Below are 72,089 nucleotides of genomic sequence, written 5' to 3'. Positions count from 1 at the left end.
AAAATGCCCCGGCGGTCCTAGTGTGTTCACACACATCACTACCACATGTATATGGTAACAAATCCCCCCTAGAGTGATGCGGTGAACGAGAGCTGGCACATGAGTAAAGGGAAGTGCCATGCCCTGAGGACATGATCAGTCCACAAAGGGGAGTAAGCCCAAAGCTTTGCGGAAAGCTTCAAGATTCTCACGAGACAATGCCTTTGTGAAAAGATCTGCAAGGTTGTCCTGTGTTGGCACATAAGCCAAGCTGATCTCTCCTGTTGAGAGCCTCTCCCTGACATAGTGGTAATGCACCTCAATGTGCTTTGTGAGAGCATGAAAAACTGGGTTCCTCGCAACTGCCAATGCGCTCTGACTGTTAGTGTAGATAGTGTTGGCAGTGTCCTGTCCAACACCCAAATCAGCCATAAGGCATCTGAGCCATACAAACTCAATCGTAGCTGTGAAGACTGCCTTGTACTCAGCCTCACAACTCGAAGTGGCCACAGTAGGTTGTTTCTTGCTCAACCATGATATACATGAACTGCCAAGCATGAAACAAAAACCACTTGTGGACACTCGCGTGTCAAAACAACCAGCCCAATCTGAGTCCGAAAAAGCATGTAAGTCTGGCGGCAATGATCCCCCCTTGGGATAAAACAAGCCAAGATGTAAAGTGCCACTAAGGTAGCGGAAAATTCTCTTGACAGCCTGCCAATGCTTAGACCCTGGGCTATGCATAAATCTGCTGACTTGTGAGACTGCAAACTAAATATCCGGCCTCGTGTTGCATACATAAATGAGGCAGCCAACAGTAGTTTGGTAAAGAGTGACATCAGCAGGATCGCCAGCATCATGTAGACTAAACTTCAAACTTGTTTCCATGGGAGTGGCAATAGGTTTGCAATCCTCAAGTCCAAACTTACATAGCAATGTCTCTATGTAACTTTTCTGACACAAGGCAATACTACCATCACACTGCTTAAATTGTATGCCCAAATAATGATGCAACAGCCCCAAATCTTTCATCTTGAAAGTAGCATTCAAATCAGCCTTAAATTCAGCAATATGTCTCTCATTTGGTCCAGTGATCAGCAAATCATCAACATAAAGAACCACTATGAGAAATACATCACCCTCACGCTTTACATACAATTTTCTTTCTGTTGGACTGTTACGAAAGCCTTGTTTGACCAAATGAGTGTCAGCTTTCTCATACCAAGCACGAGGAGATTGCTTCAACCCATACAAAGCCTTGTTACATTTGCACACTTTGTCCTCTTGTCCTTTTATGACAAAACCGCGAGGCTGCGTTACATAAACTTCCTAAAATATGTCACCATTCAAGAAAGCAGTAACAATGTCTGATTGATGTACATCCCAACCAAAATGAGCTGCCAATGCACATAGAAAACGCACAGTAGTCATACGACAAGTGGGAGCAAAAGTCTCTTCATAATCTATGCCTTTTTGCTGTGCATAACCCTTTGCAACAAGTCGAGCCTTATGGCGATCAATCTCACCATCTGGCTTGCGTTTCAACTTGTAAACCCACTTCGTATCAATGGCCTTTTTGCCAGGAGGCAAATCACATAAAGTCCATGTGTCATTTTCTATAAGTGCATCATATTCTGATTGCATGGCAGCCATCCAATTTTCTGAATTCTATGCTTCATCAAAAGACAGAGGCTCCTCAACATCATGTAAACTAGACACAGCTAAAGCATAACAATCTGATGCATAAGATGCATGGCGAGAGCCTGAACGAGTATGACTAGACAAAGGTGCATCCAATTTACTGTCACGCAAAGTGTGCACCAGCCATTTTGGCATACCTCTAGCCTGCTCATTTTCAGCCCTTTCCTCATCAAGTACATCATGTACATCTGCATCAGTAATAGGCTGATCTAAAACATTTTCAGAAACCCCATAGGCTGTACATTTCCCTCATTGGAACTTACATTCGTATTTCCACCACTGAAAAGAGGCAACAAAGTGTCATAAATGTCCTGTGAGCTTACATTACTGTCTCTAGTACATGACAGCAAGGGCTGAATAGAATCTTCCACAAACACTACATCCCGAGAAACTAGAATACGTTTTGTTTGCGAATGATACAACCTGTAACCTTTGCTTTCAGCACTATAACCAACAAAAATACATTTGACAGCCTTATCATCCAATTTTCTGCGCTGCGCTTGTGGCACCAAAGCATATGCCAAACAGCCAAAAACACGCATGTGCTCAATAGAAGGTTTTCTATCATGCCATGCTTCATATGGAGTAATAGACTGCAAAGCTTTCGTAGGACACTTGTTAAGTACATAAGTGGCACACAAAATGGCCTCAAGCCAAAAAGAATGCGACAAAGCTTGACTTTTGACCATACATCGTGCCATTTTCGTCAGTGACCTATTTTTCCTCTCAGCAACACCATTTTGCTCAGGTATATAAGGTACTGTACATTGGTGTTTTATCCCACGACTAGCCAGAAATGCATTAAATTCATGAGACATGTACTCCCCCCCTCGATCGGAACGGAGGGTGCCCATAGTACATTTCGAGACATTTTGAGCCATAGCCAGAAATTGTTTGAAGCACATAATAACTTCGAACTTCTCTTTAAGCGGAAATACCCATGCATGCCTGGAGTAATCATCAATCAAAGTCACGAAGTACAGGTAATTGCCCAAGGACGGAGTTTGCATGGGCCCACAAACATCACTATGCACAAGGTGCAACCTGCTTGTGGCCCGAACTGAACCATCCTTTGGAAATTTAGAACGCTGCATCTTACCCAAAATACAGCCTTCACAAACATGTTTGACAGGTGCTTCAAGAGGTGGCAAATAAGCAACCATATCAGATTTTTGCAAACGCAGCAAACTGGCAAAATTCAGATGACCAAAACGTGCATGCCAAAGTTTTGCATCTGAAATAGCCCTTGAATCTGCAACAGCATTTGCAAAAATTTTCCACACTTGTCATACAAAGTGAGCTTATACAGCCCACGGCACAAAAGGCCAGATGCAACAATTTCATCAACAAAACTGAGATCATGAACTGTACATCAGTCATCCACAAATTTGACTACAAGTCCAAGTCTAGCAAGTGCGGATACAGACAAGAGATTCTTCTTGATCCCAGGTACATAAAGTGCATCAACAAGTGTGAAGGAACTGCCATTACCAGCAGTGAGCACAATCGTTCCAACTCCCTGAACTGGATAAGAGGCATTGTTGGCACAAGTGACTGAATTCCCATGAGGGACGGACTCAAGAGAGGTAAACAATTCACGATGTGAGGTAATGTGCTTTGTAGCACCACTGTCGAAATACCACACATGTGAATCTGCAGCAACGACTGACAAGCATGCATCATGGACAGCAGGATTGTAAGTGCACTCTACACTAAAAGCCCATCCTGCATCAACATCAGCAACACAGTCTCCTTTCACAGAAGACTCAACAATGGCTGCATTTGTAGTGGAACCATCATTTGCAATGGAACCACCCTCTTTCTTCTTAGCCTCTTTGGCCTTCAACTTAGGACACGACTTGATCAAGTGATCATTGGATTTACAATAATGGCAACGCATCTTCTTTTTTCCCTTATCACCAGAATTGCCAGCTGCCAGCAGAAGCATTAGGAACATAATTTTTGCCACTCGCAGCAGAACCATAAGAAGTGGCTGCATTGCTGTTACCACCCTTTCTTTGAGAAGCAATAAAAGCCTGTTCAACTGCACGCTGCCTAGTCCTATTTTTTCTGGAAAGTGACTCTTGCAACAGCAATGTGCATAATGCATCAAACTTGACAACTTCAGGATTTCCTTGGGTCATCAGTCTCCAAGTACTAGCAAAAGTCTAGTAGGAATCTGGTAAGGCATCAAGAACAGTCTGCACAAGGGAACTATCTGAAACAACTTCACCTGCAGAAATAAGCTGCTCATTGATATCCTTGACACTAGCAAGGAAAGTGTCCATATCATCTTCCTCATGCATAATCTTCGATTCCAGCTCTTTACGCAGCAAAGCAATTTTAGCCTCATTGCGGCTTGCATAAAGACCAACTAAAATATCCCAAGCCTGTTTTGCAGATTTTGCTGAACGGATGTGAGGAACAATGGTGCGCTTCACAGACAACGTAATCAATGCATGAGCCTGCGCATCCTTAACATCCCAACGAGCTTGTTCTGCCGTAGGCAAAACAACTCTAACAGCTGCAATCCTTGCAGCAAGACTTGCAACATCCTCAACATCGCCTACATCCTCAGAACCAGGATGTACATCAATGCCCTGCACAATATTCCAGACACCCTTTGACACAAGAACATGTTGCATCATATAAGCCCACATAGGGTAGTTGTCCCCATCCAACCTATCCTCAGCAGCAAACATCTTGAACACATATGTGTTGTTGTTGTCAGCCATGGTAAATGCTGCACCTGATGTGAAAACTGTCCGAAAATAGGAGAAACGGAGCGGGAACAACCTGTGCTATATAGCACAAACCGTAGAAGACTATAAGGCACCTGTTATGAGAAAACGGCACTGACAAAAATTTTGCACAAAATGACGAAATAGCCTGTGCAGTACTGCCTGTAGTGGAAACGGAGGCCGAAATGAGCCCAAATCAAAATTCTGAAATCGGAGAAAAGTGAGCAGGCGTGTGCTGGAGTAGCTGGCGACTAAGCCCGGGAGGACGTGACCTGCTCTGATACCAATTGTTGGAATTAGGGTGGCAGAGAAACACACACAGCTTGGAGAAGACGAAGGAAGCTCAAGGCACACAATAGAGAGTGTGTTACTTAGTGTGCAATGGAAAGATGGATAGCCCTAGAGTGATGGGCGTATATACAATGCTCGGGGGAACAAACCTCCTAAAGAGGGAAAAAATGCCCCGACGGTCCTAGTGTGTTCACACACATCACTACCACATGTATATGGTAACAAGCCCTAGGAGTCTCATTGCGAGTATTCTTCTTGGGGCAAGAACGATAGCCATGTCCTTGCTCCCCACACTTGAAACACTTATAGTCCTTGCGAAAAGCTTCAAGCTCTTTAGGAGAGAGTTTGTTTTTACCTTTGTAAAGTCCCTTCTCCTTGGACCGATTGTTGTTGTTGTTGTTGTTGTTGTTGTTGTTGTTGGAAGTGACTTGGGAATTGTTTTGAGCATTGGTTTTCCCCTTTGCATCATTTTTATCTTTGTTTTCCATGGGCTTGACATTACGTCTAGCCCCTTGATGCAAAATGATGTGTGAAGCAAGCATGGTGTGGTGGATTACTTCGGTAATAGTACCGGGCCGTTGAGAGTTAATGTATTCGGCCATCTCTTCAAGTAATCCCGCACAGAATTGTTGTCTTTGCTCGGCAAAGTCTATCTTTTGAAAGACAGTAGCTTTGAGATGTAAATCCCAAAACTTGTCTACATACTTGTTGATAGACTCATGAGAGAGAAGCTTCAAGCCGCGCCATTCGGTAAGAAGTTTATCTTTAGTATCACTTGGAAGAAATTGCTTCATGATGGAAACTCGTAGAGTTTTCCATGTCTTTGGGGCTTCTCCATTGCCACGAAGGCTAGCCCTCCATTGACGAGCTGATTTTTGGAAGTGCATAGCTACATGGCGTAGCTTGGAGGACTCTGTGAAGCCCTCGTCCCCAAAGGCCGCATCAAATTGCTGGATGAAGGCCAACACTTTGTCAGTAGCACCAAAGGTGCCATCGTAGGTGAGAAAAGAGATACTCTTTCCTCCCTCCTTGAACTTCTTTAGCTTTTGTGACCTTCGCCATGCAGGAAATGATTTTCGATGTCCTCCCCTCTTGTATTCTCTAGGAGAATAGCCATAACTTTCATCGGAAGAGAAGGAAGGTGAAGAAGAAGGAGAAGAGGGTGACCTCTTCCTAGCCCTTTTCTTCCTTTGTTTCCTCTCTTGCCTTTCAGAGTGATGAGGAGGAGGACTATGGGTTGCTCTTTTCCTCTTCGAAGGAGTAGGTGATCGTCTACACCGCCGTCTTCGTGGAGCCACATCTTCAGAAGAACTTAGACTTTCATTGCTTTCTTTCTCTTTGGATTCCTCCTCTCGAATGGGAGAGAGTCTTCTTTTGGGGGTCTCTTCAAGAGGCCTCCTAAGCTCTCTCTCCTCTTGGAGAGGAAGGGAAATTCCATAAGCACGAAGTTGTTGAGTAACTTCGGCTTGCAAAGTTGGGTTGCCCATAGCTTGCTGCAACCTAGTGACGAGATAATTCACAAACATGGGAGCATCATCATTAGCACCTTCGTGTGCAAAATCAAAGCTATCAATGTTCATTCTAATCTCTTGATTATTGTCATCCATATTAACAAAATTTATGTATGTACTTATTGTATGCTTTGGCAATTCAAAACCTTAGTTGCCACTCCTCTTAGCCTTTGAAAATCGGCTCTTAAGTATCTATACCCACGGCTCGAAGTGGTTAATTATAGAGAGTAGAGGAGTAGGTCTAACATAGCAGAGTTGCCAAGGGCTATCTCCTTTCGGACTTCTTATGGCTCAATAATGGTAAAGCCGTAGGCAAGTCTAAAAAGACTCCATTATTAAGTCCAAAGCTTCCGAGGTGTGCACCATCCCCCACATAGTGGGCTCAAAAAAACCGATATTAGATCCCAGTTCCACTTACCCTATTATAATTAACAACATCAACCATTTATAGGCTACTTAAGGACCTCTCTTCTTAAGCAAGAAAAGAGAAACCAAATGCTCTGATACCAATGTAATGAAATTGGCCTATTTAACTTGAGAGTAGCGGAAATTAATGAGAGTACTTTTGAGAAATAACTTTGTGAGCATAACGGGTGAACATAATTGAAGATAGCAACATAATCATAGCAATTAGTTAACTTGGCATGAACAATACTTTTGCAAGAGAGAGAATTTAGAGAACATGACAACAGTTGAGGACCTGATTTATGTGGAGCCGGTCCCCCCTCCAATAGGCATTTGTATTATGATTTCTCCCATTAAGAGAGACTTGTTACAATACAGTCTTTGTGTTCCTTGTGACCTAGGTGATGCAATGAAGATGGAAAGCTTCATGCATCACAAACATAGCATAAACTTGAAGAAAGCTTTAACTATACCAAGCCTCAGTCCCAAGACCTCAAACACCTTCGAAGGTGGAGAGAGCTAGCAGGGAATGAGGATAGGGAAGAGGAAGAAGAAACATTTCATAGGAGAAAGAACTAATTCCTCACTTATCATAACTCTTGTGCTAGCATACATAATAGCATAGTAATGAAGAAGAAGGAGATGGCAAGCTTAAGCATTGAAGCATGGCTCTTGGTTGGATTTGCACTCCATAGCCAAGAGTGTTGGTGTAGGCTCTCAAACTCTACTTGCTTCGAGAAGGAGAGGGAGCTCTTGCACTTTGCATAGTACACAATGAGAGTGTTTGAGAGTGTGTGTGGGTGAGTATACCCCTCAAGCAAGCCCCCTCCTTGCTAGGTCGTTCCCCCCTTCTAGCTCATAATTGAAGCTCATTGGCTCTTGCCAAGCCTAGCCAATCACAAGCTTGGGCCATTTCTAGCATTAGGTGTAGGCTTGGGACAAGTGTCCCCCTTTCCCCTTTGAGAGAGAGAGGACTTGATAAATGCAAAAACAATTAGATAATTCAAGTAATTTATCATTGGACCCCTTTGAAGCCTAGCCAATAGGCTTCAAGCAACACATGAAGGTAACATGGGTAGGGACCTGACATGTGTCCTTGCTGCCTCTTCAAGTTGGGGCTTGCCTTGTGAGTGTGAGTGTGAGTGTGAGTGTGTGTTCTCTATCTAATCCCTAGGAAAAGGGCTCGCCCCCCCTCTTGTAGGGATGCTTTTGACTTTAGGTGTTCAAGCACCTTACTCACCAAGCATGACAAAGCACTTGAACTAGGGGTTATTCCCACAAGCATCTCAGGCAAGCATGTCAAGGCACCTCAAGCACCTTAATCAAGCGGCAAGTCAAGCACCTCAAGCATGGAGTAAGTCAAGCACCTCAAGCACCTTAATCAAGCACCTCAAGCAGGGCAAGCACCTCAAGTAGGGCAAGCACCTCAAGCACGACAAGCACCTCAAGCAGGACAAGCACCTCAAGCTTGGGCCAGGTTCCCACCTCAAGCTCAGCCCTAGCTTACCTAAGGTCAAAGGACTTTTACACACATTATTGGAGGTCTTCAATGAAGCTAACCCTAAGGTCTTATGCTCCATTGGTTAGCCTTGCTCTTTGATAGACCATCTCCCATTTGGGCCCCTTTACCATTGGCCCCGTGTTGAGATAGATCTATAAGCACATATCTATATCTTAACACTTGTTCTCGTTTATTCTCCCACATTAAGTGATCAATTTAATATGAGAAAATCATTTGGGTTGGTTAGATATTAGATTTTATGACATGATTCCACCAACGCACAGAATTGGATCATCGATTATGGTGCCACTTTTCATGTGACACCACATAGAGATTGGTTCTCTACTTATGTAGACACAAATGGCATTGTGAAGCTCGGTGACTCTTATGAGCTTGACATTACAGGTGTAGGAAACATCGGATTGGTCTCACACAATGGCACTGAGTTTATGTTGAGAATGTCAATCGACATGTCCACGAGGAAACTTGTTAGCTTTAGTTCTGGGGTACAAAGTCCATGCAATAGTAATTTTCACTCATTTACTCATTTACTTGTAAACTGTAAACTCATTTACATAGTCCATGCAATAGTAATTTTCACTCATTAGGACACCATATCAATTAGACGTTGTTTTTCTTCTTTCAAATTCTTTCATTTTTGCACACCTAGGAGTAGATGAGGTAGAATAAAAATCATTTCCTACTTTCTCCAAGTTGGTATCAAGAAGTTTGTGAACTTTTTGCAAAAAAAAATCAAAAGTTTATGTCCAAGAACAAGCTTAAAATGGAGTACTAAGTGGTAAGAATTTGTTTGCAAAAATGAAGGGCCTTACAAGGCATCAAAGAGCAAATATGTGATCCATGAGTAACCACATTTGAATATACAATATTTGTATCCCTCAAAAAATTTAAAACCGCAAAATTAGACCTTGTAACTCACATTTGAGACACTCCAAATTTTATGGGACTTTTGGAGAACATTATAGGGAGACTAAGCAAGAGGGTGGTAAGGTCAAATCTCAGATACATTGCGGTCTACAGATCGTGATCCTTCACCACTCACCAAAGAATGTGAAACATAACCATCTCATAATTTGAATTAAATGCTTAGTGGAGTACCATTAAAAAATGAACACAGTATGGAGCACCTCACTAACTCCGATATGGCCTTCTAAAGGCACTTTTATGGAGCCAACACAGGAGCCCTCTTAACTCTGCTACACAAAGAAATGCTTTAAAGAATGAAGGTTGAAACCTAAGAGCCTCCCCAAACAGGTTTCTAATGTAGAGTCTACCCCTTTCATTTTGCAAAACTGTAGACATGAGCAAGGGGAGAAACAAAAATGCTCCTCAAAAAGTACAGAATTTCAAGGTTGATTTCTTACTTGGAGAAGCTTTTAAATAAAGTGTATTTACTAAGGTTAAAGTAAACAAATGTGATGACAAAAGTTTAAAATGTGAAAGGAACCTTGGGAGGTAGCTCAATGTATTCAATTTACTTTTTAGTCAGTAAACATCACAAGGACTCGATTTTGATGAAGAGGTACGACATATCCTCTTGTTATGTCTCTTTACCTTTGTCATGGGACATTTTTTGCACCACCATAAGTAACTATGCACCTAAGGGAAATTTGATCTAGTCTACTCAGTAAAGAGATTTGTAGGAAATCTATAGAGCGTATTAAGCAAGGTGATGATTCCATTGCTACTTACAAGGAGGGCAAGGGCAAAGCAAAGTTAAAAGAAATCATATGGTGGTGGTCTACTAAGACTCCAAATATCCGTGAGACGATTGGTACTTCAGGTGTTTTGGTTTTTACTTTGGACATTAATGTTGATGCCCTTGGTACAAATGATGCCACCAACGCACAAAATTGGATCATCGATTATGGTTCCACTTTCCATGTGACGCCACATAGAGATTGGTTCTCTACTTATGTGGACACAAATGGCATTGTGAAGCTCGGTGACTCTTATGAGCTTGACATTATAGGTGTAGGAAACATCAGATTGGTCTCACACAATGGCACAGAGCTTATGTTGAGAATGTCAATCGGCATGTCCACGAGGAAACTTGCTGGCTTTAGTTCTAGGGTACAAAGTCCATGCAATAGTAATTCACTCTCATTTACTTGTAAATTGTCATTATGACACCTAATCAATTAGACTTTTTGGTGTTGTTTTTCTTCTTTTAAATTCTTTCATTTTTGCACACCTAGGAATAGGTGAGGTAGAATAGAAATCATTTCCTACTTTCTCCAAGTTGGTATCAAAAAGTTTGTGAACTTTTTGCGAAAAACATTCAAAAGTTTGACTAAGAACAAGCTTAAAATGGAGTACTAAATGGTAAGAATTTGTTTGAAAAAAAAAATGGCCTTACAAGGCATCAAAGAGCAAATATGTGATCCATGAATAACCACATTAGATTATACCATAGTTGTATCCCTTAAAAAATTCAAAACCGCAAAATTAGACCTTGTAACTCACATTTGAAACAATCCAAATTTTATGGGACTTTACGAGAACATATAGATAGACTAAGCAAGAGGGTGGTAAGGTCAAATCTCAGATACCGTGCGGTCTACAAATCGTGATCCATCACCACTCACCAAAGAATGTGAAACATAACCATCTCATAATTTGAATTAAATGCTTCATGGAGTACCATTAAAAAATGAACACGGTGTGGGGCACCTCACTAACTCCGACATGGCCTTCTAAAGGCACTTTTATGGAGCCAACACAACAGCCCTCTTAGCTCTGCTACACGAATAAATGTTTTAAAGAATGAAGGTTAAAACCTAAGAGCCTCCCCAAACAGGTCTCTAACTTAGAGTCTAACCCTTTCATTTCACAAAACTCTAGACATGAGCAAAGGGCGAAACAAAAATGCTCCTCAAAAAGTACAAAATTTCAAGCTACTTGGAGAAGATTTTAAATAATATCTTTTACTAAGGTTAAATTAAACAAATGTGATGACAAAAGTCTAAAATGTGAAAGGAACCTTGGGAGGTGGCTCTTAAAGAGAAGACCCCACCCTTCCAAAAAAATGACATGACTTCCTTTTAATCTTCAATAATTTGAAGCCGCAACACTAGGAGAAGCATAACCTTTGAGACTACTACCCCAAGGATTCAATGAAAAGCAAAAAAAACGAAAAAAACAAAACAAAACTTGTGATTGAATAACTGACAAATGCAAGCTCGTGGTTTGTCCAATGCTCCTACACCGTGTGACCTAATTTGCATTGTGGTGTTGTCCCACATTGTTTATCCAAACACAGGCCTTTTTTAGTGTATGTTTCACTAGCTAAAATTGCAAATACCAGCTAGATTCCAAGATTGCCTTTTTGTGTTTGTAGCAAATCTGGAAGAAAACTGGGAGCGTTTCAAGTGCGTCCTTTTTATCTTATTGTTCCAAAATCAGAGGGCAAATGCAAGCAAATCCTTTGAGAGTAATCGACCACCCACTGCATTTTACATCTTCAGAGCAATAGCTTCAATTTTGCACCAGCCAATGAATGCTTCTCAAGAATTCAACTACACGAGTGCACGAAGGTAATCTGATGATCCATTACTTTGTTGAGGAGCAGATAGTGCAGAACACAAGGAGAAACAAGCATCTCAAAATGCCTTGATAGGGAAAAAGGGAGATGTATTACATCTTCAACCATAATATATTACCACTGTTGTAAATCAGGCTTTGGCTTCATAAGAGAGGCTCTACAAGCTCCAAATTAGCTAGCCATTTCCTCGCCAAAAATTATGAGGTTCCTTGTTTCTTGCAACTTGTGAACGAACGACACAACAAATGCTTTATCATAAACTACACAGAGAATTGCTGATACGTCACTTCAACTAGTTAAACATAAATTGGCATTGCAATTGTTGACACGCCAGTACACACAAACTCCTAAATAGGCAGCACAAAAAATTATCTGATTTACTCTTTTAGCGAGAAACTTGTCTCAGACGGTCTCTGGAAGGACCGCGGACACATCCTGCAAATCCCTACAGATAGTTTAATAACCTACCCAAAACTTGAGGCTGTCCTCAACTGTTATGCACTTTTAAGGGTTAAGGGTTTCTATGTTAGGCGCTAAACAATTTGAACAGTGTCAATTGCTATGTGGCAGCGTAATGTACAGGCCGATGCAAAGGTGGAGAGGAGTTCTTACTAGGCACAGCATCTTGCCATCATATGGTGACATTCGGCATTCTCTGTCCATGATTCTAGTAACATTTGGGAAAGCAGCTTCTCCAAGGTTCCAGGTGGAGCCTAAACCAAGTTTGACTGCAGTCTTGAGAAGCACAAACAAGGGGGGTCAGAAGTCTCTCGATGGGATATGATGGACAGAATCCTCTTCATGACATATGATGAATTTTCGACCTTCGTGCAGCCTCCCTCTCTGCTATGACCACCAAAAACTCAGCCCCTAACATGTCTTTAATAGCTAAGCCCATAGAAGTGCTGATGTCAAACGTGTCAATGATGGAATCTAGATGTATCAAGAAACCTAGTGCAGACAGCACACGAATGCTGTTGGCAAAGCAGCAAATGTTCTCTCTAACTTTCAAAGGGATGGTTTCATTATGCAACCCGATCGCATCAGAAGCTGCTGAATGACCAGTTGCTCCCGCCAATTCTGCAGCTGCTGTCTGAGCAGCCGGTGCTGCACAAATCCAGATGTAGCCATTACACCCAATTATCATGTCCACCCCATACGAGTTCAGATTATGAAAATGCTGTTTTTGGCGTTTGATGAGATAAGAAGGAACCCTGACTAGCTGTCCATTTGCAAGCTGCACAACAAAACGAGATTGCACATCACTTGTCTGAGATCTAACAGAATGTAAGTGAGACAGTAAGTCCAGATCTTACTTTTCCATATTTCAAGCTCCTGGTGTGAAGATGCACAGATCCGTCAGAATGTACACTTTGTACTTCAGCCTACGAATGATGCAAAAAATTGTTGAATCACACGCTAGCTACCTTGACTTACATTCGGCTTTGAAGGGAAAGTATCCGTTACATTTTAAGAAAGACTTACACTGATAAGATCATTCTCTTCGAACAAAGTTCGCATGTTAAGCTCGTCTACGACTGTCCGCCTCCTCTGTGCATTACTTTCAAACACGTTTATAATCAATTAATCTCTCTCTCTCTCTCTCTCTCTCTCTCTCTCTCTCTCTCTCTCTCTCTCTCTCTGTGTGTGTGACACCTAGATACAGGCGACCTCAAGATCAGGATTGGGGGCTCCACCCACCGTGGTGCACCAGTGAGGACACCCTCAAGGAAGCAATCACCGAGCTCAATGACATTATAAGCCTGAAATTGTCTCTTGGATCAACAACACACATAGGCACGTACCATCCGAGCACTACATACTAACTTTCAAGGACATAGACGAACGGATGAAGTTGCTACGCCAATCTGGACTTCTCAAGAGAGAGTTTTGGAACGCTGAGGAACTGACTACAAATCAACTCAAGAATTAAGCAAGCGAGCTCAAGAAGATGCATGAAGCACGCAAGCAAGGTAAATGGGCAGTCTATCGAGGTGGCAAACCCATCATCCAGGAGTTTCTAACTCCCAAATTGGCTCTCCCCTTAGCTAACCCCCTTAGGTTTTGTTCTTTCCGTTATCCTATCATCCTGAAGGACCCTCGATCCTTAGTTGATATGTATTGACCATCCTCACTTGGACGGAACTGTTGTAATGTTTTGTTTTGGTGCAATGGGTCATATACCTCCGTGGACGATAAGTGTCTCTCTCTCTCTCTCTCTCTCTCTCTCTCTCTCTCTCTCTCTCTCTCTCTCTCTCTCGTCGTCAGCTAGGTCTTTAAGGTCTCTTGGGATAGTTTCCTACGACGTTAAAACTCTCTTCTCGGGTGTGTGGGTGGGTGTGTGTGTGTGTGTGTGTGCTAATAAAAAGAGGAAAATGGTATAACCTTTCTATCACCCAAGTCTGGTAGATTGGTTATGCCATTTCCCTCTTGAATAACAGGTCTTGAGTTCAACTCCTCGTCTACTAGACCTTTAAGGTCTCTTCGGATAGTTTCCTACGACGTTAAAACTCTCTTCTTCTCGGGTGTGTGGGTGGGTGTGTGTACGCTAATAAAAAGAGAAAAATGGTATAACCTTTCTATCACCCAAGTGTGGTAGATTGGTTATGCCATTTCCCTCTTGAATAACAGGTCTTGAGTTCAACTCGTCTGCTAGATCTTTAAGGTCTCTTCGGATAGTTCCCTACGACGTTAAAACTCTCTTCTTCTTCTTCTTCTCTCTGCAAAAGAAGTGGGGCTTGGTACCATTTCCTTTTATGTAATCATAATTACAGGCCCAAAGGAATTATACAACCCGTAGGCATACAAGGATAACGAATATAATAGTCAAAAAACCCCTGAGGTATCCAATGATTACAAACCATAGGGGAAAAACTACCAATGATGCAAAGATACAAAAGATGGGTGACCCAACAAAAGCTAGGAGCAAGGGAGTGAGGAAAGAAAGTAGCAGAGAGCTAAAGTAGAAACGGGCCACCTTGACGTCGACAAGAGACCGAAAACTCCACCAAAGAATCTCCGATAGCCAGCTCCAAATCTCCAAGGCCATATACAACGGCACATCCAAGCTAAAGAGACATCACCACTGCAAGAAGACTCTACGCCAAAATATGCTTAAATTAGGTTGAAATTAACCTATATGTTAGTAGAGAGCCATACACACCCATTAGTCCAAGTAGAATCCTATTTAGGCATGCTTTGCAATGATTGTTCAGTCTTAAGGCTTACACGCGATTGCGCACTACACACGACACATGAATTGGGATCATCCTTTACAAAAGCATCTTGATTCTTCAAGAAAGAACATTAACTCAAAGTTGAATAGAGTCCACACTCCACACAAAAGCTTGGAGCAAAAAGATGATAAGAGTATAAAGATGGCTTACAAGGCCAACCAAGGCGCTACAAAAAGACATGTAGAGGCTAGAGTACTAAATAACAACTGTAAGAGTCACTAGGAGACATGTCGACTTAATCACTCATGTGGTAGTGCAATACAAAAAGGGGACAAAGCCGATGGCCACAAAGGAAACAAATGTCAAAAACCAATGAGCAATGAGTCATAACTTATGCTTGATGTTCACGGTTCACCTCTGAGTAGGGGCAGAAGAGCATCCCACCTCCCAATCTGTAGTGGTGTCCTGGATGTCATGAATATCATCCCAATCCTCCTTCATAGGCTCTATCACAAACCGCTGGCGTGTCAAGCCACTGAAGAACGGAGCCACTGTGCAAATCACCGTCCAAGGGGCCTAAACCCTAAGAAGCAAAAGCAATAGAAGAAGATGACGTAGCAAACTATTCAAAACTCCAGATTTCGCGTTGGCTTGCTAACGTGGCAGACAGTACCGAATTCCGTGTTTCACACTGATTGCGACGTGGCACACTATACGGATTTCCGTGATTTGCGCTGACAGGTGCTGACGTGGCACTTACGGATTTTCGTAATTTGCACTGGCAGCTTTTGGACAAGATGCTTTTGTACCAAATGCTTTTGGGTTTAAGGTTTTTTCATGTAAATTTCTTTTCGGCCTAGGGCCTTTAAATATGAGGCCATGGGCTCATTCTCCGACACTCTTCTGGGAGAAGGTGCAGAGCGTGGAGTACCGGCTTATACTGTGTTGATGCAATATAAAGAAATACCAAAAGGGGCGCCAAGGTTTGGGGCCAATACTCTCCTCTGAGGTGGAATTCCGCCACTCCGTGTCGCGTGTCGTCTCTCTCTTTCACTTCAATTGTTATTGAAGTGTTAAAAATTGTTCAGTCTATTCTTTTCTATTGGCACGTGGTGCCCGTCTTGTGACAGTGGTATTAGAGCATCAGACGTGCGCTTTTTTGAAAGCATACCGGTCCTACAAAAGAGCAGACAGAGAAAACCAAAGACTATTGGAATTTTATTTGAACTATCTTCGGGCCCCAACCCCGATTATTAGTTACTCCCACCCTTACTTCATCGCGCATCAGGCGCGCTCCCATCTTCACCACTCATGTCTTACAGGGCATAAGCCATAAAGATCACTTGCAAAGAAGGATCCAAGATTTGTTTCAAGCTGTTGTTTTTCTCAGAGAAAATGCCATACAGAGGTTGATGACTATAGCTACCAAGCCGCACACTCCAAGGACTTCGCAAGCTTTCAAGAAAATTTTTGCCCAAAGTTATACGATATCTGACATCTTCCTTCGGAGTGCAACTTCTGGCAGAGTGGGGTATCCTGAAATGCTTGCCACAGAAACCCTAGTAGAATACGGCTTGAAGTTTTTGGACATCTCTCACCGGGTGTCTCTTCTCAAGTGATAACCTTGGAGGTCCAGTGTGATTGCTATGTCTTGGGACTACCATCGCCCCCAAAGGAACACTGTCTGTCCAAGAGTTGATGGACCGTACTGTGGCCGGCTACAACCTTATGGAAGGAACCTAACCCTAATTTTTTAAGCAGGTTTCAGAATGGAAAGTCAGTTGACCTTTAGAGCTCCACTGATGTCGACATTGCTTTTTAAGTTTGAGTTCTATTTGAGAACTTGTTTGGCGATCCTGTTTGAAATTTATTTGAAATGGATGGTATCTGTTTTGAACCTATTTTGGTGCCGATTTAAATTGTTTGACTCTGGTTTTAATACTGGTTTCATTGATTGGTGATTGTACTCCCGGGTGGAGAAGTGAGAAATACTGTTTTGGTATTGTTTGAACCTCGAAACGATGCAGGCCGATGTCTGGGGAGCGTTTCATTGTAAGTTTGAAAACCTCGGTGCGACGCAAGCCGATGTCTGGGAGAGTTCCGTTGTATGCTAGAAAACCTTCGAACAACGCAGGCCAATGTCTGGGGAGCATTTGGTTGTATACTTGAACCTCCAAGCGACGCAGATTGCAGTCTAGGGAGCGTTTGGTTGTACAGTCCTCTGAGCTCAAGGCCCGGACCTTTTTAGGTTATCTGCGGGGGGAGTGACGAGGTAGTTGTGAGTAGCTTCATACCGCAGACCGTTTGTCTTGAGGGAGTGCTCAGCGGCACTGTTCGTTGTGTCTTGTAACATGCATATGTGAGTATTTATGTTGCATTGTGATATGCCAACCACTGAATATTCCTAATTGGATGAGAGTTCTTGGCTATGTAATTTTAGTGTATCAAGACACCCATGGAAGATCAGTGCGGTCTGGGTGTGTTGGCTAATTTTACTACACAGGAATATCAAGAGTTCCGATCTGGACGAAAGGAGAAGCCAACTCCTTGGTCAAAAGAGCCGAAAGGAGAAGCCAACTCCTTAACAAAAGAAAAAAAGAGCAAACTGATTGTCCCTCGTAATGTCCCTCGGAACTTTTTGAGCTAACTTGAGTTGTTTTGAAGATATGTTGTAATCGCGAACGATTACTCTCTTTCAAGAAGGGGGGGTGTCATAAACTATTGCCGTGTCAAGCCACTGAAGAACGGAGCCACTGTGCAAATCACCAACCGAGGGGCCTAAACCCTAAGAAGCAGAAGCAATAGAGCAGGATGACATGGCAAATTGTACGGAACTCCGGATTCCGCGCTCGCTTTGCTGACGTGGTAGAATGTACGGAATTTCACGTTTCACACTACACAAACTGTACGCTGACAAGTCCTGATGTGGCACTGTACGGATTTTCGTAATTTGCGCTGGCAGCTTTTGAACAAAATGCTTTTGTACCAGATGCTTTTGAGTTTAAGGTTTTTTCATGTAAACTGATTTTGGGCCTAGGGCCTTTAAATATGAGGCCATGGACTCATTCTCCGACACTCTTATGGAAGAAGGTACAGAGCGTGGAGTACAGGCGTGTACTTTGTTGATGCAATATAAAGAAATACCGAAAGGGGCGCCAAGGCTTGGGGCCAATACTCTCTGGGATGGAATTTTGCCCCGCCGTGTCGCGTGTCGTCTCTCTCTTTCAGTTCAGTTGTTATTGAAGTTCTAAAAGCCTGTTCAATCTGTTCTTTTCTATTGGCACATGGTGCCCGTCTTGTGACAGGCTCATCCTCATGCGTAGATCCTCCTGCCTCTCCAAGCACCTCTGCCTCTGTCTCCATCTCCCACTATAGAAACGGATCTGTCACTTTGGTTGCTGACTTGCAAAATCATTGAAACCAATCGAGGCTCTTTGAGGATATGAATTAAAAGTATGCCCTGTTTGAAAAGATTCAAAGCATCGGCCTTCTTGTAATAGGGTTTCTCATTGACGCTGTGTCAAATGAGGTCTTTGAGGTTGACTTTCACGAAATTCCCGGGATTTGTTTGTTGTTGTCGGGAGGTCTAATTGTTTGCCAGAGTTTCTTCTGTAGTAAACTCTAGCTTCCCTTTCATAAGCTTGTAGCCAACCGAACATGGTCCATAACCTCTTGCATTGTCGATAATTGTTTAGACAGACAATATTCCTGTAAAGGTGATGGCAATCCAATGGTATATCGCTCGCATTGGTCCTCCAAAGGAATCATCTTGAAGAAAGACACCAGAAGATAGACGTCAAGAAACCTTTGATTGTAGTCTTTTATGGTCTTCGTGGCAAGCTTTTTCAAGTTGCCCCATTCTGACAAAATCTGGACTTCAAACAGGAAGATGATATAACTTCATGCAAAAATTGCCTTGGACGCTTGCCCAAGTCCTTGGAGCATGCGGTTGTGTCGCGATTGAACTCCACCACTGCGTAGCATTATCCAACTCGAGAAATCTTAGCTTCTTCCGTATAGTTCCCCAAAGCAAAGATGTTGTCGAATTGTTAAAGAAACTTAAAGGCTTTCTTCCGATCTTTCACTCCTGAAAAAGTGAAAAATTTACTATCGTGCCCCCATTGTCACAAATCAGCCCTAAAAGTGAGGCGCATGACCCAAATTAACCCTACAAAGTGGGGTGCCCTTCTTTTTATAATCCAAGGGATTGGAAAAATAAAAAGCCAAAGGTCAAACAAATGAAAAGCCAAAGGTCGGACAAATAAAAAGTTAAAGGTTGGTGTCACGTGACACATCCAACCCTATGTGTCCGTGGACAAGCTACAGCACGACAAGGGTTCAGTCACTCCAGTCAATCTAGATTTAGAAGTGATCTGGCACTTTTGTGAGTCTGTTTGCACACCCTGCATGTCCAGACACTTAGTGTAGATGTATATCCTCTGGTTGCACATCAGAATCCTTCAGGGAAATTTTCCAGTGCATTTAGCCTATTTTCCCTATTTTTGACATTTTTCACTTATTATTTTTAAGTGACCTTTGTTGGAAAGTAGGTAGAGCAAATTGAGTAAGTTTGTATATAAGCAAACCTAGACTAGCACTAATTGGCAAAAGAGGCAGCAGGAGCACTCGCTCAACAGGCAACTTCTCAGTAGAACCCCAAGCCCTAGCGTTTTTGCTCCACGGCAACCACCTAGCATTTTTGGACCAAATCAGCCAACGTTTTGCTCTTGCAGATCCCTGGCGACAGAAGACTCAACAAGAAGCCTAGCGTTTGCATTTGCAGGACATCCGGCGACAGCAGAACCATTTTCAGCCCTAGCATTTTTTATTTGCAGATCAGCCCTAGCGTTTTGCAGATTTATCGCGACAAAACATCAAGAACCATCAGCGTTTTCAGTTTTCAGCCCTTAGACACCGCAGATCAAGTCCCAAACCTTGCAGACCTCACCTTCCCGCAGCAGATCCTCGCCGCACGGTCAATTTCCGCGAGGTTTACAGTTTCAGCCCAGAAAACGCAGATTTCAGCATCTGCGTTTTCAGCGCGTCATCGTCGCATCGTCGCCATCAACATCGTCACCGACATAGAGTCAGAATTCAGCAGATAAAGATTTGCAGATTTCAGCCATAGCATTTTCAAATTTCAGCCCGTCTCGTCATCGTCGTCGGCAAGTCCAAGCATTGTAGAGATTTGTGCAATCAATAGTAGACCGTTCTCGCCATAGAGAGTGGGGCCTTCGCAGGAGGGTTTTACAACGTCTCTGGTGTCGTATTCTCTTCTCTATCTCTCGGTCTCATGCACTTCCATTCACAATGTCCATTCACTTTGTTTGTGTCCATTGCACTCTCTCACTAAAGGAACGAAAGGCTCTCCCTTCCGTAAGTAAAAGGAACCTTGAGCACAGTTCCGAGCACTCATCTTGGGCAAAGTTCAAACATTCATTCCGCTGCACCTTACAGTCGGACAATTGAAAAGTTGGGCACCCAAAAGGCTAGGCTTTTACCTATACAAATATCTCTTGAGGGCATTTGTGGGGATCATCAATTTTGGGGCGATCTCTCTCTTTGATCATTTCTTGAAGACGACAAAAGGCTTGAGTCTTGTGAAGATCAAGAAGGCTTTGAGCACTTATGACAACAACTTGTATTGGCCGTCTTTTGCAATATAAAAGAAATACCCTTCGAGGGCGCTCATCATGAGGGCCAACGCTTCTAGGGAAGGAATTCCGCCTTCTTGTGTATCATGTTTGGTTTCTCTCTCTCTCTCTCTCTCTCTCTCTCTCTCTCTCTCTCTCTCTCTCTCTCTCTCTCTCTCTCTCTCTTCAAGTAGGAGTGTTTGCTATTGTGATTCACCTTCTGTGCTTAACATACAAAAAGGTTTCAGCCTCCCCAGAGACCGATATGCTCAATTATCCCTTGAGTCATCCCGATAGCTAGCATGTCACAAGGATAACAGATTATGGATATGTGATCAGACAGGCATGTCACAAGGACGTGGCAACTGCTAATTACTGTCACGAGGCCGTGGCAACTGCTAACCTTAGTTGTTGGTTTCTTTTCGATGATTTTTATTTAAATTTTGGGACCCTCTTTTCGAAGTTACAAATGGCCAGACATTGTATAGCCATGAAACGGCCGACGGTCGAGAGTTTCATCCGCACATGGGAAGGCCTTGTCGCCACGAGTTGGTCGAGCCGATCGGCACTCAAATCCGAACAATAAAAGGGTGGCTAGGCTCAATTCAAAGTTATTTAGGCCCCCTCGCTACACTTATACGTCGGTGGGTAAAACGAATTAACTCTAAAGAGGCAAACTGGACACATGGCGGCTCTGCAACAAATTGCAAGATCCATCAGCTAGAGGGGGCGCCCAATTTTAAGAGGGGCTGATTTTGCACTTGAGCGTGACTACAATGTGTGTGAGTAGTGGGTACAATTGATCACAGCTTTAATGGAAAGCTTGCCTTCTCCCTTGCTCTATGTAGCGCGCGATTTGCTCTCCTGCATCTCTCTCTCCCCTTTGGCACTGACGAGCACAAAGGGCGAAACGGACCTCGATGGCCTCAACGCCAGGACCGTGCACGTCGAGTTGGCCACGAAAAATGAACAGGGGGCACCACCTAGCTTTGAGAGGCTAGGACGCGGACAACGGGGATTTGAAATAGCACAAACATTGCACAGAGAGAGAGAGAGAGAGAGAGAGAGAGAGAGAGAAAGAGAGAGAGAGGTGATGAAAACCCCTCGGGATGTGAGGGAAACTTGAATCAATGCAATATTTACAGAAACCTTTGCTTCGGCGAGATGGCGACTATGGTGATAGAGAGAGATAGAGAGATAGAGAGAGATAGTGAGCCTACTAGTGCCTTCTCTAGAGGTGATTTCATAAGCGCGGAGATTCTACTCTTACGTATGTGTAGCAACCCTTGGAGTCCGGGTGTGATCATAGCTTCCTTCTCATAGTGCTAACTTCCCAAAATGCTGCCCTAAAATCCCCCCTCTTTTGATGCCCGTCCTTGATAGTGACCTCTCAGTGCCCTTTTATAGGTGCAGCCTGCATTAGGTTAGGGTAATCTGATTAGGTCAAGGCCCTAATCGGGAGAGACAAAGCAAGGAGTTGGGTCCCAGATGGTTGACCCTTGCTTTGTCTTAGGAGAATTTAAAAATGATATCTCCTAGGTGGGCCTTGGTGACCATCACCTAGAGAGAGGTGGCAATTTACAATGGGTTTTCTATACAAGATTTTTGGCTTGAAACCGGAAAATAACAATACTCTATGGATGTTACTACAGAGATACGTCGTGGACGAGATGCCGATGAATGGCGGGCCTCGTTGGTGCGTTGGTGTAGCGCGTTTGCTAGTTTCGGGGCCGACTGGGGCATGCCTTCGACGTCACTTCTTGATTTGATGTTTCCACTGTGTGACTTTTGGTCGTCTCCTTCTTGTGTCGATGGCGTCGATGTCGAATTCTTTTGTTTATACTTTTTTTTTTTGTGCGTATGGCGTGCGTGTACTGTTTGAATATGTGTGCACGTATGCGTGGGTGCTGGGTGCTCGTGTATATGAATGCGTATGTTCGTGAGTGCATAAATGTGTATGTACTGTTTGAATATGTGCGTGTGCGTATGTATGTGGGGGTTGTGTGTGTGTATGCGCGCGCTGAGAGAGAGAGAGAGAGAGAGAGAGAGAGAGAGAGAGAGAGAGAGAGAGAGAGAGAGAGAGAGAGAGAGAGAGAACTGTTACTACGACTGCAGGCTGTTCCACCGGGAGCAAGAGAGAGAGAGATGATGTTGAGGGTGAGGGAGAGAGAGAGTAGCAGGCCAGGGAGAGAGAGTGAGGCTCAAGGAAGGGATGAGGGGGAGTGTGGAGTGTGTGTGTGTGTATGTGTGTGTATAGAGAGAGAGAGACTCCTTGTAGGCTGTATGGCGGCCGAGGAAGAGACGGGAGAGGTAAAGGAGAATCAAGGGGTGGTGAGGGAGAGAGAGTGAGAGTAGGGGCCGAACGAGGGGGAGAGAGAGAGAGAGAGAGAGAGAGAGAGAGAGAGAGAGAGAGAGAGAGAAGGATGAGAGTGTGTGATGGGGAGAGAGGGGGAGTGGCATGGCGGCCCGCGAGAGGGAGAAAGAGAGAGTATGGACGAGAGAATATGGACGAGAGGGGTGGGGAGAAACTGTAGTGAGAGTGTGTGTGAATAATGAAAGAGAGAGAGCAAGCATGGCGGCCCTTGAGAGAGAGAGAGTTTGTTTTATGCGCCCATTGGGCTTAGTGACACAGGAGAGAGAGAGAGAGAGAGATGATGTTGGCGGAGCCGAGCAAGAGAGAGAGGAGCTATCCTCTGGTGATAATGGAGGGGTGTGGCCAAGCTGAGAGGCGGCCCACTGCATGCAAGCATGGAAGGGGTGGTGGTGTATGCTAAAAAACGTTTTTTTAATCGTTTTCCTTGTATTATGCTCCCTCTCCGGTTGGGGTTCGTTCTTACGGCCGCGGTTTCCAAAACCGGCCATCATTAGCCCTCCCTTCCGGCTAGAGGCATTCATGCTTCTAGCTCTGCTTCTGATTCTCTAGCAGCGGAGTTGGAGGGTTCTCCCTCTTCTAGAATATCTAGCATGAACTCTGGATCAAATCTTAAAAAGTACCTCTTGAGCCTCCACCCATTGACTCTGGTCTTGTGAATTCGACCATCTGCTTCCATCAATTTGTAGCTGCCGTTGGGGTATTGCTTTTTGACAATGAATGGCCCTTCCCATCGGGGTTGAAATTTCTTATCTTTCCTAGTGTCAAATCGATTGTCGTATCTCAACACTAACATGCCTTTCTCTAGACCCTTTTTCTTAAGCCCTTGATTGAATGTGAGTCGGCGTCGCTCTGCTTGCGCTGCATAGTGATTGATCGTGTCTTCCCTATCTAGCTGAAGCCTTTCTAGATCCAGGGTGTGGTTGCGGAGATGGGCAATTGAGCGCTGTGATTGGCTAGCCATGACTCGCAAGCTAGCTATCTGTACCTCGATGGGTAGAATGGCCTCCTTTTCACCAGATAGAAAGGGGTGAAACCTAGTGATGTTCGGAATGTCGTGCGATAGGCCCAAAGAACGGCCATGAGATGCTTATCCCAATCACTTAAGTGGTTATTCACCTGCTTCGTGATGATCTTACAGATCATACCGTTTACCTTTTCCACTAGACCATTAGATTGTGGATAGTATGGGGTGGAGTGTCGGCGTGTAATGCCTAACCTCTGAATCCTAGCCCTCTATCAGATATTATTTCCGGAGGTGTGCCAAAACGGCAAAAAATGTGCTCAAATATGAACTTCGCCACTTCTTGGGCTATAATGCGCACGGTGGCTGTTGCTTCCGCCCATCGGGTCATGTAGTCTACACCAACCAGAATGTATAGTTTACCTGATTGGGCCCTTGGTAAAGGACCAATTGCATCTATTCCCTACTTCTCAAACGGACCATATGAGATGATAGGAGTCTGTGGCTCATACGTTAGTGTACGATCACTAGATACTTGACAAGCCTTGCATGTTTTACACCAATGATGCACATCCCTGTTCAGACTAGGCCAAGAGAATCCTGCCTGTAGAATCTTCCTACTAGCAATATCTAGAGCAAAATGGCCGCCGCAAACACCATCATGGCAACTTGAGATTACCCTTGTGATTTCGCTAGAGACTGGCACTCACCTGAGAATCTGGCCTTTGCCCTTGCAATATAAGTTGTTGTTTACAAGGCGGTATCTTGTAGCCTTTCTGACAAGCCATTGTTTCTGGCCCTTGATGTATCCTTCATGACACTCTTATGTATCTAAGAAGCTGGTGATATTAGGCATAACATCACTACCTTGAAAGAGGGGTAGTTTCAATTTGATTGCTCCTATGTGAACATCTTGTATTCTCTCCTTGGCTAGAGCATCTGCCTCTTGATTTTCTACCCTAGGGACATGAAATAACTGCACTGCTTCAAACTTACTTAAAAGATCCTTAAGTTGGCGTAATTGGCCAAGTAAAACCTGATTTTTACAAATCCAAGTGCCATTTATCTGCTTTATCAAAAGCATGGCATCGTCAAACACATTTAGGCGTTCAATCCTTCGCAAAATACATTGTTCTAATCCAAGAATTAAAACCGCGTACTCTGCTTTGTTATTGGAGTGGGAGTGTAACAACTACCTAATAGAGAATACCTTTTCCTTTTGCTCATTGAAAATGATGACGCCAGTTGCAGACTGGTCCACTATTCTTTTGTATGCCTCATCAAAGAAAAGAGAATGAGCTCTCTCTAGCTTCGGAATTTCTACCATTGGTGTCACTCCTTTACCTTTTGTGTTGACCTTTAGCTTCTTCTCATAGTGACGATGAGTAAGAACGCCTACTAGACTAGCCATGGTGGAGTTTTCTACCTGCATGGTGTAATCAAACTCTTGTAATCTAACAAGCCACTTAGAGATTCTAGATGAGACATCCATGTGTTGCATCACATACGGAAAGACTTCTTCCATTGTCAGAATTACAAAGGGTCTAGGCAATAGATAAGAGCGGAACTTTGTAGTGGCAAACATCAATGCAAGCACCATGTGCTCTACCGCGGTGAATCCTTTTTTTGATGGGATCATGACACAACTAGAGAAGTAGATAGAACGCATGAAAGAGGTTTGGGGGTCCTTTTGCATTAGTTCAGCTCCAAGTGTATCACTTCCTACACTGGGGTCAACATAAAATGGCTCTTCCCATCTTGGGGGTGCAATGGTGGAAAGTGTAGCCAGTATTTGTTTCACTTTGGTAAATTGTTGCTCATTTTCTTCACTCCATAAGAAGACATCTTTATGGGTGACTCGTTGTGGAGGGAGAACCACCTGAGAGAGCAAGTGAATAAACCTGCTCAAATACCTTGCCTTCTGAAGAAAAGAGACCAATTGCTTAGCTGTGGTGGGTGATGACAAAGATACCAAAGCTTGAATCTTGCTAGGGTCAGCCTCAATCCCTTTTGCTGAAATTACATGGCCAAGAAGAGTGACTTTGCTTTTGCCAATGTGACACTTATCCACGTTAAGCTGGCCACCCAAGGTTTGCAACCTAGCCATGCCATCATAGACCTTGCTCAAATGGAGGGAGCGAGCACTGTAAATGCAAAAATCATCTATGAAGACTCGTATTGACTTACCAAAGTATGGCCGGAAGACAAAAGTTACATAGCATTGAAATGTGGCCGGAGTGTTGGTGAGGCCAAAAGGCATCACCCTGTAAGCAAAACATCCCCATGGTGTTATGAAAGTTGTGTTTTTCTTGTCTTCTTCTGCAATGCTAATCTGAAAGTAGCCTGAGTAGCCATCACATATTGTGTAGCGCTCGTAACTGCAACCTCATTGAGAATTTCATCTTGGAATGGGAGGGGAAAATGATCCCTCTTTGTGGCTGCGTTGAGAGTCTACACAAACTCCCTACTTACCATTCTTCTTTGGTGTGACTACCACTGGAGAGACCCACTATGAGTCTTCAACGGGGTAAATGAAACCTGCTTGTAGCAAATTCCTCACCTCTTTGAGCAATGCTTCTTGTTGAATTACTCCAAGCCTTTGCAAATTCCTCACCTCTTTGAGCAATGCTTCTTGTTGAATTACTCCAAGCCTTTTGAGCTTTTGCACTACGGGCTTACTTCCTTCCTTGAGTCTTATGCGGTGTTGTACCACTGTGATACCTGTGATCTTGTCATAACCATCAATGAACAATGTGGTGAAGTTACCTAGCATAGAGACATATTCTTTTCTTTCTTCACCAGTTAACTCACTGGAGAGCATCCAATGTAACTTACTTGTATGCACCAAGGGTTGCGTACCTAATGGTCCCTCTTGGTTCTCGGGTGGTGTTTTAGATTGTGTCAATCTTTTTGGGTCTTTGAGGATGACCCCCATCACTTCGATGCTACTGTCGCTCTCTTCACTTATTGTTTCTTCTCCTGAGGTGGTCGAAGAGTCACTAGTGAATTCATCTTCCGATGCCTCCAAGACCATGTTGCGTTGCTTCCCAATCTTCATGTCGTAGAATACGGACTTCCCTTTCGCATCCTTCATTTGAATCATTCCAGTACTCCAGTCTTGCTTAGCCTCCATAGCCATGAGCCATGGTCTTCCAAGAATGATAGGGTAGCCAACCCTCCCCTTTGTGTAGCATGACAAAAATGTCCACCTTCACTTCTGTGTTGAACGCCTTCACTTTGACTGCATTCACAATGCCTACGCACTTTACTCTAACGTTATCTACCATTTTAGCTCGGCAAGGTGCCGGCCTACTTACCTCTAGGCCTAGATGATGCATCATTTTCTCACTCATGACGCATATCTGTGCGCCACCATCTATGTAGACGTTTGAGATACGTTGACCCTTGATGTAGACATCCATGATTGGTAGAATGTAGTCAAGATTCCTCCCAAAGATAGCCCCAGCTATCCTTGGTCTTGGCTTTCTAGTACTTACCATCTTCGTCCATTGTCTCCTCATCTTTTGTGCAAGATGGAGTAATTGGGGCCAGGTTATCTTTGGACCCTGCATCAATACATCCCGAACCAGGTCATATGGTTTAGCATACTCACCTAATGAAAAATCCACAATGTCGATCTTCCGTCAAGGCTTAGATGCCTGCTTGCTAGACTCGCCTTTTCCTTTCATCTTCTCTTCCCTTTGAGAGGCTTCTTCATGCTTAGCACGCTTCACTCCCATGGCATCCACTTCTTCTACCTTTCCTTTTCCTTTGTTCTTCTCTCGGACCGGCTCCTCTACCTTTGCCTTCCCTTTAGCTTCCAGGCTAATGACTCACTGCTTGGTTTCCAGTAGGTGGTGGAGGTAGCGGTGGAATGAGAGGTTGTGGTGGTGGTTATACAGGTGGGCGAAGGATTTGGACCGGTGGAATGGGCCATGGTTGCCTGGGCGGAGAAGACAAGAAGCTGCGCATGCAAGCAAGAGTCAACGGCGACCACAAGCCAGCAATGAAACGATCCTTCTTTAGGAAATTAGGCGCTCCTTCACCTTTCTCCAGTGAGGCAACCAATCGCTCCCACAAATCCACAAACTTGGATTCGTAAGTGGCATACTCTAGCAGATCCCCTGCCTTAACTCTGTCAGCAACTGCCATAACTTTTCTGGTGTTGTGCCTTCACCAAACCTATTCAGAAAGGCAGCACGTAGTACGTCCCATGCATTCTTGGTAGCTTGGGGCAAAGCATTGTACCAAGACTTGGCCTCTACTTTCATCAATAAAGGAAAGATTCGTAGCCGTGAGGCGTCATCATCCTTGTTGGAAACCACACAAGCGATATCAAAGTCATCCAAAAAATCGGTAGTGATGTCTTCTCCCTTTTTTCTACTGAATGTGGGAAAAGAGACACTTGCCATGGTTATAAATCAATGAGCAGGAAATTACAAATCCCTTTTTTTTTCTAATATCACAAATGACTCAGCAGCTCATGGCGGCTTTCTTACAGGGTTGAGTGGATAGATTTAAAACAAGATAAAAATGGAAACATTGAAAGAGTGGTGGTAATCCAACACAGGGAGAATAATAGGATCTGGGGAGCTAAGAATTTCTCCTATCACCGCAGCACCAAACAGATACACAATCTTCAGTTAATAGAAGATTTTCTATCTACATATATATTCACATGCATGTGTTGCAAAAACCTAAACGGAAAGGCGGTTGGTCCGTTATTCATAATGCACAGAGTGTAGAGCACTTACTTACACTCTTACCATGCCGGTGTTGACAAGTCGACACATCCACAGTAGGTCATCACCCTTCATAGGCTCCACTTTCCCTTCGTCACTCAGCACGTATGGAGTGCTGGCGACGCGTTACTACTCCTAGCCTTTTAGCTAGCAACAGCTGCAAGTAATTACCGTAGTTTACATGAACTCCACTCCATTTAGCTATAACTCGTCTCCAACCCACTCGGTCTCACCCGTGGTGGACACTTTCTTCAGGATGAGCTGTACGAGGAGAGGAGGAAGACCCTCTACTCGCCCTCCAAAGCAGCGAGGACAGTAGCCAAACCACTCCTCTTTAAAGCATGGGAACCTTCTTACTTCTTCTGCTTCAGGGTTGTCGAAATGGACTGGCAGCACTCGCATGCGCCGCGCGAATCGATAGGCGACCTTCCACCGCTTTGCCTCGGATGACCTTCTTTGGGGCAAACTAGACACGATTCTCCTTCCCGAACTTGAAGCACTCGTGTGGCCAGGTGCAGCTTCTTCCCTTGGGGTCATGTGCTTCAGGATTGCCCTAGCCCTTCCTTTCCTTTGGTTCGAGCAGCCCCTTTTGGTTAGGAGCAGAGGCTATACCTTTACTTGCAGATTCTTTAGGAAAGAGAGACCTTACCGACCTTTTTTCTCCCTTGATATGGATGACCTCCTCGCGGTGTACGTCAATGTAAATGATTTCTACCTCTTCGTTAGCTTCGTTGCTGGCATTCATTGATTGTGTACTTTGGTCAACAGCAGTGATGGCATTTCGTAGCCCTCCCTCTTGATGCTCTTGATTTGCGATTAGAGGGAGCAATGCGAGATAGGGAGCTTACCTCTTGGATATCGATGACGCTACAACCTGGCAGTAGTATTTCGATGAAGGCGGTCAGTGTTTCTTCAATCTCTTCCTCCTCCATTCTCCAATTGGAGAATTCTTGCAGCCATTCGTCCATGGTCGACGATGTGCGTTGTCTTCAGCATTGTAAACTAGAGGTTTTCGAGAAGCCCTCCTCCGTGGAAGGACCAAATGACGAGCGCAAAGCGCAAAACGGACCCCGACGGCCTCAACGCCACGACGTGCACGCCGAGCTAGCCACGGGAAATAAATAGGGGACACCGCCTAGCTTTGAGCGGCTAGGACGCGGACAACAGTGATTTGAAATAGCACAAACACTGCACACCGAGAGAGAGAGAGAGAGAGAGAGAGAGAGAGAGAGAGAGATAAAAACCCCTCAAGATGTGAGAGAAACTTGAATTAATGCAATATTTACAGAAACTTTGCTTCGACAAGATGGCGACTATGGTGATAGAGAGAGATAGAGAGATAGAGAGAGATAGTGAGCCTATTAGTGTCTTCTCTAGAGGTGATTTCATAAGCACGGAGATTCTACTCTTGCGTATGTGTGGCAACCCTTGGAGTCAGGGTGTGGTCATGGCTTCCTTCTCATAGTGCTAACTTCCCAAAATTCTGTCCTAAAATCCCCTCTCTTTTGATGACCCTCCTTGATAGTGACCTCTCAGTGCCCTTTCATAGGTACAGGCTACCAATAGAAAAGAACAGACTGAACAGACTTTTAGCACTTCAATAACAACTGAACTGAGAGAGAGAGAGAGAGACGACACGCGACACGGAGTGGCAGAATTCCACCCCAAAGACTATTGGCCCCAAACCTTGACGCCCCTTTTCGGTATTTCTTTATATTACTGCTGATTCGTAAAGTACAACAGCCGGGGAGCACCTGCTCTGCAATCTGCACGCTAAAAAGTGTCAGAGAGGGCCCCCAACGCTCATATTTAAAGGCCCAAAGCCTAAAAGCATCAAATATGAAAAGCTGACCCCAAAAATTCACTTTTCTAAAATTTCGAGATTTCTCTAAAAATCCGTCGCGAATTCCGGAACGTCCATACAGGTGCCACATCATCATATTTTGATGTGCAAAGTCTTTTGAGCGTGTTCTATTTATTTTTAATGCCTTTATGTCACTTGGGGCCCCATCGGACGCAGTCCCCATAAGTTGGTAGGACTTCTTCTTCTGTTACTTGTTCTTCTTAGGGTTTCTAGAATTAGGGTTGGCAGGTTTTAGGGTTAGGGTTTCTAGAATTTGGGTTTCAACAGTTAGGGTTTTTGGCAGAAATTAGGGTTAGGGTTTCTGCTCTCGGGCAGCCACGTCATCTGTAAGTTGGCTCCATTCTTTAGACTTTGATACGTCAGCAGTTTGTTACAGAGACAAAGCAAGGAGTTGGGTCCCAGATGGTTGACCCTTGCTTTGTCTTAGGAGAATTTAAAAATCATCTCCTAGGTGGGCCTTCGTGACCATCACCTAGAGAGAGGTGGCAATTTACAATGGGTTTTTTATACAAGATTTTTGGCTTGAAACCGGAAAATAATAATACTCTATGGATGTTACTACGAAGATGCGTCGTGGACGAGATGCCGGTGAATGGCGGGCCTCGCTGGTGCGTTGGTGTGGCGCGTTCGCCAGTTTCGGGGCCGACTGAAGCATGCCTTTGGCATCACTTCTTGATTTGATGTTTCCACTACGTGACTTTTGGTCGTCTCTTTTCTGTGTCGATGGTGTCGATGTCGAATTCTTTTGTTTTTACTTCTTTTTTTTTTGTATGGCGTGCGTGTACTGTTTGAATATGTGCATGCACGTAGACGTGTGTGCTCGTGTATATGAGTGCGTATGTTCGTGAGTGCGTAAATGCGTGTGTCTACTGTTTGAATATGTGCGGGCAGATCGATATATTGAGAACATGGATGAAATGTATAAGAAGATTTAAGCTTGCCTTGGAGAAGACTCAGGAAAAGCAAAAAAGGGTTGTTGATCGTCACCGTCGTGAAATACTGTTTTCACCTGGTGATTGGGTACTTTTACGGTTTGATAAGGCAAGGTTAAAAGAAGCTGAAGGGCAAGGAAAGGTTATTTCCGAAGCTCAGCATGCGTTATTATGGGCCTTTTCAAGTGCTTGATAAGATCAACGATGTTAGCCTGACACTTGGAAGATTCATAATGCGTTTCACATGAGTCTTCTAAGACCCTTTGTGGGTGATGTGCCAGAAGATATGCCACAAAAGGATCAGCCAGAAGTTGATGAACTTGATGAGATCTTGGTACCTGAGCAGATCTTGGACATAAAGTTAAGAGACAAGTTGCAAGACGGTATTTGGTGAAGTTCAAGAACTATACACATATAGATGCAAAGTGGATAGAACAATCTAAACTGCTAGAGTCACCAAATGTATTGCAGCTTTACCTTGAGGCCTTTGGGTTACAGCCTACATATGCCCCAACTCAATGAGTTCAAAGGAGGGGTAATGATGGAGCTAGCACATCAAATGTACATACGGATTCAGTGCAATAGAAGTGTGCATCGCTCTTCAAGTGTTCAAGGTATTATGCTCACTTCTATCATAGATGGAAATGACAAAAGTATGAAGGTCTCATTAAGTCATTTGTATCTATGCGTTATGACCTTTCTTGCGGGTACGTGCAATGATAAAAGTGTGCTAACAACACAAGATCATCAATGGCATGTATATATGGCATGCAATCGAGGACATTTGCGATTTCAAGAGGGGGGTATGTCACAAGGACGTGGCAACTGCTAATTACTATCACAAGGACGTGGCAACTGCTAACCTTAGTTGTTGGTTTCTTTCCGATGAATTTTATTTAATTTTTGGGACCCTCTTTTTGAAGTTGCAGATGATCGGACATTGTATGGCCAGTGTGAAACGGCCGACGGCCAAGAGTTTCACCCGCACATGGGAAGGCCTTGTCGCCAGGAGTTGGTCAAGCCGACCAACACCGAAATCCGAACAATAAAAGGATGTCTAGGCTCCGTTCAAAGTCATTTAGGCCCCCTCGCTACACTTATAAGTCGGTGGGTACTAGGAATTAACTTTTAAGAGGAAAACTTGACACATGGCAGCTCTGCAACAAATTGCCAGATCCATCAGCTGGAGGGGGCGCCCATTTTTTGGAGGGGCTGATTTTGCACTTGAGCGTGACTATAGTGTGTGTGTGTGAGTAGTGGGTGCAGTTGATCACAGCTTTAATGGAAATCTTGCCTTCTCCCTTGCTCTATGTAGCGCAACGATTTGCTCTCCCGCATCTCTCTGTCCCCTTTGGCACATATGGTAATGCCCCTGCCCCACTAGATGGGCTACTCAGTTGACCATGTACAGCTCTGAGGGTTTATGCGCGTTTGCCAAGGCAAGAGCCTTCTAAATAGGAACCGGATTAGCTAATTGCTAATCCCCCACGGATACGCACAATTCCATCGCGAAGGATTGCGAAAACGGAGAGTTTTCTTGCGTGGAAACTCGTCCGTTTCAAAGGGGAATTGTTCCATTGCGTGAGGGAGCACCTAAAACGCGCGTAGGCATGCTCGCTCCGCCCAAAATGATCCAAAACAGACAATTACAGCCTGCTGTGTTTTTCTGCAGGTTTAGGTTTGCACCTAAACTGCAGGACAATGTCGGGGGAGCCTCGAGAAAGCCTCGGGATGCTTGAACAGGGCTTTGGGCACCTGACAGTGTTAAAACAGGGAATTACAGCACACTGAAATTGACCTGCAGCTCACTGGAAAGCTTCCTAACCGCAAGGGGAAGTGTCCTTGACGAGTACTTTTGACTTACAGAGGGTTTTGCGCCGTTATGCTGGCTAAATTGGGTCAAAAACCTACAATTACAGCCATGGACAGGTTTGGACAGCTTGGTGAGAGATAGGTGAAAATGTTCGGGTCGTCTATTCGCAATAACGATAAAGAAATACCAAAAGAGGCGCCAGTCTTTGTGGCCAACAGGTGTCAATGTTTGCTTGGTAGCGCTCTAGCTGCCAAGCCAGGTGTGTTTGAAGTGTCAATTCCCGTTACAGGTTTTTATTTGCAAAGTTTCTCTGTGCGCTAAAGTCTAAAGTAAAGTTTCGGGTGAAAGCCTACGTCTACCGCCTTACGGGCCAGTTTCACCGGCCTATATGGACACTCGTTTATCCTATGGGATACGATGTGCTATTGGTCAGATGTGCACACATCGCATCAGCTAGAGATTGAGATTGGCAGATTTAGGAGAGTACTAGCAGAGGCCATGATATGCCAGTTGTGTCATATAGAGCTAGGGACAGAGTTACATCACATTTTTCATTGTCCAGTATACTATGAGATGCAAGGCCGCTTTCGTTGTCTATTCAAAGAGGGCTTTGGACCATTGGCTAGAGTCATGAGATATCAGGATTGAGATGCCTCGAGTTGTTTTAGCTAGAGCTGCGCAGACACAGGGAGAGTTGTTTTAGCTAGAGCTGCGCTTGAGGAGATCAGGCAATGGGAGACATTCACAGAGGGAGATCACTGACTTCTTTAGAGCAAAGACTCGCTTCACAGCAGACTACAGAGCCCACCCATACTAGAGGTATATTAGTTGACAGCGCCATTGAGCTCGGGAGAGCTAGACGCCCATGTCTATGATGGCGACCACGACATCAACGGAGGCTCCATCAGAGGATCGAGACTATTCTAACACGACATGTGAGACGCCCAGTACAACTCTTTACACAGGCGGACATTGACGAAGCTCTTCAGCGACCGATGCAATACTTTCTCAGACAACGCCCGATGTCGGGCATCCTCAGGCATTGATGATGATGATATGATGATGTTTTTAGTCTTTCACTTTACTTCATTTTTATTTTTGTACCAAGACATTAGAATAGATCCACCGAGATTGTATTAGTTTGGTCCCATAGATCATTTCGGGCCTTTTGAAGACGTTTAATATGATATTTTCATTTCATATCTCTCTCTCTCTCTCTCTCTCTCTCTCTCTCTCTCTCTCTCTCTCTCTCTCTCTCTCTCTCTCTCTCTCGCGCGCGCGCATTTTCTTTAATATATACCTAGACGAATCCAGGATAAGCCCACATTCACCCTAAAGGAAGTGCAAGGTAGAGACCCATGGTAGTCACCCACAAGACAAAATAACCATCAGCTCCATCATGCATAGTATTGACTAAATACCACGACATCCCCACTAATGTCTTCAGTGCCCAATAGTGGGTGTAGAACTAGGTACTAACATATGCTCCCAAACACAACACACACCACACGCACACACATGAGCATACATGAACACAAAGTTCAATGTACTGAGTTTCTGTCATGACTCCGGAGAGCAAGGGCACACTCAGCCATAATGAAGCCTAGCACTAAAAGAAGCATTAAATCGGAAAAACTACTTCTCTTATTTCTACTATCATTTTTTTCATTTACCTCTGGGTGGAAGCATGTATTGGTGGTACCACTATTTCTCTTTTTGGTGGTTGGCTTGGCAAAAAGAGGACACGGTAAAATTTTTGCAAATCTTATAAAATTTTGCGACCATTGCAATTTTGGATTCTCCTTGTCAAAAGTTTTCCAATGATATACAACATGGCTAGTATGATCATACGGGACACATGAAATTGAGATCCTTAAGTTTCTATCAAAGTAGTGTCCAAAACACCACTTTTTGGACCACCAATACATGCTTTGGCCCCTCTATGCCTTGGGCATTTTCCCCAAGCAAGCCTCTACTACATACTCCCGTGTATCACTATCTACGCACCATGGCATCACATGATGCATCTCCGCAAGGGATTGGCACTGCTAGCACGCTTCAACCCATGGAGGAAACGATAGTTTCTCCTCCGAACTCCAAAAGAGTACGCAGCAGCTCAATCCAAATAGTTGTCAAAGTGGTGGATGTAGGGGAGACTGTGGGTTCAAAATGCGAGCACAACGAGTCTTCCACATGGTCCAGAAGTGATGCTACAGATCGTAGTAAAAACTCATCCCTCTTGAAGAGGTCCAACTGACGACCTGTACCTGGAATCATCTATAGAGTTCTCAGTTTATTCTTTAGGCCGTAATGTTATACATTTGTGCATCTTGATCAATGTTGATAAAAACATTCGAATTTTATTATGGACAAAAATATTTTCAAGAACAAAAGACAAGATATCACGACATGTCATGACAAGCTGCTATGTCTAGGATATCTTCTTCACCAAAAACTTTCAAAAAACATACCTGAATGCCACCAGGCAAGTTTACTGCTGAAAGCATCAAATGGACGTCCTGCCTAAAATTGATATCAACTTTCCATCTCTTTGTTCCTACCTACGACATGGAGGAAAAATTATAACAGAAATCAAGGACTAGATTTTTTTTTACTTTAAATGCTCCATGTCAGACCTAATTCCTAACAAAGAAAACAACCAGAAGTAGTTGCTTTCCCTGTTAATCAGGTATACTTAAAAGCTTCTCCTGAATCGAACATTAGATAAATTTGCAATTCCAAGAAGTCTCGGTTGCTTACTTCTGTTATACGTCCAACCACCACATCTCCAGTGTCAGCATTGTACCTACAAAATCCAAGCACAAACCTTAAGCCACAAGCATTAACCATAGTATGTCTAGAATCAAATTTAACTGCTAAGAGCATCTTAATGAGCTTTTCTAAAAGGAATAAACCATGCACATTGCAGTCAAATGATGAACTTCTGCATTGTCTGTACAATGTCTGGTGGTGCTTCCTTGTAAAAGATCGAACTCTACACTAGAAGAAATTAAAAACTTTGGTCGTCAAAGATAGGCCCTCACTTCAAATTTCAAACCCAAGATCATCTCTCTCATACACAATAACCCAATTCCTACAAGCCTTTCAATTGCCCGCATAATTTTTGCATGCAAAATACGCTGAACAGATATTGTGAAAATGTATAGACACGTAAAACCATATACTTTCTGAAAGCAACATAATTTATTCCCCCCTCTTCTGCACTTGTACATGTTGACTTGTCAATTTGGTTGTCCATATTAGAGAATCTACCACCCGATACCTTGTACTACGGATTTTCCATGCTTTTGCTAATAAGGGCTTGGTCCTTGGTTTTGGATTGACCACCTTTGCAGTACCTATTTGATTGGAGCCTTGGCACAGTAGAGGGCTATTCCCAACCTTTATGATGCCTGTTTTTGGCATGATCGATGTCAAGTTGTGGGGTTCTTTCTTGTATTTATATGGCATTTCAAACTTGGACTTGTCCAACCTCCTAGGCTATAACCCTTCAGTGAGCATTGGGACCTACATGTGAGATTTGTCCATTTTCTGACCAGGCAGCCTAGAGCAACTGCACAACGTCATTTCATAGTGCTCTTGTTCTCACCATTGTGTCAATTAGAGTTTCATCCCCCAATGCTTCATGGTTCTTGGCACTTTTGTATGGGTAGTGGTTTTCCCAAGGCTGGCGCCCCACTGCATTGCAAGTAGGATGCATGATTGAATACTTTCGGTTAGCTCTGCTCCGGCCTGTCATTGTAGGTCCAGATTTGGGGTTTCCCATTTTATGGGGGTTTTTAGGTTTTTCCCATCTATAGTGTTTGTTGTAATCATAGCTTTGAGTTGCGAGTTTGCTCTTAGCTCTATAGCTGTCACATGCACATGGCTCTATGTGCCATGTGGACATGCTTCATCGACTTCTAGAGCCAATTTTCCAATTTTGGAACCCTCTCGCATAAATGGTTTGTAAACGCCTTTTGGCAAATGTTATCACACTTCGGTGGGCATTTGACATGACGAGCATGTAGGTCTATGTTAGAGGAACGTGTCGGTCAAGTCGGTTCGTCAAATGGTTCACCGAGCAGTGAGTTGTCGCGTGTGTTGCACTCATTTGCACATTTTTCCCGACTTGACTTAAGTTTCCCGACTTGGCCAAAAGTCATATGAAAGGAGCAGCTAGGCAAGCGTTTTCTCATAAGTTTTGGGAGTGCTACAAATCAGCCCAACGTTTGGCAGCAGTGCCCTTGGCGTTTTGCTCCAAATCAGCACCAGCGTTTTCGAATCTCCCGTCAGCCATAGCGTTCTTGCTCTACAGTTGCAGATCAGCCAAGCGCTTGCAGATTCCAGCTGATCAGCCAGCGTTTTTACATTTCAGCCCATCTTCCTCGCCAGAAACGGCTTGGATCTTACCTCGTCGGTCTTCCCATTGTGGTCCGGTACTTCGGTAGCCCATTGAGCCTCTTTTTGGCCATTCCCTCTCCGTCATTGACTGCTCCCATTGTTGTCTATCATCCACATCATCCAGATCTACGTTTTCAGCCCTGCTTTACGCAATAGATCTATTGCCTTTTGTGTGCCAGATCTCCGTTTTTGCAGCCAGCTTTCAGCCATTCATTCCTCACATTGGAAGCGCAATTCAGCCCCAGATCTACCCCTTGGTGGTGTAATGTGTAACGGAAGTGATTGATGGTGTGCGCTCAAGAAAAGTGCTTAGTGTGTACTAAAGGTTCCTTTTAATGATTGAAAAGACTTCCTTTTACTTCATAAGAGTTGTGCAATAGACTCAAGAGGAGAGAATGATACTGTGAGTGAAAGTTTTGTGGGTGATAGAGAGAGAGAGAGAGAGAGAGAGAGAGAGAAGACCGACACCAAATGGAGTCCCAGGCCCCCCTCCAAGGGCCCCCCTCTCTATCGCTAGAGAGGTATAGTCACAAATTGATGACGTGTCAAGCCACGGATGTCACGTGACACATCCCAACCCTATGTGTCCATGGACAAGCTACACCACAACAAGGTTCAGTCAGTTCAGTCAAGTCTAAATTAGCAGTGATCTGGCACTTTTGTGAGTCTATTCGTAGACCATGCATGCCCAGTCACTTAGCAATAGATGCATATCCTCCGGTTGCACACAGCATGATCATCAGTATTCCCTTCAGAATCCATCAGATTCAGTCAGGGGAATTTTCCAGTGCATTTAGCCTATTTTCCTATTTTTTGTTACTTTCACTTATTATTTTAAGTGACTTTCCAACAAAAGTAGGTAGGGCAATTTTGCTAAGTTAATATATAAGCAAACCCAAGTTAGCACTTTCAGGTAGAAGAGGCAGCAGGAGCTTCCCACTCAACAGGCAACTTCTCAGCAGTACCCCCTCAGCACCCTAGTGTTTTTGGATCCCCATCCTTGCCGCACTTCAGCCCTGGCGTTTCCACCTCTTGCATGGTCGCCTTCATCTCCCAGACCCCCAACGGGAGCAAATCTACCAAATCGCCAACAGATGCATCAATGTTTGCTAACGTTTTCCATTCCTGCCATTAGCGTTTTTGGATCGCTAGCAACCTCTGCAAGCCCTTAGCGTTTTCAGCCCAAAAACGCCAGCAAGCCCTGCAACTCTCAGCGTTTTCAGCCAGCGACATCAGCCCTAAAAACGCAGATATTCAGGAGTCAAAAACGTAGACTTTCAGCAGATGAAACAGTACCAGATCAGCCTAATTGGCAGCAGAAGAACCCCCAATTTCAGCCCATGAAAACACAACCAAAACAATCATTTTCAGCCACCGAAACAGTCCCGAAATTCAGCAGTTAGAAGATCTCAGATTTCAACCATCAAGTCGTCGTCGTCATCACCGTCTTCGTCATCGGCATAGTCCAAGTTGCATCAGTCCATTGCATATGCATTGTACCACTTTGTGCAATCAAAAAGTGGACCACTCTCGCCGACGAGAGTGGGGCCTTCGGAGGAGGGTTTTACAACCTCTCGGGTGTCGTATCTCTTTTCTCTCCTTATCTCAATCTCATTCACTTGCACGCACAATATCCACTCACTTTGTTCGTGATCATAGCACTCTCCACAAGGCGGAAGGCTCTCTCCTTCCCTAAGAACTAAAAGGAACCTTGAGCAATAAAGATCACTAATCTTGAGAAAATACAACATTCATTCCACTGCACCTTACAACAGAAGAACAAAGCCAACCTACATCCCGGCTGAGAGGCCTAAAGCAATAGAAGCAGCAACAGAAGTTTGTACCAACTTTTGGGATCCCATCCGATGGGGCCCAAGAAACTAGAAGGAGATCCCACAGGAAAAAGACAAGTGTAAAAAAAATGATGACGTGGCAACCAAGACAAACGCCCGAATTTTGTGCTGACGTGCTAACGTGGCGGCCTGTATAGATTTCCGGATTTCACGCTGGCTGGGCTGACGTGGCAGTGTACGATTTCCCTGTTTTGTGCTGGTAGCTTTTTGGTAAGACACTTTCTGGACCAGACGCTTTTGAGTTTGAAGCTTTTCATGTAACTACTTTTCATGGGCCAAGGGCCTTTAAAAATGTGCACAGAGCTCATTCTCTGGCACACTTCAGTACGAAGGTGCAAAGAGTGGAGTACCGGCATTGTACTGAGTTTAAGCAATATAAAGAAATACCGACAAGGGCGCCATGGTTTGGGGCCAATACTCTGCGTGGAATTCCGCCTCTCTCTCTCTCTCTCTCTCTCTCTCTCTCTCTCTCTCTCTCTCTCAGTTAAATCTTATTGAAGTGCTAAAAGTTTGTTCAGTCTGTTCTTTTCTATTGGCACGTGGTGCCATCCATGTGACAGGTATTTGCTCTAGATTGCACAAATGTTGATACAATGGTCTAGATGCTAAGGTGATGACGGGTGTTTGTGGTGAATGCTTGGTTCTGCGGCTGTAATGCAAAAATGCTAGGAGAATCAATGGGGATCTGCAACTGACAACGAGGCTATGGGCTGATCTGCTATCGCCAATGGCAGCATAGGCTGAAAACTAAAAAACGCTGGCTGATCTGAGGGCTAAAGCTGAAAATGCTGGCTAGTGACGATCTGCGACGGAGCTGTGAGGCTATGGCTGAAAACTGAAAACACTGATGTTGATGGGTTGATCTGGTGCAAAAACGCCAAAGAGGCTAATGTATTGTCGGTACCCCTACGGTAAAAGCTGGGTCAAGCAATCCACCTTGAGAACCCACAATTTCTAAAATGGTGCAAAAATGTCATTTATTAATAATTTTATGACCTATTAATAAGAGGTGATTCACATGCACATAAATACCTAGGCTGAGTACTAATGCAATTGTATGGGAACATTCCCTACTGCCTACACATAACAAGCATTGGCTATGCTTATGTGCAATCAGAGGATATGTAACTAACCTAAAGTGCCTAGACATGCACGTCCTGCGTACAAGCTCACAAGGGTGCCAGAACACTTCCTAGGCTATCCTAAACCCTAGAAATAGGAGTTATAGCTTGTCCACATGCACATAGGGTTAGATGTGCAGGTGACATCCCCCCTTTTCAAGATGAGGTATTGGTACCGAGCTGCATGGCTTCTGTATAATCCGCCAACAACTCCAGGGAATCTACAAAGAAATCTTGGTCCGCCCACTCTGCTGTGTGGGTACCGCGATACTTGAACTTCAAAAAGGTGAGCAACGCTTACTTCTTTGGACTGCGCCGAAAGCGATTCAGAATAATCTGCTTCGGCTCCATGTCGTCAACTTCGACTACGATCTCGGGTTCATCTTCTTCAAAAATCTCCTTTGAAAGATCTTCCTGAAACAACTTCAACCACAATTTCATAGACACATCTTTTACTTTTCGGGTGACTGGAAAAGGACTATGCTTCCTAAATGACTGTGGATGGAATGCAAATGAAAAATGTGACAAAGCGTCAAACCTTTCAACAAGTCCATGCCAAGAATGGGATCTAAACTTGACTTTTCTACCTAAGATAATCAATTGTTGCAAACCATAAAGAGAATACCAATGCTTGATGGACAATCGTGCTACTACTTTTGCGGAGTTTTTGTAAGTGTTTTAGAGTTTTTAATAACTCAGGTTTCATACTCACCTTAAAAAGGTCCAAGCCATTTAGTAAAATGAAAGGGCAACCTGTAGCGTTAAAAAAAAAACTCAACACAAAAAAAGGGGGGGGGGGGGGGGGGGGGGGGGGGATCTTACGCATAGAGAGATTGCGAAGCCTTGCGAATGACGCGTGGCGAACTGGAGGGACCTCCTCGTGCGAGGATCAACAAAATTCTGTGCGCGCAGGCAGCCCACACGAAAATCCAAGGTGGGCATGTTCGTTCCAAGGTGGCAACGTTCACTCGAATCCGAGTTGGCATGTCACGTGCAGCGTAAGTGTTTAATGATTTAGCTCGGATCTAGTGCTCCACACAACCACAAGGTTACTTTACTTCACTCGAAAGAGCTGAACTGAACTCAATGAAAGAGAGGGACGCACACAAAGAGAGAGAGAGAGAGAGAGAACACCGCATATCGGGTCCAAACCACCCTCAAGGCTCAAGGGTTCCCTTGCTCTGTTGCCGGAGCAAGTACTTGCTTTATTACTTGCACAAATGTTGATACAATGACTAAATGTTGAGATGTTGAGATGCTAATGGATACTTGATGCTATTGATGTTGAGTACTACTGAGATACTGATGAGTACTGTTGGTGCTTGGTACTGCGGGTACTTGGTGCTTGATGCTGAGATACTTGGCGATGCTTCACAACGCTTGATGACGACGACGATGATGACAATGAGGGGTACTTGTGATGCAATGTTGCTGAGGTGCTGATGGGTAGGTACTCTTGGAGATACTTGGTACTGCAACGATGACGATGACGACAACGACGAGGCTGTGGGCTGATCTGCTATTGCAGAGGACAGTGATGGCTTAAAAATTGAAAACGTTGGTCCTGCTGGCTGATCTGAAAATGTTCCTGATCTGCAAGGGCTGATCGCTGAATTCGGGGTGCTTAGGGCTGAAAAGACATTGGTGGGCGAGGCTGAGGAAAATGCCAAGTGTAATGTGCAGCGGAAGTGAATGATGGTCTAAGCTCAGGATGAGTGATCAATGAGTGCTCAAGGTGCCTTTTACTTTAGAGGAATGGAGTCTTCCTTGCATAGAGAGAGAATGTGCAATGATCAAAACAAGAGAGTGGAATGCAAGCTGTGGGTGAGAGTGCTAGAGAAAGAGAGAGAAGAGACGACACCAGATGGGGTCTCAAACCCCCCCTCTCTATTGCTAAAGAGGTATTTGCTTTAGATTGCACAAAGGTCTGGTACAATGCTTCTAGATGCTGTGGTATTCGATGAGGTCTATGTCGACGACGAGGTTGTCAATGGGCTGAAATCTGAAAACGCCAAGGTCTACTACTATGGATTTGCAACTGCGGTAATGCTACAAGGCGGATCTACAGCAATCAATGCATGCAAGGCTGAAAACTGCAAAAACGCTGGCTGTCTTGAGGCTGAATTCTGAAAACCCTGGCTGTTCTTGATGCTGAAAACTGAGCACTGGCTGATCTGCTGCGATAGGGCGATTGCGGCGAGGTTCTGCTACCGGGTGGGAGCCGTTTGGCAAGGCTAAAGGCTGATCTAAAAACACTGGTCCTCTAGGCTGAAAACACTAGTCTTCTGTCTCTTGAGAAAACGCTAGGGTGTCTGTGAGTACGGCCGGCCTGTGGGTGCTCCTGCTTCCTCTGGGTCTTCTGCTCCTTCTAGCGCCCCTAGGACTCCTTTTATAGGTGCAGGCAACATCACTTAAGCCTCCACTTAATAATAAAATGAAATATAGGAGGTTGTTCACATGCCGTCACAAAAATGGGTTCATGCACTGGAAAATGCTCAAGCTGGGTACTAAATGAAATGCTAGTGATCATGGGTTGTGCAATCAGAGGGTATGCAACTACTCTAAGTGCCTGAACATGCACCGCCTGCGTACACGCTCACAAGGGTGCCAGAACACTTCCTAGTAGGAATAGCTTGTCCACATGCACATAGGGTTAGATGTGCACGTGACATCCCCCCCTTTTCAAGGTGAGGTACTGGTACCGAGCTGTATGGCTTCCGTAAAGTCCGCCAACAACTCTTGGGATTTTGCGAAGTACTCTTCGCCGGCCCACTCTACGTGATGTTGCTCGACCCAGCCATCTGCACCTATAAAAGGAATCTGTCACAAAAATACGGAAGCGTAAACTGACGTTTAATTGCACTTCAAATACTCAAGAGAATTAGAGGGAGAGAGAAAACTTGACACTCCATTGGGGACCAGAAGATGGGCTGGTCCCCCCCCATAAAGAGAATATCTTTATTACTAAGGGAGAATCTTTACAAGCACAGGAACGGGGCATACGCCCGTCCTCTATTCTTTCTTCTATTCTGTTCTGACTACTGACTGAGAAAGTGTTTCCACTTTCTTTCTGCTTAGGGGATTTCCCATCTTCTGCGAGACTGGTTGGAAGCTCTCGAAAAGAGAGTCTATCTTCCAAAACAGCTCATCGGAAGCTCTCACAGAGGAGAGTCCATCTTCCGTTATGTGTTGCCTTCATGCTCATTCATTCATGCATCGAACACAAAAGAGAAACAAACAAAATGCACACGCACATGCTTGCTGTAATTTTCTGCACATAACCTGAAATTCTTACCTGTGCACACCCCTATGCTGAAACAGAGGTCTTCTTCGCGATGGAATCGCGCCAAACTTGATGTAGACTTAGGATAAGGAGAGAGAAGAGAATTTCTATGGCTGATCTGCTGCAAACAGCCCTAATCGAGGTGATTAGGGGCTGAAAACAGAGAATTACAGCAGCCGCACTCTGCTAAGAGAGCGTCTACGGCAGCTTCTCGCGATGAAACTTCACCAGAAGGTGTCTATGACTGTGAGATCCCTTGTTCTTGACAATGGGAGCACAAGGCTACCACATATGTCGCAAGGGGCTGCTCTCAAGCTTCAATGGAGGGCTCCACCGCGTAGAGCACGCTCACATTAGGGGGGGGTAGGTGCACTCCCAGCCCTGAAAATGGGGGAGGGGGGCTCCTAAATAGCCATCAGGGAGAGGGGGCGCTAGGAAGAGAGAGAGGGTGAGAGTGAGAGTGAGAGAGAGTTAGTTTGCATTGGTAAGTGTGCCACTTGACACACTTACTTTAAAAACTTAAAAACCATTCAACTTTTGACTTTAAAAACTTCTAGCTCATTAATTAAAAATGTGCAACTAACTAACAAATGCTACCAATGATTCTTTTATGAGAACACCAAAGGTCTGCCAGCCCAATGCCGCACTTGCACTGCACCGCCTTTACCTGTTCACACTTGTCCGGCCGCCTGCCCGAGCACGGATCGTTAAATTTAATTTAACGAAACTTACCCTAAGGCTTTATTAGCTTTATTAGCCTTAGGGTCACTGTTCTAAGGACCCCATCTCATTCATGTGCTTGTACTGACGCGCGTATTTTTCCTGAGCCTAAAATCTGAGGCTACTGCTTACCCCTTTCTGAAGACCCGATTTTCCCAATCACTAGGGCTTCAGGGTAATTTCTGCTAAGGTCCCTCTGAGGTGTTGTGGCCCGCATTTAGGCTCACCTGAGGCCTTAGAACTGCTAGGTCTATTCTGGTGTGCACACAACTAATTAGATAATTCTTTTCTCGTAAATAAATTAATTATTTACAAAGTCTGACTTAGTTACAGAATCCCAGGGGCGCTGGGAGGAAAAGACCCAGAGGAAGCAGGAGCACCCGCACGCCAGCCGTACTCACAAACACCCTAGCATTTTCTCAAGAGACAGAAAACCAACGTTTTCAGCCTAGAAGACCAGCGTTCTAAGCCTAGAGGACCAACGTTTTCCGATCAGCCTTTAGCCTCTACGATTTATAAATGATAAGCCACTTACTAATAAAATGGCCTTTGTCACGTGCACATCTAACCCTATGTGCATGTGGACAAGCTACTTCAGGTCTAGGGTTCACGGCAAATTTGTTAAGTTCTATAAAAGAAACCTAGCGCTAGCACCATCCGGCATAAGAGGCAGGAGAATTTCCAGCAACTTGCAGTGCACCTTCTCAGCAAGACCGGCAGGAGACTTAACGTTTTCAACCACAGAGACAGCTAGCGTTTTTGGACATCCCACATCAGCCAGCGTTTTCAATCCCAACAGGTAGCGCCAGCAGATTGCAGATCAAGCTTAGCGTTTTTGCATCTTGCACATACCTCTAGCATTTGCAGATTTCCGACGTCAAATCAGCCACTTGCATTAGCGTTTTCAGTTTTCAGCACTTAGACACAGCAGATCCCGTCCCTAGCCTCGCCGATCTCACCTACCTGCAGCAGATCCTCGTTGTACCGTCAGATCAACCAGCGTTTTCAGATTCAGCCCGCTGTCCGCAGATTTCATCTGCGTTTTCAACGCATCGTCATCAAGTCGTCGCCATCGCCGTCCTCGCCGACACGGTGTCAGTATTCCGCAGAAAGTCAGAAGATTGAAGATTTCAGCATTCAGCCCTAGCGTTTTCAGATTTCAGCCCGTCCTCGTCGTCATTGTCATTGTCGTCGACATCATCAACAGCAAGTCCATTGCATCTAGACCATTGTACCAGATTTGTGCAATCAATAGCATAGACCTCTCTCGCCATAGAGAGGGGGGTCCTTGGAGGAGGGTTTGAGAACCGTCTGGTGTCATATTCTTCTCTCTCTCTCTCTCAATCTCAGCACCTTCATTCACAATGTCTTCCACTTTATTTGTGATCATTGCACTCTCTCACTAAAGGAACGGAAGGCTCTCCCAAGGGCTCTCCCTTCCGTAAGTAAAAGGAACCCTCGAGCACAGTTCAGAGCGCTTATCTTGAGTAAAGTTTAACATTCACTTCCGCCGCACCTAAGTTCTAACATTGGTTTCAGAGCTTTGGCAGTGTTCAGTATTACTCAAGGAAAGAACCACAAGAAATTTTTTGCTTGTTGCGATCGCATGTAACCCAAGTCCACTTGGGCGTGTCGATTCCTAATCGTGTTTTTGAGGAGTTACAAGTAACCCAAGAAAGAAGGGCTTGTCCGGCCTCCCCTTGTTCCTCTTTTCACTCATTGAGAGCCGACCAAGCACTTAGCGGCCGGCCAATCGAGTGAGGTGGGAAAAAGGAACCTTGGTGAGCGCAAGGCCGCCAAGGGGTGCAAAAAGCCTTCTCTAACACAGATTGCAAGCTAAAGAACTCAAGAACCTCAAGAACTCCAGAACCTCAAGAACCTAAGACCCTCAAGAACCCAAGTTCCTCGCGGACTTAAGTACCCAAGATCTCAGTTTATGGTCATCACCTGAAGCGGAATGGATACTTTGCGTGAAGGTGATGAGCATGGAGGAGGTAAAGAAGATTTTTCCCCACCAAGAGGATTTTCCAACCCTCCCCCTTCCCCATCTACGCCACGGTTTGTACCAAATCCTATGAAGGCTTTGGTCAAGTCGATGATGGACATGATGCTACAACAAGAGCGCCACCTTTGATCGCGAGCGCGAGCAAGCGCGCTTGGCGGCAGAAGAAAGAAGGGTAGCCTTGGAGCGTGAGCGTGAGCAAGCACGCTTGGCGGCCGAAGAAAGAAAGGCAGCTATTGAGCTTGAGTGTGAGCAAGCACACGAAGCCCAACGTATAGATGCCGAAGACAGACAAGCGGCCTTGGAATTAGATTGAGGCATAGAGAGACCAATCATGCAAGAGTTAGTCCTACAGGTACTCACCTCGAAGTCCGAGCCACTCAAAGAATCATCAAGTAGCAAAAGTCGAGGAGCGGATTCCAACAATCCCGTCACTGAGAAGTTGACGTTCAGTAAGTATGACGGTAAGATGGATGCTAATAATATTCATTCTTGGTTGCACCAATTTAATGCTTACTTTGCGACAACTAAGAAAACAGGAAATAGCAAGGTTTTGACAGCAGCCATGTACCTTGCCGGTGATACCATTAATTGGTATCACGCATGGCAAGAGGCACAATTGACCGCGCACCTAGAGGAAGCCGAAGAAGGCGTGCCCCTTTCCTTCAATTGGGCCGACTTCCAAGACAAGCTCAAGGCACAGTTTATGCCACCTCAGTATTTAGCGCGGTTGAAAGAAGATTGGCGCTATCTCAAGCAAAAGGGTATGCCAGTCATGTCTTTCTCTAACCGTGTTTTGCAGCTCGGCACCCAATTACGCAAATCGGATGATGAGCACAAAGAGGCATTTCTTTTCGGGTTGGACGAGTATATCAAGTTTGATGTAGAAGTCTTCGACCCCGTGGATCTCAACAAGGCAGTAGCAATTGCTCTCTCCCAGGAGATAAAGCACAACAAAGGAATTCCTAAGGAGAACAAGTCTTCTCACAGTACCCCTCAGACTCCTCAGAACCCATAGAACAGTAAGAACAATAAGAACGGTAAGAATGGTAACTCTTCTAACCAATCTTCCTCTAGTCTTTCAGAAAAGAACACTCAAAATGAATCTAAGGGTAAAGCTAACACAATTGCTAAACCTAAGCTCACAGCAGAAGAACGTCATTTATTCTAAGGAAGGTCGTTGTTATCAATGTCACGTCAAGGGTCATATAAAGAGCACATGTCGTAAGAACCCATCCAACGAACCTAAAGAACCCACAGAACCCACACCCTCTGTTAATGCCATAAATGAGAACATTCGTGTGTCCCAAGTTTCTCATGATCCTCTCATTGATGAGTCTCTCAGGAAGTGTTATGGTCATGTGAATGGTCAACACATGGTAGTCTTGTTTGATTCATGCAGTATGCATGATGTGATTGGTGACTCTCTTGTCGAAAGAGCCCGCTTGGAGGTTAGCAAGACAACTCCTCTCGAGGTGTCGGGCTTCGCTCCCAATATGGACTCTCACATTACACCAGAGTTCCTTGATGTGTTATTCACTACAAGCACCCTTCCGCAGAAATTTGTAGTGTCTCTCCTCTTTCAGGATGTGATATGATTTTGGGCATTAGATGGTTTCGTGAGCATAACCCTCTCATTGATTGGGCGGACAATACTCTCACTCTAAATGCCAAAAGTGACTCTCACGTCATCATTCGTAGTGAGGAGGTTGTTCATTCCTTACCTCTCATTTCTAATGTGCAGGCAAAGCTTAAAAAGAAAACGGAGAAGGAGACTCTCTCAATTTTTTCTTCTTCAAAGCACGACACACAACAACTTGCAGTGCACCTTCTCAGCAAGACCGGCAAGAGACTTAGCACTTTCAGCCACAAAGACAGCCTAACGTTTTTGGACATCCCAGATCAACCAACGTTTTCAGATCCCAGCAGGTAGCGCCAGCAGATTGCAGATCAAGCTTAGTGTTTTTGCATCTTGCAGATACCTCTAGCGTTTTGCAGATTTCCGGCGTCAAATCAACCCCTTGCATCAGCGTTTTCAGTTTTCAGCACTTAAGACATAGCAGATCCCGTCCCTACCTCGCCGATCTCACCTACCCGCAGTAGATCCTCGCCATACCGTCAAATCAGCCAGCATTTTCATATTCAACCCGCTGTCCGCAGATTTCAGCATCTGCGTTTTCAACGCATCGTCATCGAGTTGTCACCATCGCCGTCCTAGCCGACACAGTGCCAGTATTCCGCAGAAAGTCAAAAGGTTGCAGATTTCAACATTTCAGCCCTAGCGTTTTCAAATTTCAGCCCGTCCTCGTCGTCGTCATCATCGTCGTCAACATCGTCGGCAAGTCCATTGCATCTAGACCATTGTACCAGATTTGTGCAATCAATAGCATAGACCATGGGTTGTGCAATGAGAGGGTATGCAGCTATGTAATGTACCCAACAATTATCCATATAAATCATTTCAGATATTTTGCAAAGTAATTGAGATTCTCGATTTTGTTAGTCATCGTGAGTTCATCAGAGAAATCGGATTGAAAATCGGGTTCAGAATCCATTTATTTATGATCTTTCTTTATGAGGAACAATAGATTTATGTGGGAACCTAATCTATGTGTGAAGAAAAAGCTTAGAGATAGTATTTTTAGGAAAGAAAGAGAGGTGAGTCAAAATTAGGACACTTCTTTCTTTCTCTCTTTCAAAATAGAATGGGAACTTGTAAGTATAGAGCTTTTTAGAATCGCGCATAGGATTCGCGTACCAAAAAAGAAAAAAAAAACTTTTTTTTTTTTTTGGGAGCCGCGATGACGCGCGAGCTTTTTCCTTCTCCTATTCTTGAAACCTCTCAGTATTCTTAGCACCCCCCTAGGGCCTATATAAAGGACCCTTCTCTCACTGTTAACACATACATCTACATAAGCGGAAGCTCTCTTGCAACGACACGCCGGAGGAAGCCTCTCTCCCTTAACCTCTCATCTTCAAGCCATCTCCATCTCCAATCTTCGACGTGCCTTCACCCGATTTGTGAACACACTCTCTCTCTCTCCATCAACGTGCTTTTCTTTTCTCCATTCCGAAGCTATGGCTCCGAAGCGTGTAACGCGAAGTTCCAAGGACGCCCATGCCGTTGCACCACCAAGGAAGGTGGGAAGAAAGGTGTCAACTCCAAACGTAGCTCATGCGGAAGCATCAATCAAAGAAGAAGTCGAAGCCGTCCAATCACTAGCACAGGAGTTAGCCGCACGCGCTCCAAATCCGGTAAGACAAATTTATAATTATGCATTGCTATTCATGTCGACTTGGGAAGCTAAGCATAGGGAAACCCTTAAACCGTCCGAAAAACGTGATTCTATCACATGAAACGAGCATATGTTTTCATAGACTAGTAAAAGGACTGTTTGATAAATTGTTACTGTTTGTTGGATTGTTATTGTTTAATCAATTGTTATTGTTGATAAGCGGTTTCTGATTGATATGAAGAATTGGTTGATCATGTTTGATGAATCATTAATGAGATGAATTATTGAAAGAATATATGTTGTTCTCGTAGATAGCGAGATGATTCCGCGGATAGCGGAGATTAAAGCTGAGGTTATCGGCTCTCTTTTGTTCCTCGCGGTTAGCGAGATGCCTCGAGGTTAGCGGGATGCCTCGCGGGTAGCGGGATGCCTGGCGGTTAGCAAGATGCCTCGCGGTTAGTGAGATGCCTCGCAGGTAGCGGGATACCTGGCGGTTAGCAAGATGCCTCGCGGGTAGCGGGATGCCTCGCGGTTAGCGAGATGGGAAGGTTGCGCAATTCGCGGTTAGCGAATAAATCCTTTGCAAAGGCTCTGTTGGTTAGACAGAGAAAGTCCGCGGGTAGCGGCAAAATGATGAGAAATTGGAAAAGTTGTTTTTGTTGAATAATAGGGTTGCCTTCATTAGCATTGTTTGAATTGCTTTGGTATTGTTTGAAGGGCTGTATAAAAGAACCTGTTTTTGGAATTAATTAAGGAACACTGTTTATATATGTAAAACAGTGTGGAAAAAAGTGTGCGTGTGGGGTGGAAAGTGGGGACTGGCTCAGGTTGCCAGTCAAGGATGGGTGGACTCGATTAGTCAAGTACTTTTCACTTTGTCTCTGTTAGTTAGAGATTTATCCCATGTCATATTTTGGATTTAAGGATGACGGCCGTGCCTCTTAAACGTGGGAAAAAAGGCGTTTTTGGATCCCTAATATGTGAAAGGGATTTCTTCTCTTATAATGTAGGATCTAGAGTCCATAGAACCTTTAATCTCATCGACCTGGCTTGTGGTGTAGGGTCTTGCAACCACGAACACAATAGGTTGAAGTCTTCTTCTCTTTCGTTGCTCGTATCCTTGCTTCGCATTATCGGAGTAGGAAGTCGTCAACGGATTTAGAGGATAAAGAAGGCTATCTTCCAGGTCGCCCCGATCTTTTAGGATGGGGACCTTACAGTACTTAAGTGCCTGGACATGCACCGCCTACGTACACGCTCACAAGGGTGCCAAAACACTTTCTAGGCTACCTAAACCCTAGAAGTAGGAATAGCTTGTCCACGTGCACATAGAGTTAGATGTGCACGTGACTCCAAGGTTGGTTGAAAACGCTAATGCTGCTAGGTACTGCTAAGAAAAGAAGAGGTGTTGCAGATACTACTTTTGCTTCTTCTACCTTCTCTAGCGCCCAAAGGGCTTCTTTTATAGATCCTTTAGCCATTAGCCCTACCTACTTTTAATAAATGTCATGTCAAAGTCACTTATTAATAAATGACTTAAGCGACTGTTCATATGTCTATATGCTTAAGTGATTTAACTATGCAAGAGAGGGTATGCAACTATGACCGGCCTGGGCTTGTACGTCCTCCTAGAGGCTCACAAGGGTGCCAAGCTAGGTCCTAGGCTAAGATTGACACTAGACTGTAGCAGAAGCTTGTCCACGTAGCGCAATTGCAGTGCGCACGTGACATGGCAGTACTCTGCAACAGCGTGGATTCCCTCTTATTCTTACTTTGCTGCATCAACACCCTCTTTGGGAACGGGAGAAGAGAGAGGTCTCTCTCTCTCTCTCTCTCTCTCTCTCTCTCTCTCTCTCTCTCTCTGCTTCGCACAGAAAGAATACGAAGGGAGATTTTAAAAAACACTGTACGCTGAAATTAGTTGCAAATTAGTTTTATTCTCTGATTTTTGTCGAAAATCAGTAGAATTATTAAAGAAACCTCTGATTTTTGTCAAAAATTCAGCAATTGTACATGTTACATCTCTGATTTTATCAAAAACTAGCAAAAAGGACGTGAATTTTCACCTGCACACATACTCGTGAGAAGAAAAACCAACAATTTCAGCAATTAATCATTAAAAACTACGCGAAATTGAGTTATCTGATTGCACGTGGTCCTTCCTACAGCCATGCGGGCTCTGATACCATGTCACGTACATGCGGAGAGGATCTCTCGGCTACACAAACCGCCTATAGACACGCATCGGACGAACCACCCGACCGTAGCCACCATCCGACAGCACACCCGTGTTCGAGCCAGCATCCGAGGACGTAGGCGTGCACCTGTAAGACCGAGCGTCCCATACCACCCAGCCTCACCTCCTCGAGATAACCTCACGCACTCCTAGCCTCACAAGCTAACCATTGGCACTCTGTCAGTGGGAGTATATAACTACAAACGAGGCCTTGGCATCTCTTTTATAATAGTGGCCAGCCACACTGACCGGGTTCACACTACATCCGTCGAGACACGTGACGCCTATCCCGACGATGTCCTACACCAAATCCCGTCTAATGAGAATAGGACATAACACAATCCAACTTTAAAACCCACAATTTCTAAAATGGTGCAAAAATGTCACTTATTGATAAGTTGATGACCTATTAAAAAGAGGTGATTCACATGCAAATAAATACCTAGGCTGAGTACTAATGCAACTGTATGGGAACACTCCCCAATGCCTACACGTAGTAGACCTTGGCTATGCTTATGTACAATCAAAGGATATGCAACTAATCTAAAGTGCCTGGACATGCATGTCCTGTGTACAGGCTCACAAGGGTGTCAGAACATTTCCTAAGCTGTCATAAACCCTAGAAATAGGAGTTATAGCTTATCCACATGCACATAGGGTTAGATATACCTTCATAAGTTCAGAATAGCCTGAACTCACGAATTATAAGAGGAAATAAAGCACTCATAAAACTATAAAATCAAGAAGCACAAGAGAAAAAAATAAATAATAAATAAATAATAATAATTAAAATATCCCTAAATCACTTTACTTGCTATGAGACAAAACTAGAGAAAACATAACATTATTAACATAAAAATGTTTTTACAAAAAGACGTGCAAAATGTATTGCGGATGGCCACCTATCACGTGCACATAGGGTTAGATGTGCATGTGACAGGTGGCCATCCACAATCCCACATCGAGAAGGATCCAAAGGTGCATCAAATCAGCCCCGAAAGTGCCTTGTCTTGAGGAGTTACCGCGACAACATTCACAATTTGAATCAGTAGAGCCTACACTTGAGGTACTGTATGTGTATACATTCCATTTGCGCAATCAAAAGCAACCCTTGAGAGGGTTGGTTGGGGCCCCATCGGGTGTCATTCTCCTCTTCTCTTGAACCTATCTCTCCTCCTAGCCTCTTGCCCTTATATAGACAAACCCTCAAGCTCGGTTTAGAGTGGCCTTTGGCTTCTAGACCCTTAGCCTAACAAGAATCATAATCATATCTAAATAGACAACCTTGGCCATGTAGTTGTCTAAAAAGAGTGTACCATAATGATCCTCATAATCAACACCTTAGCACCCGCCGTGACACATCTGGAAAAAATGGTACTAATGTCATAGTCCATGAGAACTCATATTTTCCACATGTGGAATATGTCTCATATGATGATATTGATACCTTAACCAACAATGTGGATCTCCTTGCCAAAAAGGATTTAGTCCTCAAGGTAAACGTTTGGTATGTCTTTCCATGTATCTCATGGAGTATAACAACGGAATATTAATTTGTAAAATGGTAAGGAATATGCAAAATAGATGCCACTTAACTGGTTCGCTATGGTTCATAACCATGCTCACTGCGAATATCCTTTAGTGGATCTCTATACATGTTTGTGCTTGTGGATGATATTGGCAAGTACACTTGGGTATTATCCTTGAAATTCAAGTCAAAGGCTTTTGTATACTTTTGAAATTGGAGGACTATGGTTGAGAAGAAGGATCTCAGGGTTGTCACTCTTTGCATAGACAAACGGAGTGAGTTCACCTCCAAGGAGTTTGCACAATGGTGCAAGTCAAAGGGCATTCAACACCAGCTGAGTATTCCCCTCGGTCCATCACAGAAAGAGTTCTCCTAAACCAGATCAAGAAACATCTCTTCCCAGATTCTAACCACATTGCGATGATTGTAACCCCGTTGCAACAAATCAGAGTGCGCAAAAACTGCACGTATCACCTAGTCTTCTGCGAGAGCATGGGCAAAAATTGGAATTGAACTTTGCAAAAAAGGGAGGTATACGTTGCAAGGAAGAAAATTAGAGTTTTGATGGTACCTGGATCTGAGTGGCTTGACTGTGATTAGCTGATCCACGCGCTCCACTACACCACACAGCGTTGCCATGAGCTGGCCATCTACGACTTGTGTTCCGTGGCCCCTGCATACACAACCAGTTCTATTCAGAAGGGGGCTTGCAAACTCAGATGGAAGAACTCGCTCTCGACTCATGTATGCCATCTCTCTCTCTCTCTCTCTCTCTCTCTCTCTCTCTCTTACTTGAGAACAGTGGCCTCGTTCTGCACATGGATGGGGTCTGCGATATTGACAAAGGCGGAGGAGTGATAGCTCCCGGGTGCTTCGCGCAGCTGCTCCTGAGCTCTCTTGAGACGATGCCGCTGGCTGTCCGACATCTGGAAATGCAGGCCGCGCAGCGTGGTATCTTCCATGGCTGCGGTAGAGTAAGCGCAGCTTCAAGCTTTACCTTGAAACCTCGCGATGGCTTGCTAAAACCTTTTGCTAAACTGAAAATGAGAATATGGGAATGAGAATCTATATCTATACTAAGGATAAAGGGAATTCCGGTTCCTCCCCCCCCCCCCCCTTGCCACGCATCAGAACTTGCTTCAACCGGCGGGAGCACACTGACGCAGAGAGAGAGAGAGAGGCGACGAAGCCATCGGCTATACTAATATCTTTAAACTAGAGTGCTTCGTTAGCTGCGTTCGTATCGAATTAAGATTAAGTAAAATATTGAAAACTATAAATGCTATTTCAACACTTCTCAAATGAAAAAAAAAATCGTTTGTTTGATGCTATTAATTTGTCTAAGATATTTATACTAAGGATAAAGGGGGGGGGGGGGGGGAATTCCGGTTCGTCCCCCCCTGCCACGCATCAGAACTTGCTTCAACCGACGGGTGTGGCCTGCAGCTCCGGGAGCACAGTGACACAAAGAGAGAGAGAGAGAGAGAGAGAGAGAGAAGCGACGAAGCCGTCGGCTATACTAGTATCTTTAAACTAGAGTGCTTCGTTCGCTACGTTCGTATCGAATTAAGATTAAGTAAAATATTGAAAACTATAAATGCCATTTCAACACTCCTCAAATGAAAGAAAAATCGTTTGTTTGATGCTATTAATTTGTCTAAGATATTTATTAGATGGGAGGAGAGACTTCAAAATGAAGGAGAGAGAGAGAGAGAGAGAGAGAGAGTTCATCAAAGGGTGTTTTTTTATCCGAGAGAAAATGAAGCACGGAGAGAGATTTCATCAAAGTGTGTTAGATTTTTTTTACCTAAGAGTGTTTTGGATTCTTTGCAAAAATGGGATACTGATCGTAGTGCTTCAAAGGGATACCTCGCAAAAAACCACAAGGAGGGTTAGAATTTTGCCAAGCTCAACGTTCGTGATCATACAAGATGTCATTGTTATTAATTTTTTGTTGTTCCATTTTTCATGTTCCATTAAAAAAAAAACATGCAAGTCTCCTTACATGGGGGAGTTTGCACAATCCTCCCCAATTTTTATAATACGAGGGAACGTGCCATTCCCACGGCAGCGTGCAATTTTCAATGCATTCATTAACTGCGTTCTCAGTGTCAAAAAACAAAAAATGATAATGCTTACTCACTGCCGGATTGAATCTCTCTCGTTGATGGACTTCCTTGCATCAATGATGTTGGGCATCTTGCGTAGAGCCACATACCTTCAAGATGTATGCATAGGTGATTGCATCTGGAGAGAGGCCCTCGCTTTGCATCTGTTGAAAACAAATTAGAGCTTTCTGGCCCTGCCCCCGTGGGACAAATCTTACAATTAATGCATTCCAAGGGCCCACACTCTAGATCACAGGAAGCATGATAATTTTTTGCAACAACCCGTGACTAGTAATCTCATCATTAATTCTCTCACCCATGTCAACGTCTTTCATAAGACTACAACCTTCAATGTGCAAGCGTAAGTGATTGCATTGGGACAATTGGAAAGAGGCCTTCGCTATCCCATGAGAATAACAAAGTATTGCCTTGAAACAGCAACGTTGGGCTTATTTGTAATAGTGATGATAGTTCGGACATGAGAACTTCTCATGTTTTTGTGAGTCTGCTTGATGTATTTCACGAGTATTGCCTCTTCCCTAGAGTTGTTAGTGGATTTGTTACCTTTCTGTGGACATTGTAAGGGCACCACATTTGCCATACATATAAAGAAAACCCCTGCTAAGAACAACCTGTTTCTGAATAGCTTGTGACTGAGACTAGCACTCTCATCATAAATTCTCTCACCCATGTCAGCATATTACGAAGTCTTTCAAGATGCTAGCATGGATACTTGCTTCCATAGATGATTGCATTGGAGAAAGGCCTTCTGCTTGCATATGCTTAGAACAACCTTGACGAGCTTCCTTGCCAACATCCTGCATCGATTCGAAGTGATTACCCATCTTGTGGTTTTTCTGTGAAGGTACCAAGAAAGAACAAAGGAAGCCAATCTCCTATTTTCACTGAAAGGCTGTAATTCTGACGATTTCTCAGTTTGCGATGAGAAAGACGTCAGAGAGCCGAAACTGTAGTTTAGAGCAAGAACATCTTTTTTCTTGCATAGAGCCACATGCCTTCAAGATGCATGCATAGGTGATTGCATCTAAACAGAGGCCCTCGCTTCGCATCTGCTGACATTGCAAACAGAACACCTGATAGGGAGCATGATAGATTTGAAAGTCGTCAACGCTTGTGATCGACGTGTGATTTAAAAAGATTGCGACATGTGGTGCTTGTGTAGGTGATTGCATCTATGCCTACGTAGGTGATTACATCATGAGAGACGCCCTCACTTTGCATCTGGATTTTGACTGCAACGATTAAAAAAGCGCGATAGAGCCACATAGCTTCCAGATGCCTGCATGTGTTGATTGCAGCTGGAGAGAGGCCCTCACTTTGCATCTGGATTTTGACTTCCATGCCATATCAGCCCACAACTTCCTTGCCACAGCCATGAGGGGCATATCTTGCAATTAATGTGCCCCACGAGATGGCAGTCGAGTCCTACGTAGTGCCACATGCCTTCAAGATGCAAGCAAATGTGATTCCATGCCCTCACTTTCATCAGCTGAAAACAGCTCAAAAATTCTTGGCCCTTCGCTTGTTGGGGATGTCCCGCGATTAATGGGTTCCAAGAGACAACATTTTGGACACGAATCTCGTCAGGAATCTTGGCATTGAGGGTCCTGGAAGGTCTGGATTGTTTTCAATATTCCCTGACTAACAATATCATCGTGAATTTTGTTGCCCATATCAGTATCTTGCGTAGTGCCACCTACCTTCAAGATGAAAGCATACTCGAGCACTTTTTGGTGCTTTCTCAAGTACACCACATCTCGCATACATGATCATTTCTCCTATGTAGTGCCACATGCTTTCAAGATGCAAGCATAAGTGATTACATCAGGAGAAATGTCCTTGCTTTGCATCCTGAAAATAGCCAGCAAGAGCTTCCTGGCAGAGATGACATTCCGGACATTAAGGCATTGCCACATGCCTTCAAGACAAAGCATAGGTGATTGCATCTAGAGAGATGCCCTCGCTCTGCATCTATTAGAAACAACCCAGGCCAGGGCTCCGTGGCCCTGTCACATTTGGCATAGATGTCGACCAAGGCAGTGCCAAGCATTACGTTTCGTAAAAGGGAACCACAATATTGATCAAATAACCGCCAAGCATGACATCGTACTCCCAACAGCCCCCGACTAGCAATCTCATCGTGGATTTTGATACACTTGTGATAGGCATATTGGGCATATCTTGCAACCAACATGTTGCAGGTGATGACATTCTGGAGAGAAAGCCCATCACGAACTTTTCATGCTTTTGTGACAGTACCACGTTTGGCATACATGTCAACCAAAGAATTGCCAAGCATGACATCCTTCACCAAGCGTGCTAGATCAAGCATCTTCTTGTTAATACACTCACCCATGTCGTCAACGGCTCGTGTAAGGCCACTAGCCTTCAAGGCGCAAGCATTTGCATTCATACTCAGTTTGAAGAGATGCATCCATGAAAATGGCATAGAGCTTTCTGGCCCTGCTGCTATCGCGTGTATCCCACAATCAATGCATTCCAAGACTCGACTTTTCGAATAGGAAGCACCTCAAGCACTTTTTGTGCTTTCTTAAGTGCACCACATCTGGCATACATATCGACCAAGATAGTGCCAAGCACGACATCTTTTTTCAACATCAGCATCTTTGTGAATTTTTGTGCCCACATCAGCATCTTGGCGTTGATCCACATGCCTTCAAGATGCATGCATAGGTGATTGCCAACTGGAGAGATACACTTGCTTTACATTCGCTGAAAACGGCCTAGAGATTTTTGGCCCCGCTCTTGTTAATCACGTCCCGCAATCAGTCAAATCCAAGAGGCGACATTTTGGACAGGAACTTCCTCAAGAACTTTTAGTGCTTTTTCAATCGCATCACATTTGGCATACATATCGACCAAGACAGTGCCAAGCACGACATCTTTTCTCAACGTCAACATCTTTGTGAACTTTTTTGTCCATATTAGCATCTTGTGTAGAGCCACATGCCTTCAAGATGCATGTGTAGGTGATTGCAACTTGAGAGACACCCTCATTTTGCATCTGCTGAAAACAAACTAGAGCTTTTTGGCCCTGTCCCGATGCAGCATATCTTGCAATTAATGCATTCCAAGAGTACACACTCTGGACAAGAAGCTCTCAGAGCACTTGCGTAGAGCCACATGCCTTCGAGATGTAAGCATAGCCTTCAAGACTAAAGTATAGGTGACTAATCTTGCTTTGCATCCACTAAAAACGGCCTAGAGCTTTCTGGCCTTGCTCTTGTTGTGCACATCCCGCAATCAGTGTATTCCAAGGAGGCGGCATTCTGGATACGAAGCTCCTCAAGCACTTTCTGTTCTTTCTCAATCGCATCACATTTGGCATACATATTGACCAAGACAGTTCCAAGCATGACATCTTTTTTCAACATCAAAATCTTTGTGAATTTTTGTGCCCATATCAGCATCTTGCATAGAGCCACATGCCTTCAAGATGCACAGCATTCCAAGAGGCGACATTCCGAACAAGAAGCTCCTCAAGCACTTTTGTGCTTTCTCAAGCGCACCACATTTGGCATACATATCGACCAAGGCATTGCCAAGCACGACATCTTTTTTTATCAGCAGCCCCTGCCCATATCAACATCTTGTGTAGAGCCACATGCCTTCAAGATGCACGTGTAATTGATTGCCTTTGTTGAAAATAGACTAGACCTTTCTCCTGTGGCAAATTGTGCAATCAGCTCATTCCAAGAGTCCACATTCCAAACTCTGGTGCTGCTCTTGTTATGCACATCCCGCAATCAGTGCATTCCAAGAGGCAACCTTCCAGATAGGAAGCTCCTCGATCACTTTTTGTGCTTTCTCAAGCACACCACATTTGGCATACATATTGACCAAGACAATGCCAAGCACGATATCTTTTTTCAGCAGCCTCTAGCACTGCTCTTGTTGCGCACATCCTGCAACTGGCCCTGCTCTTGTTGTGTGTATCTCATGACCAATGCATTCCAATGCTTTGCATCCACTGAAAATAGCCTACTTGCCATCAAGATGCAGGCATAGATGATTGCATTTGTAGAAAGGATTTTTCATTTGCATGACGCAAAGCTTCCTTGCCAAAGCCATGTTAAATGTGCAACAATCAACATACTCCACGAGACGACATTTTGGATACAAAGCTCATCAAGGTGTTTATGTGCTTTCGTAAGGGCACCACATTTCGCACACACACTCACAAATGTGCTCTTGAGTAGAAAACTCATCAAGAACTTTCGTGAAGGCAACACATTTAGCATGCTTTCTTTCCATACACAACTTTGTTGCTCCAAAAGCCACCGACTAACAATCTCGTTGTGACTCCTCTCACTTTTGTGAAGATTTTGCATAAGTCCACATGCGTTCAAGGTGCAAGCATAGGTGATTGCCTTCGGAGAAAGGCCTCCTCCTCGCATCTAGGTAAAACAGTTGAGAGTGTTCCTGCATACAACGCACTCCAAGAGACGACATCCCAAAGAGGATGCCCATTAAGCACATTTTGTAAGGGAACTGCATTTGACATACAAATTGATCAAAGGACTGCCAAGCACAAAATCATTCTCCAACAGCCTCTGAGTATAGAATAACATAAGTCCTGGGTGCAAGCATAGCTGAATGCAGATGGAAAGAAACCCCCCTGCTTGCATGTAATTAAAACAACACAAAGCTTCCTTGTTGGGCTTATTCTACAGACATCGAATTTCAAGCGAAGAACATGCCTATAAAGACATTTTCATGCTTCCATGATGGCACCACATTTGGAATACATATAGACCACCACATTTCCAAGTAGCACATGTTTTTGCAACAGCTCATGACTAGCCAGTTGATTGTGAATTCTCTGACCCATGTGATGGTCTTGTGTAAGAACACAAGCCCTCAAGGTGCAAACATAGGTGATTGAATTTCGAGAAAGGACTTCCTATTGCATCTGGTTACAATAGCCCAAAGGTTCCTCAACCCAACCTACAACGAATGCATATTTTCCCTACGGTCCCTGACTTGCAAGATCATCCTTCCCATCCACTGAAAAAAGCCCACAACTTCCATGCCGCGGTCATGCTGGGAATACCCTGCATTCAACAGGTTCCAAAGTGATGACATTCTCGACAGGAAGGTCGTCAAATGCTTTCTTGAGTGTACCACACAAGAAAGGCTAGGCATAAAAATGTGTTAACCTTGCTAGGCACAAATTGTTTCTCCAAAAGCCCTTGACTAGTAATCTCATCGTGAAGTCTCTCACTTGTGTGAAGATCTTGCATAAGGCCACATGCATTCAAGGTGCAAGCATAGGTGATTGCCTTTGGAGAAAGGCCTCCTCTTTGCATTTGGGTAAAACAATTGAGTATGTCCTTGTCACAAGCATTTAGGGCATATCTTGTATACACGCACAAGAGACGACATCCCAAAGAGGATGCCCATCAAGTACCTTTTGTAAGGGAACCGCACTTGACACACAATTGATTAAAGCATTGACAAGCACGAAATCTTTGTCGGACTACCCCTGAGTACAGAATACACAAGCCTTGTAGGTGCAAGCATAGGTGAATGCAGATGGAAATGACCTCCTGTTCGCATGTAGTTAAAATAGCATAGAGCTTCCTTCCATAGCAATGTTGGGCATATTATGCAAACAACACATTCCAAGTGAAGAGCATGCCTATAAAGACATTTTTGTGCTTCCATGATGGCACCACATTTGGCATACATATGGACCAATGCATTGCGAAGTAGCATTTGTTTCTACAACAACCCATGACTTGCAAACATATGTGAATGCAAATGGGAAGAGATGTTCCATTCACATGTAGCGATGACAGTTGGCCAGCATATCGATCAAAGAAGCACCAAGCACAACATCTCTCCAATAGACCAATTGGAAGTTTTTGATGGGGATCCTCTCTAGACTATCATCAAGAGTAAAAGGGCAATGCCGAGAGCCTAACTGACAATCTCCTCTCTCTTAGCTTGCCCACCTCAACACCTTTCTCATTTTCATTTGCCTTACAAGATGCAAGCAGAGGCGGTTGCATATGAAGAGAGTCTCCCACCGTGCACACATGGCAACCAAAAGCTCTACCAAGCATGACACCATTTTCCAACAAGCCCTTATTTCTGCCTTGTTGTTTGCTGAAGCTGTGCGCGATCGCACAAGACCAAGTCAATTTTAGTCGTAAAAACCGTTTGGTTTGAGGACTATGAATGGATACTTCTGCTGCCTTCAGAGGCGATGTTGCTCACTGAAAACACCACAGCTTCCATGCCACACAACGATGTTGTGCATATCTTGCAATCAAAAGCCCTTAGCTTCCATGCCCAATATGTGGAGAGACCAAAGGCACCCTGTGAAAAGAGTGCAGAGCATCCTTTGCACAATAATGTTGCGCATATGTTGTAATCAGGTGATAAGATTCAGGCAACGATGGTGCTTGCACTATTTTTATTGTCTAACAGACACAGTTATTTTTGTTGATTATAAGATAAGACTACTTCCGTTGAAAATCTTGGCCACGTGGACGAACATCTTGCGAGTAATTTGATCTTGCAGAGCTGATAAACGATAAAGATGGCGAAGCGAGCAAGCAAAAGCTAAGCGCGCAGAGCTGATAAACGGTAAAGATGGCAAGATTGGTGAAAATAAAACGTTTGAAAAGTCATACCACGTGGACGAACCACGTGGGTTAACGAGAGGCTAGGGATTAGAAATTGCCTCCTACGCTAACGAAGTAAAGAAAAGGATTATACAACATAGCCTAGTAGGGGCTACCCAAGCCCCTACCCAATCGTAGAAAATAAAAAAATATCTCATTAGGAGAGTATATCCGCTTCGCATTAGATGATAGAGAAGGTCGCACACAGGGGGATAAGGCATGCAAAGAGGAGGCAAGGCAGGGCTGAGGTGTGGTTTGTTTTGTTGGGTGGGGGGGTTGCAGAACGGGAGAAGTAGGGGTGGCGTCAAAAGAATAATTTTAAGTATTCATGGGTACGGACCTCGGCGCACAGGCATGGATGCCGTCGTGGTTTACAGCAGCCTTAAGTGGTGAAACTCTCTTTCGTGCGAGTTTGAATCTTTGTCCCTCATTTTGTAAGGGTGCGAGAGGATTCCCTCGGACCTGCAAGCGGTATCGGCAAGAATCTTTGAAGTAATTGAATAAAACTAGGTAGTTGCCAGTAAGGGTACCAGTAGAGATGTGTCCTCGAACTCAAAAAAAGATGCAATAATCGGAATGAGAATGAGAATATCTTTAAAAGAAAAGGATTATACAACATAGCCTAATATGTGTCCTCAATCTCGAAAAAAGATGTAGTAATCAAAATCTTTTGAAGATGCTGTGAAAGTAAAGCCGCATGACGACAGGAGAAACAGAAAGCAGCGAGTAGAGGTAGGGAGGGACGGAGCCAGCCTAGGTGGCCTGAAGCTAATTTGGCATGCGATGCAAGCGTGGATGCAAGTCAAATTGGATAGCTTCTTTTTTATAATAAAAATTTCTCATCAGACTCTCATCATGCCCTCTTTGTGGTGGGTTGGCTTAGCTCAGTGATGACCAGTCATTGCTGTCTCGCAGGTTTTGAGATCGATCTCTCAATGCGCAAGCTAATGGTTTTGGAGACGCTGCCTGGTCTGCATTTGTACATCAAGTGGAATCTTAAAAGAATCCAACCAATAAAATAAGCAACGAACTAGTATGAACCATCAGTAGGGACCCATTTCAAAAAATCTCTTTGGTTAGAATCTTCAGGAGATGCCCTTTGGCATGAAAGGAAAAAGGAAGGGTGCCCACTCTCGAGGCGAAAAAGGAAGGCGTAGACAGTCGGGGCTAGGTAGCACCGTAGGAGGACGGGGCTTGCGTAGAGCTCGCTGACAACAGTGATGCAAGACGGGTCTCGCGCAAAGCTCGACGACAAAAGTGATGCAGGTCGACGGGGCATGGGCAACGTGTGGTCATGCACGTTTTTTTATGAGAGAAATGATTGACGTCATTGGCACAGAGTAGGCCTTTGCCCGAGTGGTCTAGCGCAGCAATGGGTAGGATGGAACTTGCGGTTGTTCCAGTTTGAATCCCCATCCCATCCTTCACTTTTGAGGCCTGAATTGCAAGGTGAATCGCAAGAAAAGCTTCATCTCAGTGGAATCTAACGATGATTCTAGGCAATATAATAACGAAGCTATGAGTATGTCCTAGTAGGGGGTACCGGCTGGCGTAGAATCGAAAAAAACACCGAATCTGAAAGGATACCAACGCAAATCAAAATAGAGAAGTTGCACGCATCCATTAGAGGGAAGTTGAGATGGCAATTGGTTGGCGCACTCTCTGGTAATTGGCGCACTCTCAAGCAAAGTTTTCCGAGAGAGAGAGAGAGAGAGAGAGAGAGAGAGAGAGAGAGAGAGAGAGAGAGAGAGAGAGAGAGAGAGAGAGAGGATATTTTTTCTGATACTGAATGAAATGAGGCAATGTCCACAACATCGCAAGCTGCTAGACTGGTTCGCTGAAATCTATGTGAGATGTGATACTTGTGGGATTGAGTTCAAATCCTACTTCCTGCTTTTGAAGGTTAGGAATACCGAGGCTGGATGTATGCCTCATGTGGGGGGAATCTTGCAAATAAATGAATAAATCAACGAACGAGCCAGTAGGTAACCTTGTACACATTTTAAAAAAAGAAGACATGCAAATATGGAAGGGTAAATGTCCAAAAAAGGACTGTCCTTTCGTTGAGACTCACTAACACTCTTTGGTCTAGAGCGATTGTTCTAATTCAAACACTCAACCAAGACATGCAAATATGTCGTGCTATGTGCTAGCAGTACGCCACACCAAGTTAACATTGCATTGGCAGGTCTTGGTCTCTTGGTCTCAAGGCAGCAAACTATTTGAGAGGTGGGAGCAGTTCAAGAGCGGGATTAACATCGTGCAACATCTTGAAAGCAAAACAGATGTGGTGTGAGCAAGTGAGCAAGAGGGTTGGCTGAGTGAGAGCAGACGCAGGGGATGCGTGGGGATAGAAGATTGCGGAAGACTGTAGAGGGGATGGAGTTGAGGTAGCACCTTTTGAGGCCAGGTGGACCAGGTGTGAGGGAGGTCGTGGTATGGAGGCGGCGCAAAGCCGAGTGTAGGGTGAGGTTGAAGCAAAAATCAATAAGCAAGAGGTTTCATTGGAGATGGCATGCCGATGGCTGCCATTTTGGACCCCACCGCCCTTCTGAGCTACTTCGCACTGCTAATGTCCACAATTCAAGACCCAAGTACAGGCGCAGAAAGAACTCTCCCCTCATCATGCTATGCTAAAATCTTAGCTCTGCCCTGTTTGATTTCTACACGTTCTTTCTCCTCGGTAGACGAATAGTCTACCCAAGATCACCTCCATCGAGAGGTGTGGGTGTTGGTAGTACTTGCCCTCAGCAGTCGGCACATCAGGGCAGAGAGAGAGAGAGAGAGAGAGAGAGAGAGAGAGAGAGAGAGAGAGAGAGAGAGAGAGAGAGAGAGAGAGAGAGAGAGAGAGAGAGAGAGAGAGAGAGGGCACTCATTGTAAGAGAAATTTCTCGCTTGCAGGAGAATTTCTTGCATCCATTTGTGGTTGCAAGCATTTGCAGCCACGTGGATGCAAGTTCTTCTTTTTTTATAAAGTATATAGATATTTTCTCCATGAAAATTTGATATTTTGTTTTCTCTGCTTTGACTACAAGGTTATGGGATGTCTTCAGTGCTATGCGAATGCAATCGATGTGCAGATTTATGTGGTCTGATTGTCTGCTATGGAGTCAAGTGCTTGATTTTGGTTCCTTATTATGTTTGGATTTTGGTTTTTGTGACATTTGTGTTGGGTTTTCGAAACAATCCATCATATGAATATCTTAATTCCTCCCTTAGTTTGCAAAGGATGAGTATGTGTATGTTTCTCCTTTTTTGTCTCATTCTAGATGGTAGCTACCAGTGTTTGGGAAAAGTGTGTCAGCTTAGCTTGGAGCCAGTTAAGAAAAAAAACATATTGAGCAGAGAGAATAAAGGAAAAAAGCTGGTTTAAAATTTCCACAAAATAGAGTAATTTTGCCAAAATGCCAATTATTTTGAGAAATTATGGCTAGCTTTTGCTTAAAGGGATTTATGTATGTTTGTGAAAATTATTTTTCCAAAGAACACTGGGGAGATGTGTGATATGTTTTAGGGCATGTTTATCAGAGATAGTATGCCTTTTCTCTAGAAAAAAATTGTTTAGATTATCTTTGAGGTGTGACTTTTGTGCACTCAAAGGAGGGCATAGGGCACCCACATCTTCGGGTGCATTTTTTTTTGTGAAAAATACAAATGTCCCCTTTGCTTTGAAGCAGATTGAAAACTAGTATTAATTGCTATTTTCATAAATAACAACATTGACTGGAAGAAGTGGTGTCTGGAACTCTCTCCTCACTTCGTCTATGGTGGTGGCCGCCCTTCACTTGTGCCAACATGCAAGCAACAAGTAGAGCTGTGTGTGTGTGTGTGTGCTATGAACCCGTCAGACGTTCCCTTCAAGCTCTGTGCAAAAGCAGAGGGGAAACAAGCAGTGTGTGTCGGTCGGGGTGCGCACAGGTTGAGGACTCTCTCTCTTACGCGCGTGCAAAGTGTGTGTTGTGATGGGATGTTGTCGCCTCCAACTGGTGGTGCTTGACGTCGACGGTGGTGATCATCTGTCCCTTCAATGCTGCACACACAAAAAAAATGCCACGTCAGTGGCATTTGTTTTTTAATGATACCCTTTTTATTATCTAACCTTATCGCATGCCAGTAGTAATATACAAATGGTCCTTCGTACGATTAGGACATACAGATGATAAGGTTAGATAATAAAAGGCTCTTGGGGCCCCCAAATCTCAAAAAAATAAAAACCCTTTCAAAACATCTTAAGTGCATAAGTGAAAGGTGAATTTAGGAAATGAAAAGACACATGAAGGTGGAAAGTCAAAAGACTTTTTATGTCCATATAAAGAGAGGTGGTCGAGTGCACATTAATATATTTGTGTTTCTCTTATTGTCTGCAAGTAGTAATATATAAATGGTCCTTCGTACGATTAGGCAATACAGATGATAAGGTTAGATAATTAAAGTCTGTACGGGCCCCCCAATCTCAAAAAATAAAAATCCTTTCAAAACATCTTAAGTGCATAAGCGAAGAGTGAATTTAGGAAATGAAATGACACATGAAAGTGAAAAGTCAAAAGACTTTTTATGTCCATATAAAGAGACGTGGTAGAGTGCACATTAGTGCATTTGTGTTTCTCTTCTCCTTTATTTTTCCTTCAAAATTTTCTTCTCTTTAGACTGTCTTTGCAGATGTAGGTAGTGAATATACATTTTTTGAAGCCATAGTGGGACAATAGTTAATTAGGACCCCCCAATTGTGAAAAACTAAAAATATTTTTGAAACATCTTAAATGCATAAGTGAAGGGTGAGTTTACGAAATGTGAAGGTGGAAAGGCGAAATATTTTTTGAGTCCATATAAAGAGGCGATCGAGTGCACATTGGTGCATTTGTGTTTCTCTTCTTCTTTATTTTCTCTTTAGCACTTTCTTCTCTTTAGAATGTCTTTGCCCCATGTAGGTAGTGAATATATTGGCCAAGAAGGCCATAGGACAATGGTACTATGGTAGAGAAAACGTACAATTCCTCTTTGCATCTCTCACCATCCAATGGTCACCATCACATTAACTATGAATGTTGACATTTTAAGACATTCAATAAATAAATAAATAAATATATATATGTGAGAAAGAACCTTACAAATGTGCTGGCAATCATGTGCATCTCTCTCTCTCTCTCTCTCTCTCTCTCTCTCTCTCTCTCTCTCTCCATTAACATGTCAAATGTGTTCTAATACTTGCTCAATTTATTATGTGAAAATTATTGCCTTCTTGAGGCCATTGCAAAGTTTTCACCTTGTTTTTTTAAACCCATTATGAATACCTTATGACTCAATAATAATGACTATGTTACTAAAATTGGAGTATTTACATTTCAAAAAAGTAGGAAGGCGCGTTGAGTCAGAAGAGTGGGAAAAGAAAGGCAGTGAAGTGAGTGACTTGGCAGTAAGAAGAAAAGCAAGAAGGTGCCATGGCAATCGTGAGAGGTTGGCACTTGGAAATCATAGGAGAAAGGGGGAGGTCATGAGGCACTAAAATGGGGAAGCTTACATGCAAGGAAACTCCCGAGGGACTACGCATGAAGGACAAAGTGCCATAGAGAAACGAGCTGGTAGGGAGCTCTGATAGCATTGTTGGGAAGGTGGGCATGTTTATGATGGAAGTGACGAGCATGGCTTAGAGAGGCATCGTTTGCGAGTCATTATTATTGATTCATGCTCACACCACCAACCTATATCTACCTTGCCTCCCTTAGGACCATCATGTACCTACCTGACCCATCTGATATTAAGGAAACAAATGCTAAGAATTCATCCTAAAGACCCTAAGATAAGTATAGCAGACAATCTTGATCTTCTACTGGCACTTGCTAAACTTGATTGTGTTCCTTCCTCAGTTACCTTTGGCGTCACACACACACACACGCGCGCTCATGAAATAATCTTTGGATGAGCGCTTATGTAACTTGAATTTACTCTTTCTAATTCCTAAAAGTGTTCTCTCTCTCTCTCTCTCTCTCTCTCTCTCGTTTTGTCTATCAAGAAAAATTGGGCTCGCCATTGTATGGACAGATTGGTTGGGGAATGAGGGCCAAAGGTTGGTGATTAGCATAGGTGTGTGTGGGTGAGTAGGAAGGGGTTGCTTGTGCAGGAAAGGTAGCTGGGAGGAGATGAAGGTGGGTACTATGGAGATGGAAAACATGGGCAGACATGGTGGATGGATAAGGGTGCATAGGTAGGGTAGCCAATGTTTGAAATAGGGAAGGATATGAATCCTCCTAATTTCGATTTAAATTTAAGAGTATCCAAGTAGTAGGTGTGGGTAATTTTGTTTTTAAGGTTCATTGAGTGGTATCTTAAGAGATGTTGTCGTGTCTTGTAGATGAAAAAGGGGAGAGCTGGCACGTGGAGAGAGAGAGAGAGAGAGAGAGAGAGAGAGAGAGAGAGAGAGAGAGAATTTCTTTGTGTGATGCATTAGGACAAGCTAGAGATAGAGAGAGAGATTTTTGTTTATCTGCTATGATCGTCGACAGGCATGCCTCGTGATGCTCTTGTGCTCCTAATATGTCAATGCCCCTCACGATGTCATTGCCAGACTTGTTTATTGTGGTGCTATTTTCCTCGTGCTTTGTTGCCATGCCATCGCCCCGTGTTGTCCACCTCCGTGCTCCCTTACCCTCTATGAGAATTGCAAGGCATGGCACATATAGGAGTGGAGGGAAGTGGGAAGGCAACGAGGACTAGCGATGTCCAAAGGGAGCAATTGTGAGGGGGAAGGGGGTATCTACAGAGCCAATGATGGCGATAGGGGGAGGGAATTCCTTTTGAATTTGGAGATAATTTAGTTTAAGGACCATCTCTCTCGCACGTGCCATGCCTTGCTCTTCAAATGCTCTCACCTGCTCTCTCCTCTCCCTGCGTTTTCCCACCATCGTCAAGCTCTCAACCTCACTATGTTCTCATTATCTACAACCCTTGTCAACAACCACCTGGGCTAGATCAGATTCCCCCCTGCTGCTCAAACCTCACCTTGCATTGTGGCCGACATTGCTTCCTCCACTGCCCGCTCCCACTTACATGTGCCCCATAGTGTCGTTGCTACTCGTGCATCCATCCGGTAGCTGATTTGCCCTCAAGAGAGTTGTCAATATTGCCCCCCCCCCCCCCCCCCCCCAATTGCTGGTCTACTGCAACTATTGCCTCGTTGGCTTCACATCAGCACATATCCATGCACTTCATGTTCGCCCCTTTCTCTCCATAGCACCAAGTGCTCGTAAGCCGTCTTCACTACTCGGTAACTATCCATGCTCTGCATTGCAGCTAGGCCAGTGTTGTCGGCCTATCATCATCAACCTCACCTTTGTCTACCTCCTCGCTGTTTGAAAACCCCGCCACTCTTGCGGCACCCGACAACTCCTCATTTGATGCCCATGGCGGGTGTATCTTTTGATGTACATCTTTAAGATCTCATTCTTGAATCCCATCCAACAAATAAAATAAATTTCCACTAACTTCATGCACCAAATTTTTTTAAATCAATTTCAAAAATACAAATCTTGTTTTAAAATAACCTACCCTTTTCATTAGCAAAAAGGGAGGCATCACTAAGGCCTTACCCCTTTGGGGTAGGCCAAAAAGCACAAAGTTAAATATTCTCCAAGTTTTTAGGCTAGACAATGAATGAAGCATTTGCGAGTATTTTAAAATGCTACGGCATTTCTTCAAGGCAATGTTCAGACTAGCAGGGATCTTCCAATGATATGCGGTTAAATATTACTAGTGCCAGTTTTTTGCAAACCTTATGCTGCACCATTTGGTGGGGTACTACTTTGATGGTAGTTGGACTATATCGCAAGCAACTATCTATGTGTGATTCATAGCTGACAGCCTTAGTTGATTATTTTTTCAACAATTTTTGGAAACAAATATCTGGTTGCACAGCAATACCACATGTAATGGATATTTGAGAGTAGAGAGAGACTTGAAAATGCATATACTAACCCCATAATTACAATAACATTATAGCAAAATGAGATAGATTAAAAAAAAATTCTTCTAGGCATCGTGATGAAATTTGGGAATGTGTGGCTAGTGCAAGGGAAATGATCTACAATTGCAAAGTGCAAACTGTCAATGGTGCTCTGTAGAGAAGATACAATGAGTGTTTGGAAATAGGAATATTTTGGTGCCACCGACAAAGTATTGAACTTCATCCAACAATTTGATGCGGCCTTTGGAGACAAGGGCTTCACTGAGTCCTCCAAGCTATGCCATGTAGCTATGCATTTCCAGAAATCTGGTCATCACTAGTGGGCTAGCCTTTGTGGCAATGGCGAGGCCCCAAAGACATGGAAAACTCTACTATTTTCCATCATGAAGCAAGTCCTTCCAAGCGATGCAAAGAACAAAGTGCTTACCAAATGCTGGAGCTTGAAGCTGCTCTTCAACGAGTCTATCCACAAATATGTAGACAAGTTTTGGGATTTACATCTCAAAGCTACAGTCTTTCAAAGGATAGACTTTTCCGAACAAAAGCAACAATTTTGTGCGGTATTATGGCCGAGTATATCAACTCACAACAGCCTAACACTATCATTGAAGCCATCCACCACACTATGGTTGCTTCAAGGATCAATTTCCAACGAGGGGTGAGAAGAAATTTCAAGCCCATGGAAAAGAAGGATCGAAATGAAGCTAAAGGGAAGAGCAATGCTCAAAACTCTTCCCAAGGCAACGCCAACATCAACAACAACAATGCCAAGAAGAAAGGAGCTTACAAAGGTAAAAATAAGCTCTCTCCCAAAGAATTAGAGGCCTTTCATAAATACCATAAATGCTTTAAGTGTGGGGAGCAAGGACATGGTTATCGTTCTTGCCACAAAAGAAATGTACGCAATGACACTCCTAGAGCTTCCATGGTTGAAGCTCCAAAAGAGGATACTCATTGCAAAGGCTCATCACTCTCCTATACTTGGGGAAAAGGGAGCATGATGCCTTCATCTCCTTTGACCTGGCTCTACTCACAACTTTATATCAATGGAGTTGGCCACTAAGTTGGGCATTCAAGCTTTCAAGATGGGTGATACTGTAACTGTCGATGGAGCTTTCAAGGGACAACAAGCCTCCGTTACTCTCTCGATCGGGAAGTTGAGGCTTCATGTCCAAAGCTACGTCGACAAAGAAGATATTATCTCTTCTCTCCAACATGAGGATGTTATCCTAGGGGCACCATGGTTCAACCGCATGGCTACCAACATAAAGTTCCCTGAAAGGAGAATCTATTTCACCGATAGGGAAAAGAGCATGTACATAGATGCTAATGATTTGGGAAACACCATATCCCTTGTAAATACGCTTGCTTTTGATAAGTCAATGAAAAGCTCTATTTTTGCGTTTATGAGTTTTGTTAGAGAATCTGTAAATAATTCTAATGTTTCACAAGTAGCAATAAAGGGAATCAAGAGGAATTAGAGTTGTCTAATTTCCTAAATGGATTCCAAGATCTTTTCATTGATGACATCCCTAGTGAGCTATCTCCAAAACGAGGGGATGATGACCATGCAATAGAGCTTCTACTAAGAAGCTCACTGCCTAGTAAACCTCCTTATTGAGTTTCACAAGCTCAACAAGAGGAGATCATGAGGCAAGTGCATGAATTGGTGGAAAAAGTGGTGGTGAGGCCTAGCTCCTCTCCATTCTGTTCACTAGTACTTTTAGTGCAAAAGAAAAATGGCACATATCACATGTGTGTCGACTATAGATTACTAA

The 72,089-nt window shown here is 44.0% G+C and overlaps 1 protein-coding gene across 1 annotated transcript; it reads right to left on the bottom strand.

Moving 5' to 3' along the window:
- Window positions 1-12,048: 12,048 nt before the first annotated feature.
- RRP4 (ribosomal RNA processing 4) lies at window positions 12,049-54,620 on the bottom strand. The gene is made up of 7 exons (XM_086503421.1): window positions 54,365-54,620; window positions 54,144-54,245; window positions 35,950-35,995; window positions 35,661-35,750; window positions 13,180-13,245; window positions 13,011-13,079; window positions 12,049-12,931 (listed from the first exon to the last, which is right to left on the bottom strand). Exons 1-7 carry the CDS (start codon window positions 54,532-54,534, stop codon window positions 12,494-12,496), a joined length of 981 nt encoding a protein of 326 aa, XP_086359547.1. The 5' UTR covers window positions 54,535-54,620; the 3' UTR covers window positions 12,049-12,493.
- Window positions 54,621-72,089: the final 17,469 nt, after the last annotated feature.

Source organism: Adiantum capillus-veneris, chromosome 27 (genome assembly GCF_014529385.1).
Source record: "Adiantum capillus-veneris isolate H3 chromosome 27, ASM1452938v2, whole genome shotgun sequence".
Classification (NCBI taxonomy): Eukaryota; Viridiplantae; Streptophyta; class Polypodiopsida; order Polypodiales; family Pteridaceae; genus Adiantum; species Adiantum capillus-veneris.
The sequence above is the reverse complement of the archived record's forward strand: the minus strand, read 5'-3'. Positions and strand labels throughout refer to the sequence as shown.

Excerpts from the sequence above, each read along its gene's own strand:
- RRP4 (XM_086503421.1), bottom strand. The coding sequence starts at position 54,534 with ATGGAAGATACCACGCTGCGCGGCCTGCATTTCCAGATGTCGGACAGC. Across the intron at positions 35,751-35,949 it reads TGGTTGGACGTATAACAGAA|GTAGGAACAAAGAGATGGAA; the intron begins GTAAGCAACCGA and ends TCCATGTCGTAG. Across the intron at positions 13,246-35,660 it reads ACTTGCCTGGTGGCATTCAG|AGGAGGCGGACAGTCGTAGA; the intron begins GTATGTTTTTTG and ends AGTAATGCACAG.